This window comes from Dreissena polymorpha, chromosome 2, assembly GCF_020536995.1.
Source record: "Dreissena polymorpha isolate Duluth1 chromosome 2, UMN_Dpol_1.0, whole genome shotgun sequence".
Taxonomy (NCBI): Eukaryota; Metazoa; Mollusca; class Bivalvia; order Myida; family Dreissenidae; genus Dreissena; species Dreissena polymorpha.
In genome coordinates, this window is record NC_068356.1 from 36,366,730 (window position 1) to 36,438,818 (window position 72,089).

General features: G+C 35.2%; 2 protein-coding genes and 1 long non-coding RNA gene across 9 annotated transcripts in view; 2 read left to right on the top strand and 1 right to left on the bottom strand.

Moving 5' to 3' along the window:
- The window catches only part of LOC127866608 (mitotic spindle assembly checkpoint protein MAD1-like), a 51,269-nt gene extending 43,862 nt beyond the window's left edge, over nucleotides 1–7,407 (top strand). For all 5 annotated transcript variants that reach the window (XM_052407282.1, XM_052407283.1, XM_052407281.1 and 2 more), the window contains exons 15-17: nucleotides 2,266–2,327; nucleotides 2,972–3,100; nucleotides 6,779–7,407. In XM_052407282.1, coding sequence (XP_052263242.1) covers nucleotides 2,266–2,327; nucleotides 2,972–3,100; nucleotides 6,779–6,937 — 350 coding nt within the window. In that variant the 3' untranslated portion in view covers nucleotides 6,938–7,407. The remainder of the gene's footprint in view (nucleotides 1–2,265; nucleotides 2,328–2,971; nucleotides 3,101–6,778) is intronic.
- Nucleotides 7,408–14,248: 6,841 nt separating this feature from the next.
- LOC127866612 (uncharacterized) lies at nucleotides 14,249–38,141 on the top strand. Its single transcript, XR_008043049.1, has 2 exons — nucleotides 14,249–14,441; nucleotides 37,836–38,141. It is a non-coding gene; the product is annotated as an uncharacterized LOC127866612 (long non-coding RNA).
- LOC127866609 (carboxypeptidase E-like) lies at nucleotides 15,633–46,468 on the bottom strand. 3 transcript variants are annotated; one of them, XM_052407288.1, is made up of 9 exons: nucleotides 46,042–46,468; nucleotides 26,571–26,785; nucleotides 25,414–25,602; nucleotides 24,501–24,664; nucleotides 23,799–23,926; nucleotides 22,780–22,919; nucleotides 18,052–18,175; nucleotides 17,286–17,533; nucleotides 15,633–16,573 (listed from the first exon to the last, which is right to left on the bottom strand). In XM_052407288.1, exons 1-9 carry the CDS (start codon nucleotides 46,292–46,294, stop codon nucleotides 16,472–16,474), a joined length of 1,563 nt encoding a protein of 520 aa, XP_052263248.1. In that variant the 5' UTR covers nucleotides 46,295–46,468; the 3' UTR covers nucleotides 15,633–16,471. The 3 variants fall into 3 exon arrangements, with proteins under 3 accessions (XP_052263248.1, XP_052263247.1, XP_052263246.1); XM_052407287.1 differs by lacking the exon at nucleotides 26,571–26,785 and adding an exon at nucleotides 43,013–43,227; XM_052407286.1 differs by lacking the exon at nucleotides 46,042–46,468 and adding an exon at nucleotides 29,604–30,032.
- Between the last annotated feature and the right edge of the window lie 25,621 nt (nucleotides 46,469–72,089).

Below are 72,089 nucleotides of genomic sequence, written 5' to 3' on the forward strand. Positions count from 1 at the left end.
AAGCGGCGCAGTAGGCGGCATTGTGTTTCTGACAAACACATTGTGGTAAAAGGTCAAGGTCATCCTTTACGGTCTATTGTAAAAAATACAGATTTAAGGGAAGTAATAAGCTTTAAAAAGGGAGAAAATTATTCAATATTGAACACTTTATATATTTGGCATGCATGTGTATCTCCTGGAGCTGCACATTTTGAGTGGTGAATCTACAGTCACGGTAGTGGCTTTTAATTATTTGCAACTAAAAATAAAGATTTGTTAGAGACAATTATTTTCAAGGGAAGTAATTTATATAATTATAAATCTCATATTATATATTTCCTTACCAAGAATTGAAGTTCTTTTCACAGTTACTGTACAGATTTATTATTTTGATTATTTATAACCCAAATGATTGATTTGTCAAAGTTTTTTTTTAAATGATATAATTATCCCCCCCCCCCCCCCCCCCCGGTTGGATTGGACAAAATTCAAGGAAATCTATACCTGCAAAATGATAAATAGAAATTTTATTTCAAAGCGACGCAGTAGGGAGCATTGTGTTTCTGACAAAACATCTCTTGTTGGGTCACTAGGCCAAAGGTCAATGTCACTGTGACCTCTAAAAAAAAAATAATTATGACAAGCTTTCGCAGCCGAGCGTGGCACCCATTATGCGGTGCTCTTGTTTAGGTTGTTCGTTCCATTCCAGTGAGTTTTCAGGGAGTTATTGCACCTTGAATAAAAAATTATTTTCAAACAATTAACACACTATAATGACATACATTGACAAAGCACATCAACGGGGAGCATCCATCAGTTTCACTGATATTCTTGTTTGGTACCTGCACAGCCACATTTCCCCTTATTCAATAAGGATATTTGTTAGTTTCAGTAGATTAACAGTTTTTGAGCGATCAGACTTCTATGATCAAGAATGGATTAAAACATTAAGTTTTCTTTTTATGTTATGCTTTTCCTTTGTTTGCGTACATCTTAACAGCGTTAAACTGATGAATGTTTTGTTGAATAATGACATCAATGCGTTCAAATAATTATGGCATTCTCCAGTAAAAACGGTGAAAATTATTATTTTTTTTTTTTCCCAGTTTGAAGCAGTGAATTACCAAATTTAAATTATTGTAATTTCTCTATAAACCACAGAAAAGCACAAAATATATAAAGCTTTCTGTTACCTAAATATTATTCGTTATGAGTTTTTTATTATTTTTGAGTTTGCATCAAATCAGCTTCCACAAACTTGCAGCTGTAGTTCAGACAAGTTCACCTTGAAAAGATTCATGGACGATTTTTTGTATATTTAGAGCTTGAATGCACCATAGGGCTTTTTTTAAATGTTTATATACATTAAATCAAAAGCGTTTTCAATCATAAGCACATATACAAAGGATCATTGATGGAATTTATTTGGAAAAAAACTGACCTGGGGTTCGAAAAAATGCAGTGACAATATAATTGTGGTCAATGGATCCAGAGTCTGAGGCGTCACAGGGGCATATTGATAATCATGAGGAGTACAAATATTTAACTTAAATCAGTAAAGTTTCTGACCATTTTTATTCAATTTTCTTGTGTAAAATTTTGTTTTAGCACTGCGTCATCATTTTCTTTCTGGCAGTTCTATCATCAACTACATTGACTATTAAAATGAAAAGAATTGAACTTCTTTATATGATAACAGTTTAATTCGCCGGATATCATAATTTGAAAATTCTAATGTTAACAAAGATTCTTTAATCGTACCACCTGAAACGGTCCCTGATTGTACTCGACACAGGCCATAAAGAGGATAATACCAATAAAGCCAAAAAACCCAACCACCCAAAGTGTGTCTAGGTCAAAAAAAGACCCAGACCTGGCCGTAAAACACCCGATTCTAGCTCAGCACGATCCGATGTCCACCATGATTATAGCATCGAAGTGTACAGTGCCACGCTTTGATTAATATACGGATTTTCCAAATGATTGCTGAGCCATTTTGGCATCAATTGAAGTTATTAAATTGCAATAGTTATATGCCTCAACATCAACCAATTATACTCAATGATAATATTTGTTTGTGAATATCATAGTGCCTAAAATTCATTTAATTGCCTCAATTTCTTATATAGATTTTATTCTTTGACATAAATTTTCCTTTTTTTTTCTTGTAATCTCAACATTGCTCTGCAAATTTTAGCCGAGGCAACTGCCTCGGTGTGCCTCAGCGTGGCTTCGACGCTAACATTTGTAAGTCTTGGTAAGACCTGCTGTCTCTGTTCTATGTAGAAATGAGATCCCAACTGAGCTTGGCAGAGATGAAGAATAAAAGACTGATGGAGGCATTTAAGGTATACCCATATGGACATTTAATTTAGTGTCAATATTTTTTCCTCGCAGATTTTTAGAATGGTCTGTTTTGTATGTTAATCTAGATCCTTGCAAATATTAATGCATGGGTTTAGCATTTAACCATTGTTTCTTCTTTAACTTAATACTCAAGTGATTTCCCAAAGATGGTCCCATGTATGAAAGTAACGCTCTCAACCCTAAATGTGTTCATTGAAAAAATGAGCACTGCTCTGGGAAAACAGGGCTTAATGCATGATCCTTAGACCCTGTCTTCCAAAATAAGCCTGTTCAGTCTGCACCGGCTAATCAAGGACAAATCTTTCCCCTTTTATTGTATGTTTCGTTTAAAGGAAGTCTCTTATAAACAAATGTTCAGTTAAGGCAGACAGTGTCTTCGGTTATTAGCCTGTTCAGACTGCGCAGGCTAATCTGGGTAGACACTTTACACGCATGCACTAAACACTGTTATCCCAGAGCCAGCCTTAAATATACTTATTTGCAGGAGCTCACCAGCCTATGGCCTGTTAAATGGGGTCTTGGCTCCTTGATATTCCGGGAAAACTCCCATGTCATCTATACAACAACTATTCAAGTATTTGAAGAACAAACATGGTGAATGTTAATGGTGTGATATGTCCTGTAGGTGAAGTCGCAGGAGGTTCGAGAGGTGTGCTACCAGCTGACCGGCTACAAGATTGACATCCCCATCTCCAACCAGTACCGACTCACCAGCATGTATGCAGAGTCCCCCAGCGACTTCCTGCTATTCCAGGTATGTGTGCCATGATTAGTTAAACCTTTTTTTCTGGGAAAACTGGGTGTAATGCATGTAAAGTGTAGTCCCAGATTAGCCTGTGCTCTTTGCACTGGCTAATCAGGGACAACACTTCCCGCCTATACTGGTTAGAACAGACATTCTATCAATGGAAAATTCCATTAAAGCAGAAAGTTTTCCTGATTAGCCTGTGCAGACTGCACTGTTCAGTCTAGTTTTACCAAAACGAGGCTTTAATGTTTGTCAATTTTTTTATCACAGGAATTCAGGCAGAAAATTAAGAAAATAGTGAGACATCTGATGGGATGCATTGTGTTTTAATACATACTAACATAAGTTTATTGTCAGTATTAAATAAACTACAAAGTTTTGAATATTGTCTACGTTCCCAAAAATTAGATGTCAGGCACTTGATAAAAAACAATCAGAATGATGTAGCATTATGTATAATTAATGTAGTAGATATTATATGCTAGTTAAACTAAGCAGAAATTAATAAGTAAATTTTTTTGCCTCCGAAGGAGGGCATATAGTGATGGGACTGTCCGTCCGTCTGTCCGTCACACTTTGCGTTCAGGTTTCGAAAAATGCTCATAACTTCTATGTCGCTTCAGATAGCAATTTCATATTTGGCATGCATGTGTATATGGACAAGGCCTTTCCATACGCCCACAAATTTTGACGCCTGTGACCTTGACCTTGAACTTAGGGTCCGCGTTTCGGTTTCGAAATCTGCGTTTAGGTTTCGAAAAAAGCTCATAACTTCTATCAAGCGTTTATAGGGGGCATAAGTCATCCTATGGTGACAGCTCTTGTTGATTGTGTATTCTGATTATGTAAAACAAATAAACTTAAGTGTTTGTTTATTTTGAAGTGATTAAACACAATATTTCCATTGATACATATTGACCCGCATGTTACATATAGACCTACCTGTAACATTGTACAGTATTGACTTTAATTATGCCCCCCTTCGAAGAAGAGGGGGTATATTGCTTTGCTCATGTCGGTCGGTCGGTCTGTCGGTCCGTCCACCAGGTGGTTGTCAGACGATAACTCAAGAACGCTTGGGCCTAGGATCATGAAACTTCATAGTTACATTGATCATGACTCGCAGATGACCCCTATTGATTTCGAGGTCACTAGGTCAAAGGTCAAGGTCACGGTGACCCGAAATAGTAAAATGGTTTCCGGATGATAACTCAAGAACGCTTATGCCTAGGATCATGAAACTTGATAGGTAGATTGATCATGACTCGCAGATGACCCCTATTGATTTTCAGATCACTAGGTCAAAGGTCAAGGTCACAGTGACCCGAAATAGTAAAATGGTTTCCGGATGATAACTCAAGAACGCTTAGGCCTAGGATCATGAAACTTGATAGGTAGATTGATCATGACTCGCAGATGACCCCTATTGATTTTCAGGTCACTAGGTCAAAGGTCAAGGTCACAGTGACCCGAAATAGTAAAATGGTTTCTGGATGATAACTGAAGAACGCTTATTCCTAGGATCATGAAACTTGATGGGTATATTGATCATGACTCGCAGATAACCCCTATTGATTTTCAGGTCACTAGGTCAAAGGTCAAGGTCATGATGACCCGAAATAGTAAAATGGTGTCCGGATGATAACTCAAGAACGCTTATGGCTAGGATCATGAAACTTCATAGGTACATTGATCATGACTGGCAGATGACCCCTATTGATTTTTAGGTCACTAGGTCAAAGGTCAAGGTCACAGTGACAAAAAACATATTCACACAATGGCTGTCACTACAACGGAGAGCCCATATGGGGGGCATGCATGTTTTACAAACAGCCCTTGTTTAAAATTTGCATATGAAGTTATTACAAAGTTAAATCCAATATTGATATAATTTGATGTTGACTTATGTTACATATTGACCTTCATGTTACACAATAACCAGGGATCATATTTTCCCGCAACATCAATCGGTCTGCATATAAATGGGGGAAAAGTATCCGAAAATTTATATCCGAAATCATGACAAATTACGTTAAAATATATACCATTGATTTTGCCATTCATGAAGGTGGTATAATAAATGTACAAGTAAAATTTCATTAGGCATTTTTTTTAAACGGAACATACAAGTTTTCTCAACTGGTTTTATCATTTGCTATTTCATTGTTGTTTCGTGTGCTGTTTTATCAGACTTTTTTCATCGTTGTCAATATTATTAATCTGTGTAAGTCTATACCGATGTATTAAATCATTGTCGACTCGATAATAGCTTACAAACATGCACTGAACCGAACAAATGTCTGTGCGTAGGTTGGCTACTGACAATAACAAAACCAAATAATTAAGAAATGATTCGTGTACTTTATAGTTTTCTGTCAAATAACCCACGGCCGATAGTTTAGATGCGTAGTTATTAAATCACGAGTGCGAAGCACGAGTGATTTGAAACAAAGCATCTAATTTTCCGGTCATGGGTTATTCAACAACAAACTATAAAGTACAAAAATTATTTCAATTCTAACACGGTTTTTACAAAAGATTTATACAATGTATATTATTTTTCTTGTGTACTATTTTATGTGAAGTTCGGCCCATAAAAATAACTTTTGTCTGTTCTGTCGATCAGATCCGCGACTTTCATTCATAATTATATTACTGGATTATTTTTCAGTGTATAAGATCCGCCCATAATTATTGCAGAATAACCCATAGATGATTTTCTTCTTTGTTTATATGAAAGTTTTCATGTGCCGTGTTAGAATCGTTTTTTACTTCTATCTCAGATATTATTAAATTTATTACAGTTTACAGTGATAACAATAACATAAACCAGTGCGCGCAGTCACCTTGGCAGACAAAACAGAGAAACCGCTATTACAATGATAACTATCAATAGACACACAATGACACCGATAATGATCCATATATACATCACAGGCCTTAAGTCTCTTAAATTGTTATGCAATTTTTTCAGTTTGAAAATTTTTCGACCACCCTTATTAATTTCGGACGCGTCTTTAATCCGCTGTTCACAAGTTTTTTATTCTTGGTCTGACGTGCAATAAACCGGTCCTGACCGGTTTAGAGACTGCAGCGAATGGTTTATCACACCTAATCGAGATAAGAATGGCATAAGGGTGTGTTAGCATGTTCACTGTGTAATCGATTTCATGACATGAGAATTTTAGGAAACAGAATCGGACCGACTGTTTTGGATATTCAATCGGTCTTTCATGACCCCAATCAGTCTTGGACCGACAAAACCGAAAAAAAAAAGATCCCTGACAATAAACCCCATGTCACATATTGACTCCCATGTCACATATTGACCCCCCATGTCTCATATTGACCCCCCATGTCACGTATTGACCTCCATGTCACATATTGATCCCCATGTCACATATTGACCTCTCCATGTCATATATTGACCCCCCCCCATGTCACATATCGACCTCTCTATTAAATGTAGACTTCCATGTTACACAATGACCCCCATGTCAAATATTGACCCCCATGTCACATATTGACCTCCATGTAACATATTGACCCCCATGCCACATATTGACCCCCATGGCACATATTGAACACCATATCACATATTGACCCCCATGTCACATATTGACCCCCATGTCACACATTGACCCCCCATGTCACATATTGACCCCTGTGACATTACATTTGTAGAAGAACTCTCAGGGCAATGTGGAGGTGCTGGGTACAAGTTTCTCGTCGACGGTGCAAGACCTGATAGAGACGTACCTGATCCAGGGGGACAGCATCCCTGCCTTCCTGAGCAGTGTCACTCTAGAACTCTTCTCCAGACAGACCATGAACTTTGGTTGATACTGCTGGGGTAGGCATAGGGGCCTCACTCTGGGTAAACAGGGTTTACTGCATGTACGTAAACGTTCCTACCAGATTAGTCTGTGCAGTTCGCATGGATTATTGTTATTTGGGATATTTAAAGTCTGGCAGGCATTGGAAACGAAATATTGCATACTTGTACATGTAGATGGACAAATGTACTTGTTTAAAGTATCAGGCCTATTCCCTTTAAATTTAGTTAAAGATGCATGTGGTACTTCAAGCATGTCAATGTACATAACATAAACACATTAAGCATGGAACTGTATTTCAGACAAGAAACAGTGCAGTACAACTCTGTATTGTTGAATTCTATGTATACCATCTATCTGTTTGTTTAAAAGTTGTATGTTCAAAAGGGGATAACATTAACTTGTGTCATATGTTTTTGTTTTGTATAAAGATGTATATATGAGGCTTTGAAAATAAATATGGAAACTTAAAGATAACCTTAATGACTTTCTTAAATTCTTGAAGAATACTTATATCTAGAGATCTGCTGGAAGATATATAAACAATAATTTATATGCAAGCATCATGGGCTGATAGCAAGGAGCAAAAAGTACAACAAGAGGGCCTAAAGGCCCAAAGTCGCTCACCTGAGATTCAAAGGAACTGACCTGTTCTGTGCAGCTCAAGATGTCATTAGAACATATGTTCTAACCAACTTTCATGACTAAAGAACACCCTGGCAGCCACGTTTTTCCAAAGACCAGAACCATTTTCATACACATCCAAGATATAATTTAAACAAATATTCTGACAAAGTTTCATGAAGATTCATGAAGCCATATAAGGAAAAATGCCCCGCCCCCTCGTGGCCATGTTTTTCAAGCAACTGGAACCATTTTTGAACTTATCCAAGATATCATTGGGACAAATCTTCTGACCAAGTTTCATGATGATCAGACAATAAATGTGGCTTTTGTTAACAAGGTTTTACTATAGCTTTATAAGGAAAAATGCTCCGCCCCCTGGTGGCCATGTTTTTAAAGCAACCGAAACCATTCTTGAACTTGTCCAAGATATCATTGGGACAAATCGACTGACCAAGTTTCATGAAGATCAGAAAATAAATGTGGCCTCTAGAGTGTTAACACGGTTTTACAAGAGCCATATAAGGAAAAGTGCCCCGCCTCCTGGCGGCCATGTTTTTCAACCAACCAGCATCATTTTTGAACTCGTCCAAGATATTATTGGGAATAGTCTTCCAACTAAGTTTCATGAAGATCAGACAATAAATGTGGCCTCTAGAGTGTTAACAAGATTTTACTATAGCCATATAATGAAAAATGCCCGCCCATTGGCAGCCATGTTTTTCAAGCAAACGTAATCATTTTCGAACTCATCCAAGATATTATTGAGACCAATTTCTGACTTAATGTTATGAAGATTGGACATAAATGTGGCCTCTAGAGTGTTAACAAGGTTTTACTAAAGCCATATATAGCCATATAAGAAAAAATGCCCTGCCCCCTGGTGGCCATGTTTTTAAAGCAACTGAAACCATTCACGAACTCATCCAAGATATCATTGGGACAAATCTTCTTACCAAGTTACATGAAGATCGGAAAATAAATGTGGCCTCTAGAGTGTAAACAAGGTTTTACTATAGCCATATAAGGAAAAATGCCCCGCCCCCTGGCCATGTTTTTCAACCAACCGGCATCATTTTTGAACTCGTCCAAGATATTATTGGGATGAATTTTGACATAGTTTCATGAAGATCGGACAATAAATGTGGCCTCTAAAGTGTTAACAAGATTTTACTATAGCCATATAAGGAAAAATGCCCTGCCCCTTGGCAGCCATGTTTTTCAAGCAAACGTAACCATTTTTTAACTCATGCAAGATATCATTGAGACCAATCTTCTGACCAAATTTCATAAAGATTGGACAATAAATGTGGCCTCTAGAGTGTTAACAAGATTTTACTATAGCAATATATAGCCATGAAAGGAAAAATGCCCCGCCCCTTGGCAGCCATGTTTTGCAAGCAAACGTAACCATTTTCGAAGTCATCCAAAATATCATTGAGACCAATCTTCTGAACAAATTTCATGAAGATTGGACAATAAATGTGGCCTCTAGCGAGTAAACAAGGCAAATGTTGACGACGGACAAAAGGCGATCACAAGAGCTCACCATGAGCACATTGTGCTCAGGTGAGCTAAAAATAAAAATAAATAAAATGTATAACTGATTTACAAGAGTTTTATTGTCATGGAGTCATGCCATCCAGTTTTTTATACCCACCTTTGAAGAAGGCAACCAGCTGTATGTCTTTATGAGTGTTTTAATGTCTGGACTAAAATTCTTGCCTCAGCTTCTTGAAAACATTCAGGCATTTGTTTGCCATATATTCATTGAGTTCAAAATAACTTGGCACATATGCAAACCATGTGTAACTTGTCTACTTCAAATCTAAGGCTACACAAAATGGTCAAAGTTCAAATTCATCCATATAACACCTTATTTAGGCCATCACTTTGTCATTTATCATGTACTATTCATTACATAACTTGTGACCACCATGAGGAGAGGAGGTGTCACATGTATCACTTGTCCCCTACCTGAAAGATCAAGGTTGCAATTAGGGGTCAACACTCAAATTGGGCTGTAAAACAGCATCTGTTTGACACTTGTGGAGTTCTGGGGACAAGGTAGAATGTAATTGTAAACATCGTCAATTTATTATGCTCCCCCAAACAATTTTGGGGGAAGCATATAGTCGCTGCTTCATATGTCCGTCCGTGCACAATTTTTGTCCAGGCTATTTCTCAGTAATTAATGACCAGAATTCAATTAAACTTTATGAAAAGCTTCACTACCAAGAGGAGATGTGCATATTATCAGCTGGTTCTGGTCGGATGTTTTTTTGACAGAGTAATGGGCCTTTGAAATGTTCCATTAACTGTACATATAGTGCAATTCTCGTCCGGACTATTTAACAGCAACTAATGACCGGAATTCAATGAAACTTTATGAGTAGCTTCACTACCAAGAGTAGATGTTCATATTATCAGCCGGTTCTTGTTGGATGATTTTTTCACAGAGTTATGGCCCTTTGAAATTTTCCATTAACTGTACATATAGTGCAATTCTTGTCCGGGCTTTTTCTCAGGAACTAATGACTGGAATTCAATGAAACTTTATGGGAAGCTTCACTACCAAGAGGAGATGTGCATATTATCAGCTTGTTCTCGTTGGATGATTTTTCACAGAGTTATGGCCCTTTGAAATTTTCCATAAACTGTACATATAGTGCAATTCTTGTCCGGGCTATTTCTCAGCAACTAATGACCGGAATTCAATGAAACTTTATGGGAAGCTTCACTACCAAGAGGAGATGTGAATATTATCAGCCGGTTCTCGTCGGATGATTTTTCACAGAGTTATGGCCCTTTGAAACTTTCCATTAACTGTACATATAGTGCAATTCTTGTCCGGGCTATTTTTTTTCAGCAACTAATGACTGGAATTCAATGAAACTTTATGGGAAGCTTCACTAACAAGAGGACATGTGCATATTATCAGCCGGTTCTGGTCGGATGTATTTTTAAAAAAGTAATGGCCCTTTGAAATTTTCCATTGTACATATAGTGCAATTCTTGTCCGACATATTTCTGAGCAACTTATTACGGGAATTCAATGAACTTTATGGGAAGCTTCACTACCAACAGGAGATGTGCATATTATCAGCCGGTTATGGTCGAATGATTTTTCATGAGTAATAGCCCTTTGAAATTGTCTATAAACTGTACATATAGTGCAATTCTTGTCCGGGCTATTTCTCCCCAACTACTGACTGGAATTCAATGAAGCTGTATGGGAAGCTTAACTACCTTGAGGAGATGCGCATGTTATTTGTGGGTTCTGGTTAGACGATTTATTTAGAGAGTTATGGCCCTTTGAAATTTTTAAGTTGCTAAACCATCCATCGTATTATTTTGTCCAAAGTTATGCCCCTCAAGATGTTTCCTTTTATCTGAATATATAGTGCAATATTGTGACCAAAAAAAACTTTGGGGAGCATCACCCGTCTCCGACGGTTTCTTGTTTGTTATGTTTGAACTTTTATCTGAATTTTGACCTTTTCCCTAATGGCCGCTTCTTGAGTGTATCACTCTGTCTCAGTATATAAACTTTGACCAAGTTGTAACAAAAATTTGTTATGCTGAAGACACTTTTGACTTTGAATTGTTACTGTGATCGTGGTCTTGTAACAATGTGGGCCACTTATGCTAGCTACTAAGTATTTCAAAATCCATCATTGCTAAAAAAGTAATGGATAGGAGAAAGTATCAAAGATTTATTATACAAGCAAATTTGTTGAATTGATATCCCCCGCCAATATGCTTCTGGACACTAAAGTATTATATTTGACACTCAAAAGCATTTTCTCAAGATACAAAGGGCCATAACTCCGTTATTAACAGATGGTGTATAATGCCATTTGGCGTGCATCATCCTCTTATCCATATACATACTCATACCAAGTTTCAATGAAATCCGCCAAAGCACTTCCAAGATATGGCTCCGGACGGACAGAGAGACGGACGGACGGACAACGCCAAAACAATTTCCCTCCGCCTATGGCGGGGAATAATAAAACTTGAACTGTGATTTTGACTTGGATTCTGCATGTGAAAATCCTGACTTGCAAGTCATTTCTGTTACTTGCTTATTTCTTTTGTTTAACTATTTGAAAATTCACAACCTCTGAACAAAATAATGCTTTATTTAATTTGACCTAGAATTGTGACTATAACCTTGACAGTAGACATGCTAAGTGATTTAAGGCAACTCTTGCCTATTCACTTCTTCTAAGTTGTAAAGAGTTGATTTCTCATCATGGGCATTGACCTAGACCTTGGACAAAGTAGGCTGATTCTTGTGTGCTTTACTTGTTCTCATCATGTTTGTAATTTATTGCAAAATTATTTGAAAATCCGTCTAGCTTGGCTTGACAATTCTCAAGAAAAAGTATGTGGCATGTTGCTTCCATGTTTCTGACTGGTACCAAGTTGTTTGAAAATCCATCCATGGTGGAAAATGTATTATGCTCTGGACAAAATCTATACCGACTTCAACCACCCTACTCAGGGGCGTTCCCATAAGTTCATACCTTTTTTGAAACATGTATGATGGTTTTACTCGCTGAGCAGTGTTTTCCATAAGTAATAAATGTGGATGCTTATGTTGGCATTACTAGTGACAAAAATTGGCACTGCCACTAACATTTCTGATTTTTGTTGAATAAAGCAGATTTTCACATTTCTGGGGTAAATTTCTGTTAATAAGATGTAGTTTGGCTTCCTATTCAGACTTCTTAGTTCCACCTTGATAATTCACATTTAATTAAGATGACAGTGTAAGGTACAGGGATAAAATAGAACACCAACTATCATTTACCACTTATCTTTATTTATTTTTCCGAGTTAATTTTGATTGACAAAAATGCATCAGTGTTGTTAAATGCATGAACATATTTATTTATTTATTTTTTTACAAAATGTAAGTGTTGAATGCAAATAAAATAATTTTTCTGTTAATTCTAGTTTTTTCTTTAAAAAAAAATGTATGTGGCCTTATATAAATAAGTGGCTTTTTTAGGATGAATGAAAGTATGATTCACAATCATGTAGATGTAAATATTATTTGTATTTTTCCTTCTAAACTAAGAAGTGAATTTGTTGCAAAATAAGTTACCATAAAAATTAAATAAATGATTATTGAATATAACACAACCTTTGGGAAAAAATAACAAAAATGTAAGTGTTGTAGTAAAGTATTGACCAGACCAACAAACAATTTATTAGATAATTAATTCCTAAGTTGAACAATAACAAAATTACCCTTACTTAATACCTTAATACACATGGTTTACCACAAATTAGAAAGAAGAGAATTATAATAGGATTGGGCAATTTCAGCTTTTGACAAAACAGAACATCTATGCAACATATATTTTCATACAAACAACTTCAAAATAACTACAACAGGCTATCAGAATGGATTTCGTAACAGAAAGGATTTCTCACATAGTAAGGTTATCTATACATTAAGGTCATTGAACTGTGTAAGTATGAGCAAGATCCACTCAGTAGTTAACGGTAATTTGAAAACGCCTTTCAGGATTAATAGACTCTGTCTGGCCTTATAAAAATTGAGGAATTTATCACCACAATATGAGCCATCGTATAACTCCATGCATCAAATGAATATGGATAAAATAAAACATACTAAAAAGTAAAAGTAACTAAAAGCAGTAAATGCTATAACCATGTTAGGTGAGATACTTCTGTAAGTCATGGTCAGGTGACAGGCATGTAAACATGCAATGTGAAAGTACCCTGTGCTACAACTGTTAAAACATAGAAAGGTAAGTAAAATATACAAACAAATGAAACATAAGAATAAGTTATATTCTTAATCCTTTAAAAAAATTAGCTAACACCATTCAAAATGTTTAACAAATTATGCTACAAAAAATAATATGAAGGTGGGAGATTTATTTCAATGTGAAAATAATACCATTAATATAACTGAAATAATAAAGTCAGTGATCACAAATATTTTAACATTCAGTTCAACACAGTAAAAAAAATAACAATTTGATAATAACAATTACTGACAATTTACTGAACATATTTATCTATTAACATTCATATCACATTTATACGGAAAATGTCAATGTATGTAGCATGATCACATATATATTTGATCTCTTTTAACTTTTATTTTTAACAACAATAACAACACAACAATATAATTTATAACAGCGGTGACTGGAATTATATTTTTCAATGTGAACTTAATTTTAAAAATTTACCAACATGTTGTTTAGTAAATAATCTATTTAACCCTTTCCCCCATAAGAAGCAAAGTGACAAGAGCTGTCAGAGGACAGCGCTTGACTATTCGAGTGCTTGACATTATAACGTAAGCCATCATGGGGAAATTGTTCATATTCAATAATTTATTAGACGATCTTTCAAAAATAAAAAAGGAAAAAAATATTAATTTTTTTTTTTTTGGGGGGGGGGGGTTGAGAGGGGGTATAATGTGGGGTGTGGTCATTTATTAGACGATCTTTCAAAAATAAAAAAAGGAGAAAAAAAAAATTGGGGGGGGGGGGGTAGGGTGAGAGGGGGGTATAATGTGGGGTGGGGTAATTTATTAGATGATGTTTGAAAAAAAAATTGGGGGGTGAGAGGGGGGTATAATGTGGGGTGGGGTAATTTATAAGATGATGTTTAAAAAAAAAAATTGGGGGTGGGGGGGAGGGATTCAGGGTAGGGGCGTGGGGTATTGTTTGGGTGGAATCCATTGTGGTATTCAGGTAAGTGTTGTTTCGTCAAAGTATTAATACAATGTGATCATAAATAAAGAAGTTATGGCAATTTAAGCAAAATGTTCAATTATCTAAGTGTAAAAGGGGCCATAATAATGTAAAAATGTGGTCTGCTCTTGTTTATAGGTTGGGGTCATGTTGGTAAACAAGTATGCAAAATATAAAAGCAATATGTCAAAGGATATAGGAAATATTTGGGGTAGTGAGCAAACTTTAACATAGATTTATCAATAATATGCATATTCTGAGTATAAAAGGGGCAATAATTATAATAAAATGCTTGATAGAGTTGTCTGCTCTTGTTTATAGGTTTGGGTGATGTTGGTAAACAAGTATGCAAAATATGAAAGCAATATGTCAAGGGACAATGAAAATAAATGGGGTAGTACGCAAACTTTAACATTTGCTGCATTTTCTAAGTGGAAAAGGGGCCGTAGTTATGAAAAAATGCTTGATAGAGTTGTCTGCTCTTGTTTATAAGTTGGGGGTCATGTTGGTAAAGAAGTATGCAAAAAATGAAAGCAATATGTCAAGGGACAAAGAAAATATACAACAACTTTAACATTTGCACGCTCACGCAGACGCTAACGCCGACGCCGGGGTGAGTAGGATAGCTCCACTATATATATTTTATATATAATAGTCGAGCTTAAAATGGCTTTTGCAACCAGCATAACACCAGAACAGTCTGCGAGTAGCTCGCAGTCTGTTCAGGTTTTATGCTGTTTGCTGCTAATCAGTATCTAAGGGTTGGAAATGAAGCCTTCAAAACTTGAATCTGGTAAGAAAGGTATTAAATTAAATATAACTTTCTTAGGGACTACAAAAGCGTAAAAAAAAGGGTTAAAGAAATATGACAATGTAAGAATTTGATCTATGGACATTCCATACGAAGTTGCTGTGGTAGTATTTTGCTAATCACGTTAAATTGATGACTTGATAAAAAGTATGCAAATATTCCAATCACCAAGCTTTAACAACGTATTGCACAAAAGTATAGATTGTGTAAGTAATAATCAGTATAAAGAATACTGTACTGTAAAATATTGAAAGGAATGTACGTTTACATAATGGGAATGTATTTACTTTATAAATGCTAAATGCTGTAAAATGTTTAAAACTTCCATCTATATGAAGGGTTAACTCTTTGCTATTTTTTATATTTATCGATATAGTATAAGTACATTGATAAACAAAATGCATAGCAAAAAATAGCAATTAAGATACAAGATTTATATCATCTAGCTTTCTTTTTTTTTAAATACAACTTTTGATTTCAGTTTTTCTTTTTATATTTGAAAGAATCAGCACGCATAATTACACTTTACAAAATTTAATCAAATCACACACAGAAATAATTTTTCATAAATCTATAAAAATCAACTGTATTTTATAAAAAATCTGGTGGTATTTCCAAACAAAACACATGAAAGATCATTACAATCTGGTGGTAATTAAAAACAAATATTGAAAGATCAAAATTATCTGACACTTAACTTCAGATACATTACATTGGTCATTTTGTAAGAATATCAATAATAGAGTACCAACATTGCTTTAGATATTGGTGGGAACCACGTAAGAATATAAAGGACATTGCATGATAAGGTGGGTTAAGTACGAGATGTCCTACTTCACAATACCGAGAACGGAAAGAATAATAATTGTCCGTTCAGGCTTTTCTCTGCTATTTGCAAAATAAGACAATGGCTACCAATTAAAAAATTGACTAAAGAAGATTCTGTTTGGCTTTAACTTTTTCTTTAGATAAAACAAACAAACAAGAAAATACCCAAAATGAAAAAAAATGCCATAGTGTGTCAAATTTGGCTAAATAAACTTTTTAACAAAGGTAAGCCCTGCAGTTTAATGATTTTCTAAAATAACTTCAAGAATACTTTATAATATTAGGCAAAAAGTTCATGAAGTAGACATAACTTTAGGGTTTAGGATCAAGCATAGTCTACCTGATATTAATTAGAGACTGACACAAAAATATAAGAAATTAAATGTGAACCTTGATATCAATTGCTGGTATTATGCTGTGAAATTATGTATGTTTTGCAAATGCGTAATTGCTGCTTAGGTGAGCTTAAAATAGAATACTCTTAGAACAATGTTTGAGTAAAATATCTGAAGTGTTTGTATTCTGTCATCTAGTAATAGCCATATCTGCGCTGATTCTTGTTGGCATTCTCTTGTAGAATTTTGATAAGGCTGCTGTAGTCGTCAATTGGGTAGCGCAGTTCCTCCACATCCTAGTGATAAACAAGACATGAGCTATAGAGAAGTTCTAACAGTGACCTAATATTTGCATTGCACAGAGAAATCATACACAATTCAGCTGCAATCAAAACATACCTTTACACTATTCTAGAATGATTAACTCAACCTGCCTCTGTCTTAATTTTAAAATTCTAATTTCTTTTTACAGATTTTTCTTTTCATTTTCCAAGATTTCTAAAATTAACAATGCAACCTTAGAGTGAAGCTGAACCCACAGTTGAGCACTACTGTTTTTAGGATATTTTAACTACTGCTATGTTTGTTTTATCAGTATAAAAAAATTGCTAATGGCCAGAATGAAAATATGATCATACATACATTAATTCTAAAGAAAATCTATCACCTCTATCAATTGATATTTTTTACTCTTTCATCTACCAATATGAATCATCTTAAATTTTGAATAAGAATTAAAGTACATCCTTTATTGTGTCATTACTAGTTATAAAAAAACAACAACAGATGCATGAATAACTCTATGAATGCTTTTTAAATGAGAAAACTTATAAATAGCATAATATAAGTTTTGTGAGTGAACGAGTATTGAATTTAATCAAAACTAAAAATAATTCATAATTTGCACAGGCTTGTCTGACAAAACACTTCACACACATGCTGATTTTCCCCAGAACATGGCTCATATTTTGAGCAATCAAACTGACCAAAACAAAACAGCCTCAATACCTGTTCCTCAACCTCAGCCTCATCCGTACACCCTTTCAAGTCATACTCCTGACTAAGGTCGGTGAAGTCAAAGTCCACAATGCGTTCCGGTGCGTTGAATGCACTCTCCATGTAGGGGAAATTTTCCACCTCGACACAGGCCGAGCGAACTACGCGATGCACGCTGCCGTCTGAACCCTCGATCATGATGGTGGCGTTAATGTTGTACACACCGTTGGACAGCAGACGGAAATAATCACCATATCGGGCTGAGAACGCAAAGATTTTTATTTCAGCATCAGACTATAGCAGCAATTTACCCTAACTGTTTAACTTAAAATAAGTACGAGAACAAAATATGTTTTACAATTGGTCTATCAATGAGTTCTCCGATAAAGAATAATATCCTACAGCTTTAGAAAAGAAATCAGTGCATGTAATACACAGAAATTTAAATTCAATTATAAGAAGAAGAAAAAAAACACTCACTCTATTTTGAAATAAATAATTGGTACATATGTATACAAACTCAAGATGCAGTGATGTAGTGGATTTGGTGTCGGTCTAGCAATCGGGAGGTCACGGTTTCGATCCCCATTGTGGGAGCTTTCTTTAGATTTCCCCCATAGACACCAAGTACTGGTTCTAGTCCCAGGAAATGGACTCGACAGCGTTTCAAACAAGCCTTAGGCTTTTTATGCAATCGAGCTAAAATAAATAGGTTTAAAGTAAACTCATGAGACAAAAGATTTTCAGAGAAAAAACACTGAGCACAAATGTTACTTACTGGACGTCACGTCATGGTCGATGACCTCTCCGGTGTCCATTTTCTGAACCCTTATACTGGCAATGAGCTCTCCAGGGCGCATGTTGTCAGGCAGCACAATGGAGCCCTTGATTCCAATGTGGCTCTGCAAGAAATACAATCGGCTTCATTAATGTATGTAAAGTATTGTCCCTGATTAGCCTGTGTCATCTTCACAGGCTTATCAGGGACAGCACTTTCCACCTAAACTACCGTAATTACTCTGTGTTTTCGGACATTCTAGTTTTTTCGGACACCCCTTTTTTTAGCAAAAATATTTATTTTTCGTGACATCTAATTTTCGGACACATGAGTTTTCGTCCATAATTAATATCTCTAAGTTTTCGGACAGTTTATTTTACAGCGCTATTTTACCCAATTTCGGTCCTGTTTTCGATATCTAATGACACTTTGATTGTGGGGTTTTACAACCAGATTAACATCATAAAACATGGCAGGTGCATGCCTGAGGGCAACGGACCATTACATTTGCGTTATTGGGTAAATAACCTTGTAAACCGGTATTAAAGAATGGTTTCGCCCGATAGCATACGCATTATGAGAATTACCAGGGGTAATGCCATTTAACAGTTTAATTATCTACTGCAATGGTACTATACCCCTTCTCAGTAAAATAACTGTGACAAATACTTAACGCTTCAAAGTGTGATGCACCCTATTGCAAGTTTTACGAACAATGGAAGGTGTTAGACAACAACTATCTGAAATGAACAAACAAAGAATTCATAGTTTGCTTTTTTTATTGCGTTAATTACAGGTTCATACTAGAGAGTATCGGTACATCAAATGCTCATCTTTGAACTCGTTGGTCAAAGTACAACCTTGTAGTAACTTTCTGTCAAATAAATTAAGCAGTTAAAATTATTTAAAATGCAGTGCAAACATATATAACTGTAATTTATACTATACGGCATGGTATTTACAAGCGCCTGCTATTACCGGTAGTCGTTGAAACAATTGACGCTATTTTCGGACACTTTAATTTTCGACTCTAAGTTTTCGGACACCTGTATTTTGTGAATATTTTTCATACCTAAGTTTTCAGACAGGCAACAAAATAATTATTTTTAAGTGTCCGAAAACATAGAGTAATTACGGTAGTTTTTTTTTGCTTAGAATAGAGCAATTTTAAACTAAAAATGCCATAAAATCATAAAGTGTTGATAGAATAATTCTGATATAAAGGATGAATAATGTCTTCTTTAAATCAAATAAAATTTTGATAATCAACAAAACTGTTACACGTGAAAGTGTCTTACAATTATAATGTTAAATCTGACATCTGATATGTAAGCTTAAAGAATAGGGTCAATGCCCTAAGGCACTCACCTGATATACAAATGAACTTACCTGCTCCCATGGTAATGTCTCAATATGGTTATATAATGAAAACTACTACCTTACTCTTTTTTTACAAAAGAGGACCATTTCTTACTTCACCCACATATCGTTGGAAGAAATTTTTTGAGAAAGTTTTATTATTATTGGTAAAAAAATTACTTGTAGAGTGTTCACAAGATTTCACAAAGGCCATATAATGAAAACTGGCACACACCCTGAAAACCATGTTTTTCAAAGGACCAAACCATTTTCCAACTCAACCCAGGTATAACTTGATTAAATGTTTAATGATGATGAGGCAAACTTTTTCTTTACATATACCAAAGTGACCTAGTTTTTTACCCTACTTGACCAGTTTCAAATTCCGCAGAGATATTATTGAGACAAGTATTCTAACCAAGTTTCATGAGCAATATATGTGGCCTCTAGAATGTTCACAAGGTAAATGTTGACAAGGGACGACAAACTGAGGTCAAAAGGTGATGGCAGGAGCTCATCTAGAGAATGTTGTGCTCATGTGAAATATGTCATAGAACGCGCTGCTTGTCACTTCAGACTTCCATACAACTGATAATAACTTTATGTGTACGACAATGAACCTTATTTTCTCCGTGTTCTGGTCCTCAATCATTTTCTTACATATTCATCATACAAATTAATCTGACTTCTCTCTAAATAAAACTAATTCAACCTCATTGTGGTTATTGTCACAAAATCCTATACAATTTAGCTTAAGTTTACAAGATGATGAGTGTTTCTATGGAGTTGTATCATCTCTACAGCAGTTTGAGATCAGTAAATGTTTCATACAAAGTGAGAAGGAAAGACACAATTTAATCTTTACACATTCTCTCCCCCCTTACTTAATAATTATTTTGGGGCATGGAAAAAATACTGATTTTGCCAAGGGAACTTATGAATACAAGCAGTTTTTAGGATTTTGAAACAATAATATTAATGTAATGATAAATGTTTTCACATGATTTGGAAAAATAATCTAAAGTGATTATTCACATTTAAAAAATTATTACAAATTATTCTTTTTGAGTGCTTTGTAAAAGGCACAAAATAAAACAGAAATAGATCAATACACTGGATAAAAAGAAACAGAAGGTGAAATATTTATTAGCAGGGTCATGCAAAAAAATTAGAGGGTAAGCCATATGCGCAGCCTGGTTAGTAGCTTCATTGTCCGCTATTGAGACCACCAAAACATGCATTGCATTACTATATCGCACCGCGAAGCACCTTGTCTATGACAAAAAAAACAACTTAAATAATTCGCATCACCAGCATTGTTTGAGAATCACAATTATCATGTATATGAAAAAACGCACACTGCAAATAGAGTTACATGTATGTGAAATTATTGACACATCAATTATATATGACAATTCATGAACAAGATCACTTTACCAGAAATGTACACACTCATATGAATTTGCTAATTGAAATTTAGAGCATGAGTCTCTAAGAAATTCAAGGCATTACCAGATTATTCTAAAGAAAACTGCATGCATAATGAATTATGTCTTAAATATCAATTGAATATTTGAATAAACATGTGTTTCTGTTCACAGTTTTTGCATTTATTACCATCTAATTATCAGCAACAGAAGCTGTATACATGTTTTGCAAGCATGTTAAATAATATTTTCCAGGAAAGGCCCAAAATCGTTCAATTTATGCGTATATCTTGTTACGTTTTAAAATAACAGTGGTTTTTATCAAGTTTTTTTACTCTGTATGACACTGATTTGATAGTCTGAAAAAAATCTAGAACAAATATTGTTTCAAAGAATAAGATTGTATAAGTTATTTACAATATAAGTCTGTTAAAATCACGTGATATATGGGGCATGATTTTAACACACTTTGAAGAGTAAAACAATAGAGTGCAACATACCATATATCATAACTGCCACTAGCGATTAAATAGACTTGTGAAGATTTATTAATATCAATATTACTAGTAACTAAAAAACATTGTTATCCCTGGTGACCTACATGTGCAATAGACCAGTACATTTTGAATCAAGTTGAAAGAGAATCACCAAAGGATCATTATGGTGAAGTTTTGTTAAATAATGCCCAGCGGTTTAAAAGAAGGGAAGATTGACAGACACACTCACTGACTGACAGACACCACAGTATCCTAAAACCTCCCCATATACAATGTGGTCAGGTGAGCTAAATACTGGAGATATTTGGGACATTTTACCAACCCACTTAAAGGTATGGAAAAGCTGCCATACTGCCATTGAGTTAAAATTCTATAACTCAATATCGCCCCCTGGGTGCAAAAAGGTACCATGTGACATTGAAATTACAAGGCACATTGTACCTGTTTGCAACAATTGAGCAATATACAGTGCACCAGATAAGCTGTGTATCTGCGTCGTTCAGTCTATTAAAATTTTTAAAAACGCAAAAGAATACAATATCATGCGTATTGAAAACGTACCCAAATTGACTTTTACCCAAATTTGTCAAATTTTATGCGTTTGATACAATAGTTTCGATCAAATGCTTTTCTCATTTTCGATATTTTCTCTTTGGAATTATTATCGTAATGCCGCCACGCTTTCATTCAGCAAGCACCAGGATGAAGGAGCAGGAAAGCAGTCAAAGTTATTCAAACGCTCTGCAGACTAAATTTCATAGTTACATAAAGTGTCTGACTAAATTTTTTTACAATGACATACCGGTACATCCGTTTTTAATCTGACTTAATCCGTCTCTTATTGTGCATGTATTTGTAAAGCGTCTGTACTTTCAGTTTCTATTACTATACGAAATAAAAATGTCTAAGAGAGGTCGAAGACATAAAACAATTGTTGCGCAAAAATATCAGACTCATTATCAGTCGATCCAAACTTGATCGAACCATGAGCCATTTAGTGCCAAATCATTGGTGTTATCCATTTTGTTTACATGTTTGACAGTTACAAACATGTCAGTTAACATCAGGGTTTTTTTAAGTTAAAAGTTTATATTATGGAAAGTTTCAAGGGTTAAAGATGTTATGAAACATTAGTTTATTTAAGTTAATTAAGAAATCAATACAAGTGTGCAGCTTCAACAGAAGTAAAGCAGCAATGATTTTAAGGTACATGTATGCATAATCATAACTCATTTCACCCTATTTCAAGAATGAAATCACCCTATTTTTCAAAATCAATGGGTTAAAACCCCATTTCCTAAATAATTATTTGGGACCCTGACTATATTGTTCAAAGATACTCTACTTTTTATGTATTTGTGAGTAATTTCCATTTTGAGAATACTTCTTTAAGAAACTCACATACATGTCAGCAAACAAACAGCTTTGAATGGTGACAAAGTTACCTGATACATGAGGTTTAAGAGAGCGTCGATATTGTCCTCCCAGATCTGCGGAAGCGTGGAGGCCGGGGGGAACTTCTCACAGCCCAGCTCCAGTGTGATCTCAAAACAATTGGTGCTCAGGTAGTTGTAGTCCTGCATACCTGCTCACAGAATGGGCACAGGTGATATCAATTTAGTCTCTTAAGGGGTAATACATGTGCCTCAAGTGTCCTCCCTGATTAGCATGTGCAGTCCATAAAGGCTGCTCAAGGACGAAACTTCCACCTTATCTGTATTTTTTATTCAAACTTCTTTTTAACGAAATATTTCATAAAGGCTGAGAGTGTTGTTCCTGATAAGCCTGTGCAGACTGCAAATGCATAAAACTCAGTTTTACCAGAACTAGGCTCAAATGATAACAAACCGGACAATAAATTGAATACATAAAACACCAGACAATAAATTGAATACATAAAACACCGGACAATAAATTGAATACATAAAACACCGGACAATAAATTGTGCACTGAAATAGAGTAGATATACACTTAAAACATTATCGGGTGTACAATACTATGAAAATATTTTCTAAAGAGAAAGTAGTATTTACGTAAATTGGACACTCAATTTGATTAAACCAAGAATGTTGACCTTCTGTAGGTCAAGGTTAAGGTCAAATGAGGTCAGGTGATGCGGGTGTTTTGAGAGTTTTCATACATAACATACTTTCAAGCATCAAAGCTTTGTTAGCAAGCTGTATTGGTCATAAACAAAACACGTCATTTTGGATAAACCAAGAGTTTAAACCTTCTTACTTATTGTAAGTCCAAAATTAGGTCAATGTCAGAATAAAGCCAGGTGATGTGGGTGACTGGCCTGCTCAGATGTAAATAAATCTTTAAATAAACTATGAAAAAACAAGATTGATAAAATGAATGAAAGTCAAATTACTTAAAAGCCATTTTAAAGAAAACAGATGATAGGTGAAAACAAATAAAGTCAATTAAAAACATGTAACATGTTTAAGTAAAGTGACTGACCCCCAGGAACCGAGTACCAGGCTGCTCCATTAGTGGTGCCGTCAGTTTTGCTGAAGTCGTTGGTGTCACACATCTTTGTTGGGTTGGACATGGTCTTGTGAGCCTCAGAGTAGCTCTTAGCCAACTCACTGCTCATGGAACAAACACAATTGTACCATCAGCACATTTTACACAGACGCAGGTCTTTTAACATCTATAAAAGTTTGATTTAGCAATGAGCAACTTCTAAAATTAATTGTTATTTAATTGAAAATTGACTTGATTATTTTCCTGAAAACCGTTTGATTAACTTATTACAGAACATTTATTAATTAAATAAAAATAATGCTTATCAACCATTTTAGCAGAATAAAACACATTTTTATCATTATTTATTAACAAATGAGGCATGTCTATTGATGAAATGATCATGAGTGCAAGTTAAATTACATTAATATGAGACTCCTTCAGGAAAAATAGGGTTTAAATGTATGTGCGTAAAGTGCAGAAATAGGTATTTAATGTAATTGCGTAAAGTGCAGTCTGCACAGGCTGATCAACAACAAACACTTTCCTGTGTTGCATTGTATATTTTGTTTGAAGGAAGTTTCTTCATAGTGAAAATCGAATTAAGACAGACTGCACAGGCTAATCTTTGATGACTCTTTACACACATGCATTTTCTCAGAGCAAGACACATATGAGTACTGATTGAGGTCCTACATGAAAGTATCGTCATCGGGGGAGGGAGAGCGGCTGTGGGAGCTACCATCCCGAGTCTCGTCAAATGGGTAGTTAGCAACAAGGTCACCATTGTGGAGGTTAGCGGACAGGACAAACGGCACAGAGTGGATCCAGCTCATCACCATCTTGGTCTCGGGTTCAAGCTGCAAAACACTGAGAGATTACTGACAGAAGGGTATCATTGAAGTCTGCATAAACAGCAGAAGAGTGAGTCCTGGGCCAGTATTTGCCAAACAATTCTTAGGACTTAAGACTAAGAATATTTGTAAAATTTTAATTTACAACAATTAAGAGTCTGACTTGGTAGTAACAAACTCTTATTAGCTACTGCTTTATTTACACCATTTCATAAATGACATAAGCACAAGTTGTAGCCTGCATATAGTCATTCTCTGTAGCACTTTTCTTGGGTCTAAGCCTATTCTTGTCCCCCCCCCCCCAAGTCTAATAATGGTTTAATGAATACAGCCCCTGTTCATGACCGTTGTAGTCACTGGTTCAAGCTGCTAAGCAATCAATGACAGGCAAATTTTAATGATTATTTCAAATGAATTTCATCGAGAAATGAAGATGTAATTAGACTGTATGACAAACACATGCTCATTGTGCAATAAAACTATGAAAACCATGAAAAGCTATTTATTCTTCTCGGTTCTAAACAATGCTGACTTGTAACATTCTGAAAAGTACCACTTCCCGATATGTAACATTAAAAATCTAAAGATTAATGATTATTAATGGAAAACTAGATTGAATGCATTTCATGTAGCTTAACCATCAGATTTTGTTTGTTCACTTGGTTTTCATGGCAACTCAACACAATTTTGGTCATTTCATGCAGTTTACAAATGATGTTTACCATTACCATGATGAATTAATAATATAAGCTCACCTGTTCTGTAAGGTTTTTCATGACCTCCTTCACCTTATCTAGGTGGTTATTTGGGTGAACTGCTTTCGTCTGTGTCTGGTAGTATAGCTTGTCAAGATCGGGAAAGTTACGGTTCAAGTCAATGTTGTGAGCATTGGCCCGCCCCACTATCCATGCAGTGACACCATTCTGGTAATCATCCACACTGCCCTGAACAATGATGCAAACAAAGAATTGAGCCTTGCCCTGAGAAAACTGAGGTTTTGTGCATGTGCATAATCCCGGACGACACTTTCTGCCTATATGGGAATTTTGGTTAGATGAGCCTTTCTATACAACAAAAACTACAATAAAGCGGAAAAGTGTTGTCCCTGGGACAAAACTTTACGCACATGCATTAAACCGTTTTTCCGGGAGCCACCCTCAATTCTGATTGATAATAACTTCATTCTAGGAAAGGCAACAACCTGTATGAGAAACGTTTCTATTACATGATTTCATGCCACTACGGTCTTTTCTGCATATTTTGTGCTGCAAGTCATTAACCTTTTTATACGGTGGAATGTAAAAGATTGTAGTGTATGCATACCTTTAAACTTCTAGTTGTACGGTTTAAGTGTTCAAAAACTGAGATATTTTGGATATTCATTATATATAACATACCATTAGAGCAAACTGATTTCAAATAACAAATAAACACATACCAAGTAAGAACAATTTGAAGACAAATAAATATAGGGACTGAATTTCTCATTTTCTCTTAAAAGACAAGCCTGCTTGAGATGCTGTGCCTTACAGACATTCATCAAGTGTGACATTCTAGTGCCTGGAGAATTTATGAAGAAAATTATGATGCAAAAACTGACTGTAAGACATTTTGGATTCTTTTTACTATTGATTTTACTGAAAAGCTACTAAAAATAATTTAGAGACTTCTAACCCCAACATTTGGATTATTGACATACTGAAATAAAAAATTGTTACAAAATTAATTATGAATTACCAAGTATTTAAATAAACATATAAAAATAAAATAAAACAAAACTTAGAAGTATAGTTTATATAATCATTTGTTTTTCCTTAAAATCTAAAAGCAATAGTTAGATAAGGCTCTAAAACAAACGCATGCAAAATGCAAATCCAAACAAACTTTTCCAAGCAAACAAACATGTACATACTGCTGCAATTTCCCAGCCATCAGGGTTCATGGATGGCATAAGATGTATGCGTGTGTTTTGTATAAGACGCTGGATGTGTTTTCTGGAGAAGGACCCCTCAGGTTCCATGTCGCCATTGTATACATCGCACATGTACGACATCAGTCTCAGTAAGAGCTCCCGACCTGTCACCTCATTGCCATGCATGTTGGCGATGTATTTGAACTCTGGCACACCTTCAGGTACAATGAAATGCATTTTATACATGTACATTTAATATTATTTGATATAATTAGTGTTAACATAATTGTGTTACAGGGACCTTTTCCAAGATTTTGGCATGAATTGAAGTTAGTCATTTAATTCTCTAAAGGGACATTTTCACAGATTTTGGCATGTTTTGAAGTTTGCCATCAAATGCTTTATATTGATAAAGTAAACATTGCAGGGGGTTTTCTAGCCATTTTGGGAAAAGGAGTCTGGTCAAATTGGGATTTTTTTAATCGACAGAAGTGGCAAATTATTTTTAGATAGATAAACAATTTTAATATTGCCAGAGCTGAGATTTCATCAGTTTGACAATCAGGCAATGGTATAAGTTTGCTGACTAACCAGTCCTCAGCAACATTAAAAGTTTGCCAAAAGTATGGTCAGCTTCAAACAAGTTACATGTATACTTGTCTGGAAAGTTGCACCCAGAGTGCAGTAGAACCCACAATTTCCACAACACAAGTTAAGTATCGCTTGATTGGTCATTGTCAGCTCGAGTACTACTTAAATGTACCCTGGGTACTCTGAAAAGTCTTAAGTTTACCTAAATGTACCCCAGGAACGGAAAATATAACAACATGTACCCGGCAAACTTAGACTGTACCCGAGTATTATTCCCACCAAAAATCTGATGTCGTAAAACGCGCTACGGAATACGAAACAGAATTCTCTTTTAAAAAATCTGCCTCAACATCATTTTTGTTGTATGAGTTTCGATAATATATACGTCATTTAAAAAAATATTGAAATAACTATGACCACAATGGATTTGACAAACAAAGCCAACAACGACCAATTAAGCGTTAGAATTCCCAAGTACGTTTTAGTATATTTACAGTACCTGGGGTAAATTTAAGTATACTTAAAAGAGCACACAATGTCCAAACAAGCTTAAGTAGCAGTTTGGAGCTCTAAAATCTGAACCTTCTAGGTGTTTGGTTGTTACCTAGGCACACTACACCAGTGCTCCAGCTAGGCCTAAATTGAAGGGCGCAGCACCATGCGGCCCAAAAGTCCCAACCTGCCCCTTGGATCCTTCCCATGCTCTTTTTTGATCTGATCCCATTATTTTCCAACAAATTGTATATAATGTTTCAATAAATTATAACTTTCACAGTGAAACTAGCTTAATTACGGACCTGTTTTATTAATTATCATTCAATGTTATAAACGAAAATAGATGTAATATAAAAAAGATATTATTTTATACAATAATTTTAATACATTTACTGTATATGAACTCGCTTACTTAAGCACCAATTTAACAAAATGATATCCTGCCAGCAATTTGTTCTCCCAATGGGAAAAAGTACTACTGGTTTTAAAAATTATCGCGAAAAAACTGAAAATGGGAAAATTTGCATTGTAATTTACTTAAATTTATTGATTTTTAAAAAAAAATATTTATAATCAAACCTGGTTAACTCGCGGGTCTGGTTGAGTCGCGGTATTTCATTAGCGACCTTTTGATTTTGTTTATGAACCAAACCTGCGTGACCTACTTGTCAAATCTGACAGAAAACATCTCTCCCTACAAATCGGAATCGTTTTTTGGTAATTAAATGTCGTAGAACTCAGACTTTAACAATATTTGATTTTTTATAGTTCAGTTAATTATCTTAACGACAAAATACGACACTGCCTGAAAATAACTGGGCTATTTATTTAATTTGATGTCTTAAATTCCATATATTTAAATTGTTATATTCTTTATTGATTGTTTCTTTGAAAGTTTGAAGGATATGTAGGAACTTTGATAATCCATGTTGAATTCAAAACTGGTGCTGTTTAACCTATTTACCGCGAATCTACCTGAAGAAAAAGTTAACAACAATGGAGGACAGTGGTGTTGGATATGTTTCTACGGCAGTTAATATTGAAGGATTTTCGCCGTAAAAAGGCAGTTGTTCAATAAAGTTAAGTTAAATATGATTGTCCTTTACATCATTTATCTGATATATGAGGATTGTTTCTAGACGCAAGTGATTATTCCTCAAGTAACGCCAGTCAACCGTGTTCCAGTATATATTGTGCCTGCCCTCCTCCACCACCTTTTAGATTAACCAATAATTCCAGGAATGCTTCCATGTACTTCTAACTCCAATGAATGAAACCTAGGAGCAAAGTGTATCTTGTACCATTCAGGGCTCAAACTAATGCATTGGTTTAATGTAAACTTCAACTAAATATTAACATAGCCTCTTTTCCTCTATATAATATTCGGCCACTTAAGAGTAAAATTGACTGTTTCTACTGAATGATCAGATTTTCAGCACAAGTAAGACATTTAATTAAACATTTTATATCTTCCGCACAAAAGTATGGCAAAATAATTCACAATGCAGGTATTTCCTTAGTAACAGGCCAATTCTAGGTGGGCACCCTAGCAACCCTGATCTGTTGGTATCTTTACTATCAATCTGTTCAGTCATCATTTTTATAGGAAAACATTAAACTTTTAAAGTAATTTTGATATAACTAACTTAATAAATATTCATATAGACTAATAAACACAAAATACTGTTTAAACATTAATATTTTCAGAATTATTGGTATTTACACAACATGTGTAGCCGATTTAACAAAATTTTTACCTAAATTTAAATTTTCCCTATTTTTTTTTAAAGTTTGCATGTTTTAACCAAAATACAACATCTATGTTATAGAATTTTTTAAATAAGCATATTAACCAACATTAGTTTTTTCAGAAATATGTCATAATTACCAAAATAAGGGGGTGGATGAATCTATTGGAATGGATGAAACAATAGGAAAGAAGGATACCTTCAACATGTTCGCCTGGTCTCTTGGCAAACTCAAGTACAAGTAGTTTTCGGTGATTCCAAGTTTCAGTTGGTACTCCAAACTCATTGTTAACTGGTAGTTCGTAAAGCTTCGTTATCTTGGGACACTTCTTGTTGACTCTTGTCATAACATCTTTCATCGCCTCATAATTGTGATGCTGGGCCCATTCCGAAAACCCAACCGTTGCACATATTGCAGAGCAGATAACCAACAATAGGCCACGAAGCTCCATAAGACTTCAAAGTGAGCGTTAACTTATTGAATGCAACTAAATATTTAAACGAAGTTCAATCTTTAAGAGTCAAAATGTTAGAAGACAGTAGAAAACAGCCGATCGTTTCCTCCGTTCACACACACAGCCCACACAGTATTATTCTTATTATATTATTGTTAATGACGTCATCAATATTTGCGTACACAGAATAACATTAGCAAGGGACCAGCATATAATGTATGTGCCTTACATAACCAAAAAATACTGTAACCCACCAGAAAAAAATAGGAACTCAAATGAGAATAATGAAATACAAAGACTGACATTTAGTATGATCTTGTAATATACTAGTATATATAGAATAATATGATAATGTATACTCCATGTGTACATGTAATGGTACTAATACGCCCACGCCGTATTTTAATTGGTTATTCATCCATTTATGCGTTGAATAAGACCGAGATCGTGTAAATCGCTGCAAAATTGATGAAGTAATAAAACACCGTGCAATCGACTAACGCATCGTCTGCGGTTCATCCATCGGCTGCGGAAGCGTACACATGTCGGGTAAAAGCGGAGTGTAAGTATTTCCCTATTCTTTATATTTTACGTATTGAATTGAGCAGATTTGCGCGTGTTCTTTGAGAGCCTAAGTAAGAATGACTTTGTGAACGTAATCCTTACCTTCCTAGCTGCTTACTGTCAAAGAAATCCGTTAAAATGTGGTCAAAAATCAAACAAAAATTCACCACTCTCTCTCTGTAATACTTTAATTACACAGGATTTAGACTATAGATAAACATGAACAACATTTTATTGAAATATTTAAAAATTTCACTTCGGTTATTCCAAATTACAGCATCCCACATGAACACACAACATTTTTATCAACGTTTAAATTCGAGTGGGGTTGGAAAAACGGCCCTAGACGTACATCGGCCGCGGCTACTTATTAGATGGTTCATGACTGCGAAAATAAAATTATGCTCAAGCCATCGGCTGCGGCAATGAAAATTGGCATTTTGAGATTTGGACGATACTCATTGACCATATTCGATAGAACTATCATATATTTTGATCACAAAAACAGTTTTAAGATTTGCATTCGTATTTTGAAATAAAATGGGATGGGTGAGTGGATTTCGTTTTAAATAATTCATACTTTGACAGTATTGAAACAAGTCATTTACGCGCAATATGTCTCCACATCATGTAGAGTACATTAGACTCTCGCTATGCCGAAGACGGATTTTAGTAACCTCACGTACCCGCCAGTAAACAAAACAAAGATATACAATAGACTTAATGAAAGAGTTACTTGTATGACGATTAATTGCCGTTCGGCTGTTAAAAAAGACAACATAATAGGGCAAATGATACGAGAAGGAAAAACTGATTTCGCAGTTCTTACGGAAACATGGTACTCCGACGAAAAATCACATCAATATGAAACCTCGGATTTCAATCAAAACGGTTAATCAGCATGGTAAATCGTAAAAACAGGATTGGTGGTGGTATTGCATGATAAACCTATAAAAATGGAATCGCCGTGACAGAACTTTTAAACAGTTGTACACACAGTTTTGAATTTGGTATCTGGAAGCTGGTATTTGAAAACATCACCATGCATGTCATTGGCGTTTAAAGACCTCCATCATTATCTACGTGCACCCAGTTTGTAGCTGATTTCTTCCAAATGCTTGAAGAGTTTCTTCCGATTTATTCAAACCTGATGATAATGCGTGATTTTAATCTACATATCCAAGAATAGAACACAGCAATTACTGAGTTTAAAAATTCTTTGTTTGCTATGGGGTTAGTACAGCACGTAGATTTTAGTACCCATGTTGCAGGAAACACTCTGGATCTTGATAAAACAGAAGCCGCCAATGGCGTCGATGTTCTATCCTGTACGCCTGGTACATATTTTTCTGACCATTGCTCTTTGAAAATTGTGACAAACATCAAAAAAGAAACAATTACTTGCAAACGTGTATCTTACCGAAACCTAAAAGACATGAACAAAAGTGAATTTGCGAAGGATCTTCGAAATATAGCTATTGACGCTGACAGTATTGACAATTTTGTTGACCAGTTTGAAGATGAAGTAAAACGAATACTGGATACCCACGCGCCAATGCAAGAGAAAATGAAAATATGTCGTGCTCCCAAACCATGGTTTACCGAAAATATTGTGATACTTAAACGAAAATTTCGCAAAGCTGAAAGTCTGTGGAGAAAATATAAACATCCGCACCTATATGAACAATTGAAAGAAGCCCGAAATAACTACACTCACGAAATAAATCGAGAAAAGTGAAACACTTCGAGCCAAAAAATAATCAATTCCAAGGGAGACTCGAAAATACTGTACAAATTTGTATCAGAATTGACGGACAAAAGTATAGAAGATAAAACGCCAAATGACATTCCCGAAAACAACCTTGCAGAAGCATTTGCTGATCATTTTATGAATAAAATTGATATCATTCGAGAATGTTGGAAAGATTTTGATGATTACAAAGCAGAAATTAAAGATGCACAATTGTTTGAAACATTGCAAGAACTGTCTGAAGACGAAGTTAAAACTCTTATTTCTTAATTGCAAACTAAATCTTGTGAACTTGATGTTTTTCCAACAAATGTTCTTAAATCACATTTAAATGACATACTCCCTCTTTTTACCAGGTTAGTGAATCTTTCATTACAAAGCGGAAAGCAAGCGATAGTACGTTCTTTGATCAAGAAAATTGGTCTCGAACTTGAACTCTCGAACTATAGACCAGTAAGCTATCTCTCATTTTTATCCAAATTGATTGAAAAAGCTGCTCTCTTCAGGCTTAACATCCACACCGATAGTTATAACCTTTTACCGAAAACCAGACGGCATATCGGCGACATCATTCATGTGAGTCAGCCCTGCTGCGACTTATCAATGACCTTCTGGGTGGCATGGAGAAACAGGAAGTCACCGCCTTAATAGCCATCGATTTAAGCGCTGCATTCGACACAGTGGACCACAACATTCTACTGGACGTCCTTAACAGTCAATATGGCGTCTGTGCCACCGCATTGAACTGGTTAGACTCGTATATACGACCGAGAAGTTACCGTGTCAAAATCGAATCAACGATGTCAGCTCCACGCCAGCTACAGTGTTCTGTACCACAAGGAAGCTGTCTCGGGCCTTGGTTATATTTAACATACGCAGGAACGCTCTTCGATGTCATTCCGCCGCATATTTCTGTGTATGGATTCGCTGATGACCACACTGCAAATATACGCTTTACTCCAACACCATCGATGGAACGCAAAGCAATACAAGACCTTCAAGATTGCGCAATAACCATTAACAAGTGGATGAATGGGAATAAGCTCAAAATGAATAACTCAAAAACGGAATTTATAATGTTTGGTAGTCGGAAACAACTTGACAAGTGTGTGACTGAGTCGGTTGTCATTATAAATGATGCAATTCCAAAACAAAAGTTTATACGCTATCTTGGTGCCTTTCTAGATGAAACACTTAATTTTAAGGAGCATATAACGCGTAAATGTAGAACAGCCATGCTTAATTATTTGAAAATCAAAAGCATTCGAAAATATTTAACAAGTGAAGCCACAGAGATTCTTGGCTTATCATTGGTTGTTTCAGATCTAGATTACTGTAACGTCTTATTGTATGAGGCCGCCCAGTGTGATCTTAATAAAATGCAGAGAATTCAAAATATGTGTGCAAAGCTAGTTCTTAATCGGTAAAATACGATAGTTCCAGGCAAGCATTGTTCGATCTCCATTGGCTAATGACCGGAATTCAATGAAACTTTATGGGAAGCTTCACTACCAAGAGGAGATGTGAATATTATCAGCCGGTTCTCGTCGGATGATTTTTCACAGAGTTATGGCCCTTTGAAACTTTCCATTAACTGTACATATAGTGCAATTCTTGTCCGGGCTATTTTTTTTCAGCAACTACTGACTGGAATTCAATGAAACTTTATGGGAAGCTTCACTAACAAGAGGACATGTGCATATTATCAGCCGGTTCTGGTCGGATGTATTTTTTAAAAAGTAATGGCCCTTTGAAATTTTCCATTGTACATATAGTGCAATTCTTGTCCGACATATTTCTGAGCAACTTATTACGGGAATTCAATGAACTTTATGGGAAGCTTCACTACCAACAGGAGATGTGCATATTATCAGCCGGTTATGGTCGAATGATTTTTCATGAGTAATAGCCCTTTGAAATTGTCTATAAACTGTACATATAGTGCAATTCTTGTCCGGGCTATTTCTCCCCAACTACTGACTGGAATTCAATGAAGCTGTATGGGAAGCTTAACTACCTTGAGGAGATGCGCATGTTATTTGTGGGTTCTGGTTAGACGATTTATTTAGAGAGTTATGGCCCTTTGAAATTTTTAAGTTGCTAAACCATCCATCGTATTATTTTGTCCAAAGTTATGCCCCTCAAGATGTTTCCTTTTATCTGAATATATAGTGCAATATTGTGACCAAAAAAAACTTTGGGGAGCATCACCCGTCTCCGACGGTTTCTTGTTTGTTATGTTTGAACTTTTATCTGAATTTTGACCTTTTCCCTAATGGCCGCTTCTTGAGTGTATCACTCTGTCTCAGTATATAAACTTTGACCAAGTTGTAACAAAAATTTGTTATGCTGAAGACACTTTTGACTTTGAATTGTTACTGTGATCGTGGTCTTGTAACAATGTGGGCCACTTATGCTAGCTACTAAGTATTTCAAAATCCATCATTGCTAAAAAAGTAATGGATAGGAGAAAGTATCAAAGATTTATTATACAAGCAAATTTGTTGAATTGATATCCCCCGCCAATATGCTTCTGGACACTAAAGTATTATATTTGACACTCAAAAGCATTTTCTCAAGATACAAAGGGCCATAACTCCGTTATTAACAGATGGTGTATAATGCCATTTGGCGTGCATCATCCTCTTATCCATATACATACTCATACCAAGTTTCAATGAAATCCGCCAAAGCACTTCCAAGATATGGCTCCGGACGGACAGAGAGACGGACGGACGGACAACGCCAAAACAATTTCCCTCCGCCTATGGCGGGGAATAATAAAACTTGAACTGTGATTTTGACTTGGATTCTGCATGTGAAAATCCTGACTTGCAAGTCATTTCTGTTACTTGCTTATTTCTTTTGTTTAACTATTTGAAAATTCACAACCTCTGAACAAAATAATGCTTTATTTAATTTGACCTAGAATTGTGACTATAACCTTGACAGTAGACATGCTAAGTGATTTAAGGCAACTCTTGCCTATTCACTTCTTCTAAGTTGTAAAGAGTTGATTTCTCATCATGGGCATTGACCTAGACCTTGGACAAAGTAGGCTGATTCTTGTGTGCTTTACTTGTTCTCATCATGTTTGTAATTTATTGCAAAATTATTTGAAAATCCGTCTAGCTTGGCTTGACAATTCTCAAGAAAAAGTATGTGGCATGTTGCTTCCATGTTTCTGACTGGTACCAAGTTGTTTGAAAATCCATCCATGGTGGAAAATGTATTATGCTCTGGACAAAATCTATACCGACTTCAACCACCCTACTCAGGGGCGTTCCCATAAGTTCATACCTTTTTTGAAACATGTATGATGGTTTTACTCGCTGAGCAGTGTTTTCCATAAGTAATAAATGTGGATGCTTATGTTGGCATTACTAGTGACAAAAATTGGCACTGCCACTAACATTTCTGATTTTTGTTGAATAAAGCAGATTTTCACACTTTCTGGGGTAAATTTCTGTTAATAAGATGTAGTTTGGCTTCCTATTCAGACTTCTTAGTTCCACCTTGATAATTCACATTTAATTAAGATGACAGTGTAAGGTACAGGGATAAAATAGAACACCAACTATCATTTACCACTTATCTTTATTTATTTTTCCGAGTTAATTTTGATTGACAAAAATGCATCAGTGTTGTTAAATGCATGAACATATTTATTTATTTATTTTTTTACAAAATGTAAGTGTTGAATGCAAATAAAATAATTTTTCTGTTAATTCTAGTTTTTTCTTTAAAAAAAAATGTATGTGGCCTTATATAAATAAGTGGCTTTTTTAGGATGAATGAAAGTATGATTCACAATCATGTAGATGTAAATATTATTTGTATTTTTCCTTCTAAACTAAGAAGTGAATTTGTTGCAAAATAAGTTACCATAAAAATTAAATAAATGATTATTGAATATAACACAACCTTTGGGAAAAAATAACAAAAATGTAAGTGTTGTAGTAAAGTATTGACCAGACCAACAAACAATTTATTAGATAATTAATTCCTAAGTTGAACAATAACAAAATTACCCTTACTTAATACCTTAATACACATGGTTTACCACAAATTAGAAAGAAGAGAATTATAATAGGATTGGGCAATTTCAGCTTTTGACAAAACAGAACATCTATGCAACATATATTTTCATACAAACAACTTCAAAATAACTACAACAGGCTATCAGAATGTAAAAAGTGGATTTCGTAACAGAAAGGATTTCTCACATAGTAAGGTTATCTATACATTAAGGTCATTGAACTGTGTAAGTATGAGCAAGATCCACTCAGTAGTTAACGGTAATTTGAAAACGCCTTTCAGGATTAATAGACTCTGTCTGGCCTTATAAAAATTGAGGAATTTATCACCACAATATGAGCCATCGTATAACTCCATGCATCAAATGAATATGGATAAAATAAAACATACTAAAAAGTAAAAGTAACTAAAAGCAGTAAATGCTATAACCATGTTAGGTGAGATACTTCTGTAAGTCATGGTCAGGTGACAGGCATGTAAACATGCAATGTGAAAGTACCCTGTGCTACAACTGTTAAAACATAGAAAGGTAAGTAAAATATACAAACAAATGAAACATAAGAATAAGTTATATTCTTAATCCTTTAAAAAAATTAGCTAACACCATTCAAAATGTTTAACAAATTATGCTACAAAAAATAATATGAAGGTGGGAGATTTATTTCAATGTGAAAATAATACCATTAATATAACTGAAATAATAAAGTCAGTGATCACAAATATTTTAACATTCAGTTCAACACAGTAAAAAAAATAACAATTTGATAATAACAATTACTGACAATTTACTGAACATATTTATCTATTAACATTCATATCACATTTATACGGAAAATGTCAATGTATGTAGCATGATCACATATATATTTGATCTCTTTTAACTTTTATTTTTAACAACAATAACAACACAACAATATAATTTATAACAGCGGTGACTGGAATTATATTTTTCAATGTGAACTTAATTTTAAAAATTTACCAACATGTTGTTTAGTAAATAATCTATTTAACCCTTTCCCCCATAAGAAGCAAAGTGACAAGAGCTGTCAGAGGACAGCGCTTGACTATTCGAGTGCTTGACATTATAACGTAAGCCATCATGGGGAAATTGTTCATATTCAATAATTTATTAGACGATCTTTCAAAAATAAAAAAGGAAAAAAATATTTTTTATTTTTTTTTTGGGGGGGGGGGGTTGAGAGGGGGTATAATGTGGGGTGTGGTCATTTATTAGACGATCTTTCAAAAATAAAAAAAGGAGAAAAAAAAAATTGGGGGGGGGGGGTAGGGTGAGAGGGGGGTATAATGTGGGGTGGGGTAATTTATTAGATGATGTTTGAAAAAAAAATTGGGGGGTGAGAGGGGGGTCTAATGTGGGGTGGGGTAATTTATAAGATGATGTTTAAAAAAATAATTGGGGGTGGGGGGAGGGATTCAGGGTAGGGGCGTGGGGTATTGTTTGGGTGGAATCCATTGTGGTATTCAGGTAAGTGTTGTTTCGTCAAAGTATTAATACAATGTGATCATAAATAAAGAAGTTTATGGCAATTTAAGCAAAATGTTCAATTATCTAAGTGTAAAAGGGGCCATAATAATGTAAAATGTGGTCTGCTCTTGTTTATAGGTTGGGGTCATGTTGGTAAACAAGTATGCAAAATATAAAAGCAATATGTCAAAGGATATAGGAAATATTTGGGGTAGTGAGCAAACTTTAACATAGATTTATCAATAATATGCATATTCTGAGTATAAAAGGGGCAATAATTATGATAAAATGCTTGATAGAGTTGTCTGCTCTTGTTTATAGGTTTGGGTGATGTTGGTAAACAAGTATGCAAAATATGAAAGCAATATGTCAAGGGACAATGAAAATAAATGGGGTAGTACGCAAACTTTAACATTTGCTGCATTTTCTAAGTGGAAAAGGGGCCGTAGTTATGAAAAATGCTTGATAGAGTTGTCTGCTCTTGTTTATAAGTTGGGGGTCATGTTGGTAAAGAAGTATGCAAAAAATGAAAGCAATATGTCAAGGGACAAAGAAAATATACAAAAACTTTAACATTTGCACGCTCACGCAGACGCTAACGCCGACGCCGGGGTGAGTAGGATAGCTCCACTATATATATTTTATATATAATAGTCGAGCTTAAAATGGCTTTTGCAACCAGCATAACACCAGAACAGTCTGCGAGTAGCTCGCAGTCTGTTCAGGTTTTATGCTGTTTGCTGCTAATCAGTATCTAAGGGTTGGAAATGAAGCCTTCAAAACTTGAATCTGGTAAGAAAGGTATTAAATTAAATATAACTTTCTTAGGGACTACAAAAGCGTAAAAAAAAAGGGTTAAAGAAATATGACAATGTAAGAATTTGATCTATGGACATTCCATACGAAGTTGCTGTGGTAGTATTTTGCTAATCACGTTAAATTGATGACTTGATAAAAGTATGCAAATATTCCAATCACCAAGCTTTAACAACGTATTGCACAAAAGTATAGATTGTGTAAGTAATAATCAGTATAAAGAATACTGTACTGTAAAATATTGAAAGGAATGTACGTTTACATAATGGGAATGTATTTACTTTATAAATGCTAAATGCTGTAAAATGTTTAAAACTTCCATCTATATGAAGGGTTAACTCTTTGCTATTTTTATATTTATCGATATAGTATAAGTACATTGATAAACAAAATGCATAGCAAAAAATAGCAATTAAGATACAAGATTTATATCATCTAGCTTTCTTTTTTTTTAAATACAACTTTTGATTTCAGTTTTTCTTTTTATATTTGAAAGAATCAGCACGCATAATTACACTTTACAAAATTTAATCAAATCACACACAGAAATAATTTTTCATAATCTATAAAAATCAACTGTATTTTATAAAAAATCTGGTGGTATTTCCAAACAAAACACATGAAAGATCATAACAATCTGGTGGTAATTAAAAACAAATATTGAAAGATCAAAATTATCTGACACTTAACTTCAGATACATTACATTGGTCATTTTGTAAGAATATCAATAATAGAGTACCAACATTGCTTTAGATATTGGTGGGAACCACGTAAGAATATAAAGGACATTGCATGATAAGGTGGGTTAAGTACGAGATGTCCTACTTTGCATACCTGCTCACAGAATGGGCACAGGTGATATCAATTTAGTCTCTTAAGGGGTAATACATGTGCCTCAAGTGTCCTCCCAGATAGCATGTGCAGTCCATACAGGCTGCTCAAGGACGAAATTCCACCTTAACTGTATTTTTTATTCAAACTTCTTTTTAACGAAATATTTCATAAAGGCTGAGAGTGTTGTTCCTGATAAGCCTGTGCAGACTGCAAATGCATAAAACTCAGTTTTACCAGAACTAGGCTCAAATGATAACAAAACCGGACAATAAATTGAATACATAAAACACCAGACAATAAATTGAATACTTAAAACACCGGACAATAAATTGAATACATAAAACACCGGACAATAAATTGTGCACTGAAATAGAGTAGATATACACTTAAAACATTATCGGGTGTACAATACTATGAAAATATTTTCTAAAGAGAAAGTAGTATTACGTAAATTGGACACTCAATTTGATTAAACCAAGAATGTTGACCTTCTGTAGGTCAGGTTAAGGTCAAATGAGGTCAGGTGATGCGGGTGTTTTGAGAGTTTTCATACATAACATACTTTCAAGCATCAAAGCTTTGTTAGCAAGCTGTATTGGTCATAAACAAAACACGTCATTTTGGATAAACCAAGAGTTTAAACCTTCTTACTTAGAGTGTAAGTCCAAAATTAGGTCAATGTCAGAATAAAGCCAGGTGATGTGGGTGACTGGCCTGCTCAGATGTAAATAAATCTTTAAATAAATATGAAAAAACAAGATTGATAAATGAATGAAAGTCAAATTACTTAAAAGCCATTTTAAAGAAAACAGATGATAGGTGAAAACAAATAAAGTCAATAAAAACATGTAACATGTTTAAGTAAAGTGACTGACCCCAGGAACCGAGTACCAGGCTGCTCCATTAGTGGTGCCGTCAGTTTGCTGAAGTCGTTGGTGTCACACATCTTTGTTGGGGTTGGACATGGTCTTGTGAGAGCTCAGAGTAGCCTCTTGGCCAACTCACTGACTCATGGAAACAAACACAATTGTACCATCCGCACATTTTACACAGACGCAGGTCTTTTAACATCTATAAAAGTGTGATTTAGCAATGAGCAACTTCTAAAATAATTGTTATTTAATTGAAAATTGACTGATTATTTTCCTGAAAACCGTTGATTAACTTATTACAGAACCATTTATTAATTAAATTAAAAATAATGCTTATCAACCATTTTAGCAGAATAATAAAACACATTTTTATCATTATTTATTAACAAATGAGGCATGTCTATTGATGAAATGATCTATGAGTGCAAGTTAAATTACATTAATATGAGACTCCTTCAGGAAAATAGGGTTTAAATGTATGTGCGTAAAGTGCAGAACATAGGTATTTATGTAATTGCGTAAAGTGCAGTCTGCACAGGCTGATCAACAACAAACACTTTCCTGTGTTGCATTGTATATTTTGTTTGAAGGGAAGTTTCTCATAGTGAAAATCGAATTTAGACAGACTGCACAGGCTAATCTTTGATGACTCTTTACACACATGCATTTTCTCAGAGCAAGACACATATGAGTACTGATTGAGGTCTAAATGAAAGTATCGTCATCGGGGGAGGGGAGAGCGGCCTGTGGGAGCTACCATCCCGAGTCTCGTCAAATGGGTAGTTAGCAACAAGGGTCACCATTGTGGCGGTTAGCGGGACAGGACAAACGGCACAGAGTGGATCCAGCTCATCACCATCTTGGTCTCGGGTTCAAGCTGCAAAACACTGAGAGATTATGACAGAAGGGTATCATTGAAGTCGCATAAACAGCAGAAGAGTGCAGTCCTGGGCCAGTATTTGCCAAACAATTCTTAGGACTTAAGACTAAGAATATTTGTAAAATTTTAATTTACAACAATTAAGAGTCTGACTTGGTAGTAACAAACTCTTATTAGCTACTGCTTTATTTACACCATTTCATAAATGACATAAGCACAAGTTGTAGCCTGCATATAGTCATTCTCTGTAGCACTTTTCTTGGGTCTAAGCCTATTCTTGTCCCCCCCCCCCAAGTCTAATAATGGTTTTAATGAATACAGCCCCTGTTCATGACCTTTGTAGTCACTGGTTTCAAGCTGCTAAGCAATCAATGACAGGCAAATTTTAATTATTATTTCAAATGAATTTCATCGAGAAATGAAGATGTAATTAGACTGTATGACAAACACATGCTCATTGTGCAATAAAACTATGAAAACCATGAAAAGCTATTTATTCTTCTCGGTTCTAAACAATGCTGACTTGTAACATTCTGAAAAGTACCACTTCCCGATATGTAACATTAAAAATCTAAAGATTAATGATTATTAATGGAAAACTAGATTGAATGCATTTCATGTAGCTTAACCATCAGATTTTGTTTGTTCACTTGGTTTTCATGGCAAACTCAACACAATTTGGTCATTTCATGCAGTTTACAAATGATGTTTACCATTACCATGATGAATTAATAATATAAGCTCACCTGTTCTGTAAGGTTTTTCATGACCTCCTTCACCTTATCTAGGTGGTTATTTGGGTTGAACTGCTTTCGTCTGTGTCTGGTAGTATAGCTTGTCAAGATCGGGAAAGTTACGGTTCAAGTCAATGTTGTGAGCATTGGCCCCGCCCCACTATCCATGCAGTGACCCCATTCTGGTAATCATCCACACTGCCCTGAACAATGATGCAAACAAAGAATTGAGCCTTGCCCTGAGAAAACTGAGGGTTTGTGCATGTGCATAATCCCGGACGACACTTTCTGCCTATATGGGAATTTTGGTTAGATGAGCCTTTCTATACAACAACAAAAAACTACAATAAAGCGGAAAAGTGTTGTCCCTGGGACAAAACTTTACGCACATGCATTAAACCGTTTTTCCGGGAGCCCACCCTCAATTCTGATTGATAATAACTTCATTCTAGGAAAGGCAACAACTGTATGAGAAACGTTTCTATTACATTGATTTCATGCCACTACGGTCTTTTCTGCATATTTTGTGCTGCAAGTCATTAACCTTTTTATACGGTGGAATGTAAAAGATTGTAGTGTATGCATACCTTTAAACTTCTAGTTGTACGGTTTAAGTGTTCAAAAACTGAGATATTTTGGATATTCATTATATATAACATACCATTAGAGCAAACTGATTTCAAATAACAAATAAACACATACCAAGTAAGAACAATTTGAAGACAAATAAATATAGGGACTGAATTTCTCATTTTCTCTTAAAAGACAAGCCTGCTTGAGATGCTGTGCCTTACAGACATTCATCAAGTGTGACATTCTAGTGCCTGGAGAATTTATGAAGAAAATTATGATGCAAAAAACTGACTGTAAGACATTTTGGATTCTTTTTACTATTGATTTTACTGAAAAGCTACTAAAAATAATTTAGAGACTTCTAACCCCAACATTTGGATTATTGACATACTGAAATAAAAAATTGTTACAAAATTAATTATGAATTACCAAGTATTTAAATAAACATATAAAAATAAAATAAAACAAAACTTAGAAGTATAGTTTATATAATCATTTGTTTTTCCTTAAAATCTAAAAGCAATAGTTAGATAAGGCTCTAAAACAAACGCATGCAAAATGCAAATCCAAACAAAACTTTTCCAAGCAAACAAACATGTACATACTGCTGCAATTTCCCAGCCATCAGGGTTCATGGATGGCATAAGATGTATGCGTGTGTTTTGTATAAGACGCTGGATGTGTTTTCTGGAGAAGGACCCCTCAGGTTCCATGTCGCCATTGTATACATCGCACATGTACGACATCAGTCTCAGTAAGAGCTCCCGACCTGTCACCTCATTGCCATGCATGTTGGCGATGTATTTGAACTCTGGCACACCTTCAGGTACAATGAAATGCATTTTATACATGTACATTTAATATTATTTGATATAATTAGTGTTAACATAATTGTGTTACAGGGACCTTTTCCAAGATTTTGGCATGAATTGAAGTTAGTCATTTAATTCTCTAAAGGGACATTTTCACAGATTTTGGCATGTTTTGAAGTTTGCCATCAAATGCTTTATATTGATAAAGTAAACATTGCAGGGGGTTTTCTAGCCATTTTGGGAAAAGGAGTCTGGTCAAATTGGGATTTTTTTAATCGACAGAAGTGGCAAATTATTTTTAGATAGATAAACAATTTTAATATTGCCAGAGCTGAGATTTCATCAGTTTGACAATCAGGCAATGGTATAAGTTTGCTGACTAACCAGTCCTCAGCAACATTAAAAGTTTGCCAAAAGTATGGTCAGCTTCAAACAAGTTACATGTATACTTGTCTGGAAAGTTGCACCCAGAGTGCAGTAGAACCCACAATTTCCACAACACAAGTTAAGTATCGCTTGATTGGTCATTGTCAGCTCGAGTACTACTTAAATGTACCCTGGGTACTCTGAAAAGTCTTAAGTTTACCTAAATGTACCCCAGGAACGGAAAATATAACAACATGTACCCGGCAAACTTAGACTGTACCCGAGTATTATTCCCACCAAAATCTGATGTCGTAAAACGCGCTACGGAATACGAAACAGAATTCTCTTTTAAAAAATCTGCCTCAACATCATTTTTGTTGTATGAGTTTCGATAATATATACGTCATTTAAAAAAATATTGAAATAACTATGACCACAATGGATTTGACAAACAAAGCCAACAACGACCAATTAAGCGTTAGAATTCCCAGGTACGTTTTAGTATATTTACAGTACCTGGGGTAAATTTAAGTATACTTAAAAGAGCACACAATGTCCAAACAAGCTTAAGTAGCAGTTTGGAGCTCTAAAATCTGAACCTTCTAGGTGTTTGGTTGTTACCTAGGCACACTACACCAGTGCTCCAGCTAGGCCTAAATTGAAGGGCGCAGCACCATGCGGCCCAAAAGTCCCAACCTGCCCCTTGGATCCTTCCCATGCTCTTTTTTGATCTGATCCCATTATTTTCCAACAAATTGTATATAATGTTTCAATAAATTATAACTTTCACAGTGAAACTAGCTTAATTACGGACCTGTTTTATTAATTATCATTCAATGTTATAAACGAAAATAGATGTAATATAAAAAAGATATTATTTTATACAATAATTTTAATACATTTACTGTATATGAACTCGCTTACTTAAGCACCAATTTAACAAAATGATATCCTGCCAGCAATTTGTTCTCCCAATGGGAAAAAGTACTACTGGTTTTAAAAATTATCGCGAAAAAACTGAAAATGGGAAAATTTGCATTGTAATTTACTTAAATTTATTGATTTAAAAAAAAAAATATTTATAATCAAACCTGGTTAACTCGCGGGTCTGGTTGAGTCGCGGTATTTCATTAGCGACCTTTTGATTTTGTTTATGAACCAACCTGCGTGACCTACTTGTCAAATCTGACAGAAAACATCTCTCCCTACAAATCGGAATCGTTTATTGGTAATTAAATGTCGTAGAACTCAGACTTTAACAATATTTGATTTTTTATAGTTCAGTTAATTATCTTAACGACAAAATATGACACTGCCTGAAAATAACTGGGCTATTTATTTAATTTGATGTCTTAAATTCCATATATTTAAATTGTTATATTCTTTATTGATTGTTTCTTTGAAGGATATGTAGGAACTTTGATAATCCATGTTGAATTCAAAACTGGTGCTGTTTAACCTATTTACCGCGAATCTACCTGAAGAAAAAGTTAACAACAATGGAGGACAGTGGTGTTGGATATGTTTCTACGGCAGTTAATATTGAAGGATTTTCGCCGTAAAAAGGCAGTTGTTCAATAAAGTTAAGTTAAATATGATTGTCCTTTGCATCATTTATCTGATATATGAGGATTGTTTCTAGACGCAAGTGATTATTCCTCAAGTAACGCCAGTCAACCGTGTTCCAGTATATATTGTGCCTGCCCTCCTCCACCACCTTTTAGATTAACCAATAATTCCAGGAATGCTTCCATGTACTTCTAACTCCAATGAATGAAACCTAGGAGCAAAGTGTATCTTGTACCATTCAGGGCTCAAACTAATGCATTGGTTTAATGTAAACTTCAACTAAATATTAACATCTTAACAGCCTCTTTTCCTCTATATAATATTCGGCCACTTAAGAGTAAAATTGACTGTTTCTACTGAATGATCAGATTTTCAGCACAAGTAAGACATTTAATTAAACATTTTATATCTTCCGCACAAAAGTATGGCAAAATAATTCACAATGCAGGTATTTCCTTAGTAACAGGCCAATTCTAGGTGGGCACCCTAGCAACCCTGATTTGTTGGTATCTTTACTATCAATCTGTTCAGTCATCATTTTTATAGGAAAACATTAAACTTTTAAAGTAATTTTGATATAACTAACTTAATAAATATTCATATAGACTAATAAACACAAAATACTGTTTAAACATGAATATTTTCAGAATTATTGGTATTTACACAACATGTGTAGCCGATTTAACAAAATTTTTACCTAAATTTAAATTTTCCTTATTTTTTTTTAAAGTTTGCATGTTTTAACCAAAATACAACATCTATGTTATAGAATTTTTTAAATAAGCATATTAACCAACATTAGTTTTTTCAGAAATATGTCATAATTACCAAAATAAGGGGGTGGATGAATCTATTGGAATGGATGAAACAATAGGAAAGAAGGATACCTTCAACATGTTCGCCTGGTCTCTTGGCAAACTCAAGTACAAGTAGTTTTCGGTGATTCCAAGTTTCAGTTGGTACTCCAAACTCATTGTTAACTGGTAGTTCGTAAAGCTTCGTTATCTTGGGACACTTCTTGTTGACTCTTGTCATAACATCTTTCATCGCCTCATAATTATGATGCTGGGCCCATTCCGAAAACCCAACCGTTGCACATATTGCAGAGCAGATAACCAACAATAGGCCACGAAGCTCCATAAGACTTCAAAGTGAGCGTTAACTTATTGAATGCAACTAAATATTTAAACGAAGTTCAATCTTTAAGAGTCAAAATGTTAGAAGACAGTAGAAAACAGCCGATCGTTTCCTCCGTTCACACACACAGCCCACACAGTATTATTCTTATTATATTATTGTTAATGACGTCATCAATATTTGCGTACACAGAATAACATTAGCAAGGGACCAGCATATAATGTATGTGCCTTACATAACCAAAAAATACTGTAACCCACCAGAAAAAAATAGGAACTCAAATGAGAATAATGAAATACAAAGACTGACATTTAGTATGATCTTGTAATATACTAGTATATATAGAATAATATGATAATGTATACTCCATGTGTACATGTAATGGTACTAATACGCCCACGCCGTATTTTAATTGGTTATTCATCCATTTATGCGTTGAATAAGACCGAGATCGTGTAAATCGCTGCAAAATTGATGAAGTAATAAAACACCGTGCAATCGACTAACGCATCGTCTGCGGTTCATCCATCGGCTGCGGAAGCGTACACATGTCGGGTAAAAGCGGAGTGTAAGTATTTCCCTATTCTTTATATTTTACGTATTGAATTGAGCAGATTTGCGCGTGTTCTTTGAGAGCCTAAGTAAGAATGACTTTGTGAACGTAATCCTTACCTTCCTAGCTGCTTACTGTCAAAGAAATCCGTTAAAATGTGGTCAAAAATCAAACAAAAATTCACCACTCTCTCTCTGTAATACTTTAATTACACAGGATTTAGACTATAGATAAACATGAACAACATTTTATTGAAATATTTAAAAATTTCACTTCGGTTATTCCAAATTACAGCATCCCACATGAACACACAACATTTTTATCAACGTTTAAATTCGAGTGGGGTTGGAAAAACGGCCCTAGACGTACATCGGCCGCGGCTACTTATTAGATGGTTCATGACTGCGAAAATAAAATTATGCTCAAGCCATCGGCTGCGGCAATGAAAATTGGCATTTTGAGATTTGGACGATACTCATTGACCATATTCGATAGAACTATCATATATTTTGATCACAAAAACAGTTTTAAGATTTGCATTCGTATTTTGAAATAAAATGGGATGGGTGAGTGGATTTCGTTTTAAATAATTCATACTTTGACAGTATTGAAACAAGTCATTTACGCGCAATATGTCTCCACATCATGTAGAGTACATTAGACTCTCGCTATGCCGAAGACGGATTTTAGTAACCTCACGTACCCGCCAGTAAACAAAACAAAGATATACAATAGACTTAATGAAAGAGTTACTTGTATGACGATTAATTGCCGTTCGGCTGTTAAAAAAGACAACATAATAGGGCAAATGATACGAGAAGGAAAAACTGATTTCGCAGTTCTTACGGAAACATGGTACTCCGACGAAAAATCACATCAATATGAAACCTCGGATTTCAATCAAAACGGTTAATCAGCATGGTAAATCGTAAAAACAGGATTGGTGGTGGTATTGCATGATAAACCTATAAAAATGGAATCGCCGTGACAGAACTTTTAAACAGTTGTACACACAGTTTTGAATTTGGTATCTGGAAGCTGGTATTTGAAAACATCACCATGCATGTCATTGGCGTTTAAAGACCTCCATCATTATCTACGTGCACCCAGTTTGTAGCTGATTTCTTCCAAATGCTTGAAGAGTTTCTTCCGATTTATTCAAACCTGATGATAATGCGTGATTTTAATCTACATATCCAAGAATAGAACACAGCAATTACTGAGTTTAAAAATTCTTTGTTTGCTATGGGGTTAGTACAGCACGTAGATTTTAGTACCCATGTTGCAGGAAACACTCTGGATCTTGATAAAACAGAAGCCGCCAATGGCGTCGATGTTCTATCCTGTACGCCTGGTACATATTTTTCTGACCATTGCTCTTTGAAAATTGTGACAAACATCAAAAAAGAAACAATTACTTGCAAACGTGTATCTTACCGAAACCTAAAAGACATGAACAAAAGTGAATTTGCGAAGGATCTTCGAAATATAGCTATTGACGCTGACAGTATTGACAATTTTGTTGACCAGTTTGAAGATGAAGTAAAACGAATACTGGATACCCACGCGCCAATGCAAGAGAACATGAAAATATGTCGTGCTCCCAAACCATGGTTTACCGAAAATATTGTGATACTTAAACGAAAATTTCGCAAAGCTGAAAGTCTGTGGAGAAAATATAAACATCCGCACCTATATGAACAATTGAAAGAAGCCCGAAATAACTACACTCACGAAATAAATCGAGAAAAGTGAAACACTTCGAGCCAAAAAATAATCAATTCCAAGGGAGACTCGAAAATACTGTACAAATTTGTATCAGAATTGACGGACAAAAGTATAGAAGATAAAACGCCAAATGACATTCCCGAAAACAACCTTGCAGAAGCATTTGCTGATCATTTTATGAATAAAATTGATATCATTCGAGAATGTTGGAAAGATTTTGATGATTACAAAGCAGAAATTAAAGATGCACAATTGTTTGAAACATTGCAAGAACTGTCTGAAGACGAAGTTAAAACTCTTATTTCTCAATTGCAAACTAAATCTTGTGAACTTGATGTTTTTCCAACAAATTTTCTTAAATCACATTTAAATGACATACTCCCTCTTTTTACCAGGTTAGTGAATCTTTCATTACAAAGCGGAAAGCAAGCGATAGTACGTTCTTTGATCAAGAAAATTGGTCTCGAACTTGAACTCTCGAACTATAGACCAGTAAGCTATCTCTCATTTTTATCCAAATTGATTGAAAAAGCTGCTCTCTTCAGGCTTAATATCCACACCGATAGTTATAACCTTTTACCGAAAACCAGACGGCATATCGGCGACATCATTCATGTGAGTCAGCCCTGCTGCGACTTATCAATGACCTTCTGGGTGGCATGGAGAAACAGGAAGTCACCGCCTTAATAGCCATCGATTTAAGCGCTGCATTCGACACAGTGGACCACAACATTCTACTGGACGTCCTTAACAGTCAATATGGCGTCTGTGCCACCGCATTGAACTGGTTAGACTCGTATATACGACCGAGAAGTTACCGTGTCAAAATCGAATCAACGATGTCAGCTCCACGCCAGCTACAGTGTTCTGTACCACAAGGAAGCTGTCTCGGGCCTTGGTTATATTTAACATACGCAGGAACGCTCTTCGATGTCATTCCGCCGCATATTTCTGTGTATGGATTCGCTGATGACCACACTGCAAATATACGCTTTACTCCAACACCATCGATGGAACGCAAAGCAATACAAGACCTTCAAGATTGCGCAATAACCATTAACAAGTGGATGAATGGGAATAAGCTCAAAATGAATAACTCAAAAACGGAATTTATAATGTTTGGTAGTCGGAAACAACTTGACAAGTGTGTGACTGAGTCGGTTGTCATTATAAATGATGCAATTCCAAAACAAAAGTTTATACGCTATCTTGGTGCCTTTCTAGATGAAACACTTAATTTTAAGGAGCATATAACGCGTAAATGTAGAACAGCCATGCTTAATTATTTGAAAATCAAAAGCATTCGAAAATATTTAACAAGTGAAGCCACAGAGATTCTTGGCTTATCATTGGTTGTTTCAGATCTAGATTACTGTAACGTCTTATTGTATGAGGCCGCCCAGTGTGATCTTAATAAAATGCAGAGAATTCAAAATATGTGTGCAAAGCTAGTTCTTAATCGGTAAAATACGATAGTTCCAGGCAAGCATTGTTCGATCTCCATTGGTTACCTGTAAAAACCCGAATAGAGTTCAAACTATTGACCTTTATGTACAATTGTTCCCGCGGAAACGCGCCGGCTTATCTAACGGAACTATTAACGCTCAAATTTCCGAAGCGGAACCTGAGATCTGCCGACAATAACGTGATGAGCTACACAGTCCCTGTAAACAAATGACGAACATCAGCGATAGGGTTTCCGGACTGCTGGCCCAAGAATCTGGAACACATACCATTAGCGATCAGGCAGTCAGAGACATTGGGTTTGTTTAAAAGAAATTTGAAGACATTTTATTTAGGAAGTTTGACACACTGTTTTAAATTGTATAAACTTTTTAATGTGCTTATTTAATGTGTGTTTTAAACCCCACAATCAATGCACTCACTCATTAATTCATTATTTATTTATCTACTTATTTATTTTTTTTACTTAATTTAAGTAGTGTTTTGTTTTATTTATTTAGTTTGGTTATTTTAAAGTGTTTATCAGATTTTAGTTACCGGGGTACTGCCTATATTTATATGGTGTCAGCTTTTTACCTCGTAACTTTTATGAATTTTATGTTATATTTACACGTACAACGCCATTGAATATGCACGCATAAAAATAGGCGTTTAATCAAATAAATAAGTTGAAGTTTAATATCTAAGTAATGGAAACTTTGAACATAAATGTTCATTCCCTTCTCAAATTTGAGATACAAGGTTTTTCTTAATTTAAACGCATGAACGAATTTACAAACTTAAAGACAGCTACATGAAGGTTGACAGTAATGTTGGAATTTCCTACTGGAGAGCTTTCAGAATCGTTTGTCACCTGTATCTAGTTATAACTAGTCAGAAGTGTACGTCTTATAAATCGGGTTACTCGAATATCTTTTCTTAGACCAGTTCGTTATTTCAATATAATATATAAAGATATTACAAAATGTTAGAACAAATAAAAACGAATCTAAAACGGTTGTTTCCGTTATTGCTAAAATTATTGAAATTCAAAATTAGGGCAATAAGCATCATACGCTATTTGAAAACATTTTGACAAAAGGATACAGTTGTCATAAAAAGCAATGTTACAATGATTTCATTTGCTAGAGATGTACAAGACACCAGCACTAAGTTAATAACTGCAATTTAATACAATTTATTTATATTTGTCTGTTTTAAATAGTAACAGGTATTCGTTAAAGATCTTGTTTATTTTTCCGGTAAATGGTACTAAGCTTATCCTCCCGGCAGGCATGGTATTGTCGGACTCCCAACTGCCTGCGAGCTGGTTGACTCGGGGAGGTTATAAGTCCACTCTTTCGCCTCTGTTTTCTGCGCACTCGAGCTTCTGTATAAAAAAGTGGTCCCTATGAAATGTAAAATAGTTTGAATTAAAAAACACACAACCACACAACTCTTTTGAAGGTCGTTTCATAAAAGATGTTATCTTGCTTTGAAAAAAACAACACAAATGCAATCTTGCCCATTTGCATTTTTGTTATCATCCAAAATATATCAAGCGATCGCCTCAAGCATAATATGTAATTGCGGATATGCTTTTGTTCGAAAACCAAATGCTCCAGTTTCGCTGTCAAGTTCACATTCCCTGTATTTTAGAACTAAATGGTTTATTATATCCGGGAATAATGCAGCTGTACCGATGCAATAGTAGCACTTAAAGGGGTCCACTTTCAGTTATTGGTGTATCTGAAATACATTATGTGTTGTATTTTTAAATAGCAAAACAGTATATCATTAGAGAGACTTTGACATTGTTTGAAAGCACACGTCTATCCGGAGTGTACCATCTACAATCTCGCCCTTCTTTCATCAAGGGCGACACACGACACACGAAGCGATACACACTATTTTGCGCGACAAACGAAGCGACACACGATATTTTGCGCAATACACAAAGCGACATACGAAATTTTGCGCGGCACACGAAGCGACACGCGAAATTTTGCGCGATACCCAAAGCGACACACGATATTTTGCGAAACACACGAAGCGACGCGCGATAATGTACCACGAAATATCGCCGTTGTGTAGAATACACACGATATTGTAATATGTAAAAAGGCGATATATCGTGGTAAATATCGCGTGTCGCTCCGTGTATCGCGCATAATATCTTGTATCGCTTCTTGTGTCGAGCAAAATATCGTGTGTCGCTTTGAGTATCGCGCAAAATATCGTGTGTCGCTTCGTGCATCGCGTAACATGTCGTGTGTCGCCCTTTGAACGCGAGACACGATATCTTGCTAATTACTGAAAGCGACAAACACTATTTTGCGCGACTCACGAATCGACACACGATCTGTTGCCGTATACTCAGAGCGACACACGATAGTTTGAGAAATACACGAAGCGACGCGCGATAATGTATAATAATTAATTATTATTAATCATGAATCATTAAATCATTAATTATTAATGTACCACGAAATATCGCCCTTGTGTAGGTAGCCAAAAAGGCGACATATCGCGGTAAATATCGTGGTAAATATCGCCTGTCGCTTCGTGTATCGTGCAAAATATCGTGTGTCGCTTCGTGTGTCGAGCAAAATATCGCGTGTCGCTTTGAGTATCGCCCAAAATAATATGTGTCGCTTCGTGTATCGCGCAACATATCGTGTGTCGCCCTTTTAACGCGATTCACGATATTTTGCGCGATACTCAAAGCGACACAAGATATTTATCGCAATACTCAAAGCGACACGCGATATTTACCGCGATATGTCGCCTTTTGGGCTACCTACACAAGGGCGATATTTCGTGGTACATTCTCGCGCGTCTCTTCGTGTACCGCGCAAAATATTGTTTGTCGCTTTGTGTGTCGCGCAAAATGTATTGTGTCGCTCTGAGTATCGCGCATAATATCGTGAGTCGCTTCGTGTGTCGCGAAAAATATCGTGTATCGCTTCGTGTGTCGTATTTCGCCCTTGATGAAAGAAGGGCTAGATTTTAGATGGCACTATCCGATTCCGTATCTGCGTGATAATTAAACGTTCAACTTGTTAATTTATTTGTATGTGTAAGTTCTATACAGTTTAATTTGACTTTTGCAGTGACGTTTTTAATTCGTTAAGTTTGATATTTTGTTGTTTGTCAATTTCAATTTAATGTTCAGGAATTATTAGATATGTGTTGATTTATTCTTGGTCCAAATTTCAACACAATCCGTTCAAAAATAAGGTAGCTATATTGATATGATTAAGTGATGCGTTAGAAAAGTCTCCAAGTGTACACATCTTTTTTATGTGATAATTGCTTTTTTTAAATAATTGCAATCTCCTCGCACCGGTCAGCTAAAATAAACATTTTCCAGGTAAGTTAGTTAACCAGTTAATGCGCGTTATTGTGCCGACAACAAACATTTCACCGACTTAAAACAGTAAGAGGGTAGGGTGGAGAGGTCGTTCAAATAAATGAAAGGCTTGTCTTGAATACAGAAAAGTTAATTTAGCGAGGCTTGAAAATCTAAATCCTAAACCTTTTATATTTATCCCATCATTTTTGTTAACGAGTTAAGTATTTATTTAGTATTTATTTATATAAAAAAACTATCTATGCATCGGGCAGGATCTACTTGATCAACATTAAGGACCGTAAAGGATTATTCGTGTGAATTTTGGTAAAAATCTATTCGGCGCTTTAGAAGGCGACGAGATTTGAAGCAATATTTTTTCATGATTGGAGACAAACGATGGCCGACATTTAAAGACGGACACAGAATAACCGACCGAAAGAGGATGTGTTAATTAAGAAAGGCTATATTACTACCAGATATATGGTTTAACAAATTCAGAAATGTTCAACATTTCTTCATCATTTGTAAACGCATCAGGGCCGATACGATGTGTAATATGAACTAGTTTCCAGTAAGATACATAGGAAACCATATACAATTAAAACACAAAATAACACCTAAAATGCATATCAAAACGTGAGTCCATAGGACAAGGTTTGTCTGAACATTCCATTCTCAAAAACAAATGTCAAAAACAAGCTATTATATGGTGACAACAGACGGCCGGCGAACAACCACCAATCTCATCAATTGAGCTGCATCACAAAGAAATGGGTCATATGCCACATACATCCAGCGTAGCGAACGACCAACCTGAGCATTCTCACATGAAATCACGAAAACATAGCAACGCTCCTGCCCTAATTACGCGAATGCGCAATTATCGCATGACGCGGTAAAAATATCAGATGAGCAAATGAAAACTTCGATATGTACAGTAGAAAGAAGTGATAGAAAGTCAAAGATGAAACGGAGATTCGAAATGTGGGTACTGAGCAAACACCATTGCCGCAGGTGTAACGATGATAAACATATTCAAGATTAACGGTGATGATTGTTTGGGTCGCTGGTGAACGCAAGTTATGTCTGACAGAGATATCATATTGTTCAAGTCGATTCACTACGTACATTTCAACGATGCGAAAGAATTCGATAAATATATGTTATTGATCCGTAAATATGAACTTTGATGATATGCAGATAGTAAGTACTTTAATGGATGTTAAATGTTCAATTCTCAACTGTGCGTGAATGTCAGTTATGTGAATGCAACTGGTGAAAATAAGTCATCGATCTGTAAATATGACCTCTGATGAAATGAAGATAGGTAGTGCTTTGATACTTGGTTTCAACTTTGATATTAAGAATCTAGCCATGCGAAAGTTAACTCTTTCAGTGCTGGAACCGAATTTTGAAGACTTTGAACAGTTTGGATCCAGATGAGACGCCACAGAACGTTTTCTCTTCTGTTTGCTATTCTGATACATGTGATAGTATTCTTTGAAAAAATGGAATAAAATGCTAATTTTAGACATTCAGCAGACGACATTTTAGCAGACGACAAATTTCCCAGCATGCAAAGGGTTAAACCTTCGAAACACATACTTGTGCTGCCGTCAAAATAAATAGCATATATTAGGTCAACGTGCTTAGTTTGGAGTGTTTCTCCACGACGCTTAATTGTAGTTTTCATACTGTTAAATAATGGATATTATCACATGCTATACCCCGCTTCCCATGTAATACAACCATTACATATTTTTTTTAATTTACCTCACGTTTATTCACAATGCTTAACTCCCATAGGCCATCGTGACATAGAAATACTGTCAGACCCAGTGGGAAAAAATTTACTGTCCAAAAAATACTGTCGCCCGCTACCTTGGCAATCACGTGCCACCAGCGTGAAAAATTTACTGTCCAAAAAATACTGTATCCCGCTTCCTTAGCAATCACGTGCGGAATGTTCGAAAATTATACTGTCCCATTCGCGCATGCGCAGTACGCGGTTTTGCATGTCCGTTGTGTTTGGATAATTAAAATATGGGAGGCGGAAAACTACAACGGGCGAGGCATGGTCAGGGGTGATAACCCCAAAAAGGGTTAGGGTAAGGGTTAGGATTCGGGGTCGGGTTAGGGTTAGGGTTGGGTTTAGGCTAACCCAAACCCTAACCCGACCCCTAACACTCACCCAAACCCTAACCCTAACCCTCTAACCCCCCCTTGCGCAATACCATACCATGCCTCGCCCGTTGTCGTTTTCCGCCTCCCTTAAAATATCGATTGCAGCTGAAACTGTGCTGAAGAATAGATTTATGCCATTATTTAAGCTTTGGCAGGAGTCATAAATCAAAGTACTGGCAGTACTGGTGTGACGATGCTTTTGAAGAGGATGGATATAAAACATCAATTTAAGTTTATCTATATCACCACAATTGTGTATGTTGATACGAACATTTGGGTACGATAAAAAATTTGGGTACGAAAAAAAATTTGGTACGAAAATAAATTGCGTACGACACATTTTTGGTACGAAAAAAGTTTAGGGGTACGGGGAAGTAGTACCCGTGGGTAACTTGACCCATTGAGCGAAACTGGGAGGCGGGTCACATTCTTGTTCATTAAGTATGGCAATACCTTCATGATGATTCTCGAAAGTAGGTATGAGCACATAGCCGGACCATGTGAGCTCAATCGTATGAGCACTTGACTATCCGAATTCGCCCACGAATATGATAAGTTAACTAATAGCGAAATGACCTTATACATGTATATGCTGAAATCTAACAATCGAACGAAATATCAAACATGGTATGTACACTTAGGTGGTTGTGTAATTTCTGTTAGAATATCGTATTCGATATGTAAATTTTAAATGATTGTGCCCGCACTTGAGTTTGTTGCCTTGTTTGAGTCTATACGCGCCTAGGCTGCACCCAGTGTGTGTATTTGTGTTTTCCAAGGTAATGAGGCTGCATAATGTTGGGACCCGGAGTGTGTCCAGCACTCCTACCTAATAAAATTAGATTGACGACAGTTGGGACGAATTTTGATTGATAGCTGCAATTTCCAGCTATTTGTTTTGTACTTAAATACTTTTTATTTTTTTATATGGTCAAATGCTGTAGGGGGGGGGGGGGGTAAGATTATCCAGAAAAAAAACCTGTCCGAAATGGTGACCATAAAACATACAAAATATAACATTGCGCCGGGAGCGGTAATCGAACCGGTGTCGTAAAGGTGAAAACGCGAACGTCCTTACCACTACGCTAGCGGGACGGACAATTACGCAAAGAAATGTTGTTTTATCTATATATATCATAGCAGTGCAGCGTTTACAATTTGCAGGTTCGAAATCGTTCGCATTCTTTAGTTTTGTGATCACGTAAAAAGTTAAATTTACATGTTTTTATTCGCAATTTATTTACTAAATCGAGAACAAATATCAAACAAAATAGAGAAAATATATAGTTGTTTCATTGGTCCATAAAAATAAAATGGATGTAAAATAACTAATTTGAAATTAACGTTCTGATACACGTATTGAATCTGTTTCCCCAGGATATGCTGTTCTATTTATTTTTACCTTTATCAACACGAACGACAACTCTGCTAGGAGAATGTTATCAATGAAAATCAACGAGCAATCTCCTAAGCAGTGGCGAATGCCAAGGAAAGTAACTGAAAAATCGAGTTATCTCAATCGGACTGGCTCGGTCTTTTACATAGGTCGCCAGTGTGAAGAATTTTTTTACTGGTTATCAAACCTTGGACGCTGCTGTTCCAGCATCGTCAAAAATCAAATTAGTATAAACGACACGCTTACCTCAATGGTAACTTTAATCCAATGCTTAGTTACAACGATATACACTTCCAGTGTCTGTTCTTAAGGTGTTATGCATGACAAACACGCAATCCGAAATACGTTTTGGATTCGTTCGATTCTTTAAACAAATATTTTACTGTTAAAAAACCACCATGTCCATATAGTTGTCCCAAAATGTTTCGACACCGAAATGACGTCACACGAGTACGTCATAAATTGCGTAATCAAGTGATGAAAATAAAATACGGAAAGCTGGTTCGGTAATTTATTTTTTAATAAATAATTGACGACTAAGAAAATTGATGGGATAAATCGATTAGAAGGTCGGTTCCGAATTAAGCGAAGTTTATTTTGCTCGGCCCGAAAATCTGACCCACTCCACATATTAATGGTTGTTCATTGCTGAATTTAAATACAAATATTACACCTCAGAGATATTGGTCCTTCTATATCTATATGACTGGTTTCAGTCTATAAAATGCGATAGAGGAACCTAATAGTATATATACCGGTCACTATTTTTGAATATGGACCGTTCGGGGTTACACACCACTAAATTTGCACTGTATTACTGTAAAATGACGTCATTTTTTAACGAAATGACGTCATTATTCCTGCGAAATTCTTCAGTTTATCTCTTTTAGATCTAAACCATAAACAATCGTACAACACTGTACAATGGTAAAGGGGAAACTCTTCGGTGTAATATAAGAAAAAGTAAACTCCACTTCGGTCCCAATCGCATTATAGTGACCAGCCAGGCAGCCACAAACTGTATATGGACCTCGGCCTACGGCTTCGATCCATATACGGTTTGTGGCTGCCTGGCTGGGGCTGGTCACTATAATGCCATAGGGACCTCAGTGGAGTTTACCTTTTCTTAATTAATGAATATTACAATTTTTTTATGGTTCATATAAATTGTTCATGTTTGAATAGTTTGTTCGGTATAATAAAATAAATATAACATGTCTGACAGGGTGACAGTAAATTTGTCAACTTTCGGAAAAATACTGTCAACCTCGGCTTCGCAAATTTACTGTCAACCTGTCAGCCATGTAAAGTGCGAATCTTCATTATATGAAAATGAGAACATTTATTATTTAATTACGTTGCGATAGTATTGATAAAGTAACGTGACGGGAAACAAACTTCGGCTGAAATTGACACCAATCTATGGCCTAAACATTGATTTGTTTTAACCTTCGCTTAGATTATCAGTGTATTCTATTTTTGCTCCTGGTATCAGATAAACAGTTTTTGATTTTTTTATATTTGAAAATAATTCAAATGAAGAGGTTAACCAGAATGTTTAGCTTTTATATTACAGTGTTTTGATTGCGTTTTGTTAGCTTTAATAATATATTTATCGATGCAGCATCTACTGTTTCTATTCATAAATTAATATTAGGTCTTTCCTTTATCGCTGTTTCCCATGTGTTTAATTTTGCGTATATTGATTTATATCTTCAATGCTGAGGTGTTCCCACTTTTCAATTCAAAAATAACTAAAAAAGAAGAAGCTAATTTTAAGAATTAAATATCTGAATGTTTTGGATGCTATAAGCTTAATCGAATTTTAAGTCGACGATATGTTTGGTAAGTCAACATTTAAAACCACTTTTATTCAAGGTAAGATACTCTCGTCAGGATGATTTGACAAGTCATTTGATAACTTCCCTTCATCATAATTGTATAGACCTACTGATAAACGTATATAAACTCGAGGTTTAACGTATAAACTGCTAAACGTCGTTCGCAAAATAAAATCTACATTAAGAAGATAACAGACAAACTAACTACACTAGCCTCACTTATTCATAGTTATTTAGAGTTATTCATCAAAACTATTAACTGGCTTTATGTGACTAAAATTTTGTTCCGTTTGTACTTTTGAAAATGCAGCCATAACTATGTGTTTTCATGTTTATTCGCTTTTATACTCATAAGATAATAAGTATTTAAGTTGCTGTAAATACAAAGCAGATTTGGCCGTATTAGAGTCGTTGACTATGTTCATCATTAACTCGTTTATGCCAAGCGTCCTGAAAAAAGGCCTTGGCAAACAGCGTAGACCCAGATGAGACGCCGCATTATGCTGTTTGCATAAAAGAATTTCTGAAAGAAATATTCTTAATACAGAAATAAATGTACAAGACATCCCTAATTTTGGAAATAACTTGATCCATCTTAGAAGGATTGGAGAGTCCAATCGGCATAATGGGTTAAGAATTATCACGAGCTAAATGGTCACGTCGGTGATCAGCATGTACTCGCCTCTTGATTTTGATTTTGGATTTTACGCGGTCCAAGTACAGTAAAAAAGTGTACTTAAGGACTGCTTCGTTTATAAAAAGCAACACAGCTCACTGCTGAATCAACGGATGGATTCACTACTTCCGGAACAGACGACCCCAGAAAATCAAGCATTCACTACTGCAGGAGTTGACTTCTTTGGACCGCTGAATGTGAGCCATGGCCGATCACACTTGAAGAGATACAGATGCCTATTCGAGTGCCTAACTACTCGCGCAATTCACATTGAAGTTGCTCTTTGTCTGACAACTAACTGGTTCGTTGCAGCATTTCAACGGTTTAAAAGCTGATGTCGGATCCCGGAGAAGTTATTTAGTGACAACGGAACAAATATCGTTAGCGGCGATAGAGACCTTCGTGAGGCTCTTACTAAGTGGAACCAGTCGCCCATCAATTAATACATGTTACAACATCACATTGACTGGCATTTCAACCATTATTATGCAAGGCACAGGGACGATGTCCTGGCGCGGCTTATACGGTAAACTCGTAGCATTCTCTAGACTACATTGATGGCTGAAGCAGAGCAAATTCTCAACGATAGGCCTATGAGGCGTGTTAGTAATGACCCCAAACACCCACCGGCCCTTACACCAAACATGATTCTGCTCATGAGATCGAATGCTTGCCTTCCGAGAGGGAAATCAAAGAAGGAAGATTCTTACTTACGTTGGTGGAAACATATTCATTACCTAGCAGATGTATTCTGGCGATACTGGATGCAGGAATACTTACCACTACTGCAAATAAAACAACAAAGGCAGAGCGAACTCACGGATCTTCACGAAGGATATAGTGCTTGTTGCTGAAGACAAGTTACGGAGGGGACAATAGCCTGTGGGACGAGTTTTCAAGGCCATTCCTGGGAGGGATAGGCACGTGCGTAGCTGCTTAGTTCGAATTCGAGGTTCCCAATCACCGAAACCAATCACTCAATCTGTGCTTTTGAGAGACTGCGATCTAAAGCTCTATAGAATTTTCAATCCTAAACTAGGGTTCTTAGACACATGTATGTATTTTTTTAATGACTCATAACATAAGGCGCTTATTGAACCCGTGATTAAATGATATTTATACAAGGTAATGTATTTTATGTAACTTATTTAAATTATATAGCAATTTCGAAATTGGCACACCAAATTGATAATACTTGTTAAAGTCACTTTAAAATTGATTGAACAGTAATATACAATTGTTGTATTAAAGACAATTTATGTTAGTGTCTGATATAGACTGTCGAATGTGTAATGTTGTTATGTTTGTGGTGCAACTGTTCCAAATGACCTAAATAAGCATTAATAAGTAAATATGTATCATGGGTTATAAATGTTAGGTATATAATACTCACCTATCCTTTTCTGTTGATGCGGTACGAATGTTATATGTGCATGTGTGATGATGTCATATATGTTATATAAAGTAAATGATGTAACATATTACTATTTCCTTTATTTAGATGTAATGGTGAAAAAGAGATAGTACTAGCATACTTATTTAGTAATAAATGTTATTACCTATTATTGTGCTCATTCTTATCTCTAAATATATATGCTTTGATGATAAGTATACATGTATTAAGTGAAAAATGCAATAATTAATAATGAAATCATTTAAATATTTTAAGTTTACTTGGCGTGTCGTATGCATGACTGTTTTGGGTTTGTCCTGGTAAAATATTGTTTACCTTGTCAGTGTCATAGTGAGTAATAATTATCTGCTTTATGCAGAATGTATGTAAATGTGTTCCAATAAGTATGTCTAATTGAAGTTTAATCGAGGTAAAATTAACTTTTAAATGTCTCTGGTTTTTAAGACCATACAGTTAATGATGCATGATATGTGATGAAATACTGTGATAAATTATGGCGGGGAGTATAAGAACCTACATAATTCTGTTTCGACGACGTCACGTAAACTTATGTCATAAATAGACGTCATAGCGAATGTTATATAAGCAATATATGTGCGTTCAATTGTGGACAGCATCATGCGTTTACATTTTATTCTTCATGAATTCAACGAAGGCAAATACGTCTACGTCTTCATCATTGTCTTCGTCATCGTCTGCGTATTTGTATTCGTTGAATTTATAAAGAATAAACTGTAAACGCATGTGTCAGTGATTCAGTTAAGTATTTAAACTTTAAATACAAACATTTTGCAAATTGGAAAGGCATTTCGATACAAAAGTATAGAGGCAAATATAATTTTATTGGATTCATTATTAATTGATAAAAATATTTATTGAAAGATTGCAATTTAATCACAATTTTTTTTTATGTGTTAGCCTACATTAGAGGCCTCGTAGGAAGATTGAAAGAGTTCATGTTCATATACGTCAAGTAAGTTACTTTCAAACAATAAACAAACGTAAAGCATGCGCTTAGCTGAAATAGGAATAAAGATTAGTAATCTCATAAATGACAGCTCTGTGTGGATATGGATTTATTCATTTATTTAATGTATATAGTGTGACAAGAGTATTATATTTCTGTCAGTCTTTACTCAAACAATGGCTGTTTGTAAAACATGCATGCCCCCATATGAGCTGTCAGTTGTAGTGGCAGCCATTGTGTGAATACGTTTTTGCCACTGTGACCTTGACCTTTGACATGAAGTTTCATGATCCTAGGCGTAAGCGTTCTTGAGTTATCATCCGAAAACCATTTTACTGTGTCAAGTCACCGTGACCTTTGACCTAGTGACCTGAAAATAAATAAGGGTCATCTGCGAGTCATGATCAATGTACCTATGAATTTCATGATCCTAGGCGTAAGCGTTCTTGAGTTATCATCCGGAAACCATTTTACTGGTTCGAGTCACCGTGACCTTGACCTTTGACCTAGTGATCTGAAAATCAATAGGGATCATCTGCCAGTCATGATCAATGCACCTAGGAAGTTTCATGATCCTATGAGTAAGCGTTATTGAGTTATCATCCGGACACCATTTTACTGGTTCCAGTCACCGTGACCTTTACCTTTGACCTAGTGACCTGAAAATCAATAGGGGTCATCTGCGAGCCATGATCAATGTACCGATGAAGTTTCATTAGCGTAAGCGTTCTTGAATTATCATCCGGAAACCATCTGGTGGACGGACCGACCGACAGACCGACGGACCGACATGTGCAAAACAATATACCCCCTCATCTTCGAAGGGGGGCATAATAAAATTCCTACGATGTTTTCGACCAAATTATAATCCAATTTATAGAGTATTTTAAATTTTATTAGCAAATAACGTATACAATGTACATCTGTTAACACTCTTCTCAAAAACATAGTTTTTCAATCCGAGAAAATAACTGAAATATCTCCTATATGACAAATGTTGTATTGTATTTTGGATAAACAGGCTTGGGTTGAATCTGTTTTTATCGCGTATGTCAAAGACTTTACAGCATTTACCAACCAAACTAACTAATATTCGTAGGACGGTACATGGCAACAATAACTTAAACTGATTTCTTTATTTCTGCCGTTGATAAGATGTAAATATAATTTTAAAGTGGTTTAACGTTCATTGATACCTTATTCCACTTATTCAATCTTCAAATTGTTTTGGTTTGAACACTTCCTGTTTTCGAGTTGTTGTGGTTAAAGTAGAACTCGCGTATATATATATATATATATATATATACCAATATATAGTGCCAGTTACGCGGTCTCGGTAGTTTTCAGACTGTACTTACGAGGTCAATATAAAAAACGGGGTCTATATACAACCCCGCATTCTAGGCTCCTTTAATTACTATGAGGGGGGTGTAGGGGAGGTAATGCAATCAAATCTCACAATAAGGTCTTAAATCGAAAACCACAATCAGGTCTGAAATTGAAATTGTATATACCTCGCAAATAAGTTCGCTATATATTTCCTTGTATAAGACGTTAAATAAATGACGTATTTATATACAATAATAATAGTAGGTACCCCTATATACCTTAATTCGTGTTTATATCGGATAAAAAAGGGTATGGAGATACATGTATTTAAAGTGGGAACCCCATAACCTATTTCTAAATCAGAGACCCCGTAACTGGCCATATGTGTGAATATATATATATATATATATATATATATATATATATATATATATATATATATATATATATATATATATATATATATATATTACTCTAAGCTCTACAAGCGTTGATTGTATCATATACTAATACTTATGTCTAAACTACCCAAATACTACTAGTTTAAGATAAATCCAACTTGGACATCAAAACTGAGGCCGGAAACGGCTGCCATCTTTAAAAAGAATCGACGCCATCTTCTATCTTCTGGTGGCTCAAAGGTTTTATTAAAAACGCACATCAAACTGAGTTTGCATATCAAATTACATGTTTCCTTACTGATTTTCTAGATTATTTTCTATAATTATGTAAGCTACCCAACTTGTTCACATAAATTGAGACCAGAGGTAGGTCGCCGTGGTGTAATGGATATGGTGTCCGCCTAGCGACCGGGAGGTCACGGGTTCGATCCCCACCGTGGGAGCGTTCAATTACACTATTGGAACAGTAGAATTTTACTCCATGCTTAAGATGCACGTTGTGTTCTTTCTGGAGTTCTATAAAAAATGCACATACATCATCACTGGAAAATTGTTGATAATTGCAAACAACACACCGTTTGCAAAGTAAACATCGGAAATGTTTATATCATACAATTAGTACATTTTATGTATAATTAATTGTTCAATTATCTTATCTTATTTGTGCATTGATGTGTTTTATTTTTTCCATTTTCAGAGTTTTCACAGATGTCTTTTATACAGAATATCCCAAATACCAGATCAAATAAATTTAAAACCACGACAAGCAGACATATACTAACAAACTTAATGTACTACCGCAATGACAACTCTATTGTAAAGAACATTTCACTGCGAAGAAAGATCTAAAGTAGTGAATGTTCAACCACAAGGATAGCTCTATTTAAGGGATGTCTTTAGCACGGAAGCCACATTAAACACGGACACTTATGGTATAAGCCTCTATAAAATACAAGGAGTTTGTTTCCATAATTGGGCATTGGACTCTCGAAAAAAGTAGCTTACATATGAAAAAAAAACTATAGTTGCTAACAAATAAGTTGTGTGGTTTATGAACTTCGACATTTTGAGATTCCACTGTACTTTGAAGGAGATTGTCAAATGTGTTTGGCATGCGTTGTACTATATGATTTCCTTCTATCCTTTTGTTAAAATAGCGATAATTATGTCCAAACTCTTATTACGAGCTAACTTTCGATATAAATATCGGTTGCGGCTTTCTTTCAAGATTATACTATTTGGAATTTAAGGACCATGGATAATTCATATGTGATTTGTCGCGGTACGACTGAAAATTCGCAAACTCGTACAACTTTAAATAATAACAATGTGAAAAGTAAAACGCTCAAACTTACACGTCTTAATAACTGACCGGCTTGCAACATGCCGATTGAGCCGTTGCGCTCCTGAATATTCATACGAGCCTTATTGTATTTTTTTAAAATTAATGTTATGTTTTTCTTTTGTAAAAACTCACATAGAATGATGAAATTGAAATTAAATGAATAACATGTATATCGCGTTTTACTACACTTGGTGATTTTCTAACGTAACACTTTTAAAACTTACACTTAGTAATAAGAAAATATTTTTATTTAAAGTGCACATGTGACCTTGCATAATGTGCAAGCTAACGATAAAATCATTCATCCGTGACAATTGGTCGCTTTAGCAAGTGGTGAAGGTAGCCTGCAAAAAGCAAAGTGCGCGATTGCGCTGCTGAATATTCATACGAGCTATATTGTTTTGTAAATTAATTTTATGTTTTCCTTATGTAAGAACCCAACTAAAATAACTCTATTGAAATAAAACAAGAATTATATCGCGTTTCACCATTTCCACGTGCAAAAATATGGAACCACACCAACCCCACGTGCTAAAGCGTCCAATCGTCGCGGATTAATGATTGTATTGTGTAGAATGTAGTCGAATGATCGTATGTACATTTTAAATTAATTTCTTTACTCATAACTGAGATATTCAAGTTTGAGAAGTGATGCGTTAGAAAAGACCCGAAGTGTATTAAAAAAAATATACCAAAAACCGAAACCTGAAGAATATAGAATATAGATTTCAAAGGTTAGGATAATAAATATTTGGAATGTTACATGTCATTGTGGTTATCTACAATTATTGTTCAAATTGACCATTCGAAACTATCAGACCCTGGCAGTCACATGGTCTACATTAGCTTATAAATCGCATAGAACAAAGTCCTCTGCCAAGTTAGCAAATATCATGTCACCTGTGTCCCAAAAAAGCCACATATACAGGTCACATGTTTAATACATTACAAAGTTACTTACACATTAAATGCTCTTTAACAGAAAATCCCAGATAGTTGATATTTGATACCCCTCTTTTTCAAAGGGGAGAGGGGGGCATAATTAATGAACATGTGTAATCAAGTTTAATCAAAAGGCAAATCATAGAGATTACGTATTGTTTATTGTAGCAAACACAACACCGTTTATTTGGTGAAATCAACAAAACTTAAAAAGAAAATAAAAAAACTTAACAAAGATTTTCTGTACACGACATGATTGTCAGTGGCGATAACTTAAACAAAATACAGGTATAGACACGGCATATACTTTAAACAAACATGATTTACAAATAAGTCGCGTTCTGAGAAAACTGGGTTTAATGCATGTGCGCAAAGTGTCATCCCAGATTAGCCTGTGCAGTCCGCACAGGCTAATCAGAGACGACACTTTCCGCTTTTATGGTATTTTTAGTTTCAAGGAAGTCCCTCCTTACCGAAAATCAAGTTTTGGCGGAAAGTGTCGTCCCTGATTAGCCTAAGCGTATTCCAGTTAATACATTTTAGAAGATACTTATTAAAGCATTTTGGATAAATGATTATTTTTTAGAACAGTCCACATATTTTTTAGAAACATCAGAATGCATCAATACTACAAGTTCACTTCTTGGTACGGATAACAAGTCAAAAAATAAATGTACATACGGAAATGTAATAAAACAGAGATAGTTTTCTCTAGTTTGATAAAAACGAAATGCACAATTATAATCTTCAAACCTGTCTTATGATTACTTTGGCGTGTCTGTTCTTTATCAATTTTAGACATTTACATGTACGTAGAATATTTCAACTACATATCGTTCCGTTCTATGGAATGTTATATAAATGTCCTTTAAGTATTCTAAAGGCTCCTGTTTCGTTCATATTACAAAATAAGACATGTGATCAATCCTTGTGCTTAGATTGTCTATGTCTCATAAGACTGTTCTGGTACTTATATTGCTTTCCACAACTAGGCCAAGGATACACCAACTTTGTGTGTTGAGCATCTGTGTGCTTGGTAAGGGCAACAACACTTTTGAACTCGTGTTTGCATTTATCACATTCTACGTGCTTTTGACCAATACATACGCTCTGGTGCCGGTTGCGTTCATACCTATTATGAAATCTTTTTTCACAGCCACAACATCCGTGTGGTTTTAGTTCAGAGTGTGAATTAAGATGATCTTGATATCTTTCGTCTCTGGCAAAGGTTTTAGAACAACCAGCAAATGGACAGGAAAACTTACGATCCCCATGCAGAGCAACAATATGTTCTTTTAGATGACACTTCTTCTTAAATCCTTTACCGCAGAAGCTATACAGGATCTTTTTCTGATGTGACTGCTGTTGGTGTTCGGTGAGTGCAACTACTGATGGAAAGAATTTGTAACATTTTGTACATTGATGCTGCGAAGAATCGTGGACTTTCACATGTCAGTTCAGTGTGTCTTTCCTGGAATATGAGCAGTCACAAATTCCACATGTGAAAGGTTCGTCGCCCGGTATTTCAACTTCAACAAAAGAGTCATTCAGAGGTTCTTCCGCTATTGCGGTATCAATAACACCTTGCTCTTCAGCGTCAATAGCAGCAAGTGAATCTGAAAATATAATCGTATAGCTTGTTGTGAACGCAAATATAACCATATCGCTTGTTGTAAACGGTAATATAATCATATCGCTTGTTGTGAACGGAAATATACTCATATACTAGTAGCTTGTTGTGAACGCAAATATAACCATATCGCTTGTTGTAAACAGCATATAATCATATAGCTTGTTGTAAACGGAAATATAGTCATATAGCTTGTTGTGAGTGGAAATATAAGCATCATATCGCTTGCTTGGCATGTTAATATCGGAATACACAAGAAAACCCGAGTTTCAAAGGATTTTACAGAAATACATATTAAACAAGATTATTGCAAGCAATATATGTCCCCTACCGGCTCCATCAATGTCAGAAAATTCAGATTTTGTATATATATATATATATATATATATATATATATATATATATATATATATATATATATATATATATATTTGTTGCCATAGCTACCAGAAATTTTGACGTAGGAACAAAATGAAATGACATGAATAATGCCCATATTGCCATCTATGCATGTTTCAAGTTTCATGAAAAAATATGAAGAACTTTTAAAGTTATCGCAGGATCCAGAAAAGTGTAACAGACTGACGGACTGACAGACAGAGCGCAAACCATAAGTCCCCTCCGGTGAAACCGGTAGGGGACAATAACGGAAACTGCTGAGACATATCGCATTTAATCCGTTATTTATGATGTAATTTAATATATGTCCAACTGAAAGCATCACAAAGTTACAAATATACACTAATGAAAGAGACCATTTCGGAAGTGCGTAGGAATCATATTCATTAAATCGTCTTCCAAAGTGAAAGCATAAACAATTCAAAGAAAAGAAGGGAAGTAACCTACAGAGACAATCAGCGCGATATTGCTCAATTTTGTATATAATAGCAATTTTTTTTAATAACAGTGAGTTTTTCAATTATACAAGTTCCATTGGATAGGAAATATAAGTATGTTCTTCGCCGGGATCAAGGTGAGAATACCAGTAGTTATCATTCTATACATAGATGGTGACGTCACTACGTTATTGTCACCTTAAAATATATCTTATTAAAATCACTAAAATCAGTAAGACCGGTGTGACACAATGAGTAGTTATAACGATTAAGGATTACACACAATTAATTTTACCCAATCTGTATACGTCTTCGGCATAGCGAGAGTCAAGTGTACTCTACATAATGTGGAGACATATTGCGTGTTAATGACTTGTTTCAATACTGTCAAAGTATGAATTACTTAAAACGAAATCCATTTTATTTCAAAATACGAATGAAAATCTTAAAACTGTTTTTGTGATAAAAATATATGATAGTTCTATCGAATATGGTTCAATGAGTAACGTCCAAATCTCATCATGCCAATTTTCATTGCTACAGTCGATGGCTTGATCATAATTGACGATGCTGGAACAGCAGCGTCCAAGGTTTGATAACCAGTAAAAAAAAATCTTCACAATGGCGACCTATGTAAATGACCGAGCCAGTCCGATTGAGATAACTCGATTTTTTAGATGGGCGCTTTAGCGCCCGTCTAAAGTGCTTAATGTGAAATTCAGGTCGATACGACTAGGTATGATTAACCCAATACCCGCTTGCGTATCCGCGCAAGAAAGAGTTGTATAATTTATGCAAGAGGTTTGAGTTCTCCAATTATGTGTATTCACAAATGGCAACATTATATTAATATCGTGTTACATTCAATATTTTCGAACGGTGTTTTAGAGAAAAGAATCAATAAACAATGATCGTATTGTACGTGTCGCGGAGGAGATTGTTTATGAATGATTAAAATAGTCCACTTTCTGCTGCGTGTGCGTGACGTAGTATTTTCGCTCAGCTCATTCATAAATCTGAGGCTGGCGATAAACAAAGGGGAGTCCGTGTGAGAATAACGCAGTAGTATAAGGTTACGCTTGTTTATATTCACAGGTCTCAATTAATAATACGTTGACCACGAGTTCAACAATTATTACAGGGATACGATATACAACATAAAAAAATGTTTCATTATCGCTGAAACTGTTAAAAAAACATTTAAATATAACAATAATATTCTCTAAAAAATGTAGTCTTGCTGTTTTGAAATAAGGTTTGGAATTTTGTTTTCTAAATAACTTAATTCAAAACAAAAGTTTAATTATAGTGTTGTTTACTTGTTAGTCGCATATTTACCGCATTATAATGTGTGTTATAATAGGCAAACCATACATTAGTAAAATTCAATCTGCCTTCGCACATAGAAGGAATGGGTCAATTAGGTGCTGCGTTTCCTTTGCTTACTTCAGTTAGAGGTCAATTATTTAAGTAATAGCAATCACAAGGCTCCGACTTCAAAGGAATTGCGGAGCTTTCTTACATAATAAAAGTCGTAGTCGCATGTTATTTGCGTTTTGCGTCCTATTTGGTCACGTGGTTCTTTTTCCAGGTTGTTTTAGCATTCATGATATATGAGGCTATTAATAGATGCGTCTGTCGATAAACAAAGGAAAGTTTACGGGTTATAACAACGCAATAGGTTACGCTCTCGCATACAACTCAATGACGTAGTACAGGTCGTAAAATGAGAGATTCGGGAAAAAGTTGACGCTTATTTATATCAAAGACCCATATTATCTATAGGTCTTTGTTTATATTCTCAATTTATAAAACGTTGAACATAAGTTCAACAATAACTTCAGCGATACGATAGACAAAAAAATGTTTCATAATTGCTAAACCCGAATATAACAATTTATAATAATAATACGAATGCAATAGCAGAAGGTTAGTAGAAGGTTAAGCTTGTTTATTTTCACAGTTCTCAATACATAGACAGTTGGATATGAGTTCATGAAATACTACAGGCATACTATAGGCAACCTCGAAAATGCTTTTTAATCGCTAAACCCGAAAACAACCTAATATATTATATTAAATATATTTATAACAATAAATGTCTTTTAAAAATGTAGTCGGCGTAAATAAAGTTAGCAATTTACTTTTCTAAATAATTAAATACAATTAAACAAAAGTTTAACTATTGTGTTGTGTTTTTCACTTGTAAGCTGCATATTCACCGCATGAAATGTGTGTTAGCATTGTCAAACCACACATTAGTGTGAGTAAAATAAATATTACTACGGGAGAGCACTTCATATGTGTCCTCATATGCCTTGTTATGAGTATCTTTCTTCACTATCGAAATATATCGTATGTTTATATTTGAATTAAACGCAGTTTTCTTTCGACACATTTAAATCACACGTCAATAGCGCCGTCATGCGAAAATGGGTCTTATGCGTTTCGGCAAGCGTTTGTTAAACCCAACATGTGCTTTTGCGCAGTCAGGCCATAGGCGACGCAGTTCGCTTTAAAATCACTCAATATGTTATGTTTCTCCTTACCAGAAGGAGTGATAGCTGAGTGGGCTATTTATATGATGGGCGCATATGGAATAAGACCCATTTTCACATGACGAGGGTCATTACAAATCTCATTGCGAATTGAAAATGCCACATTTAAGAACAATGCTTTTTGATACAAAATTGAATTGAAAATAGCAAACTTGTTAATAATGGCAGCCTATCCACACATTAAGGAATGATTTCCAGACGTGCTGACCAAGTACGGCAAACATTGTGGTATGATAATTAAACGATTTTCTCTTATCGTGACACTATGCTATTTCGCTAATGATTGTTTTCTCATCTTGGAGGCGAAAGTTAAATTCTGCGAGATGGATTGTAACGCGTAATTGTAACAGGGCCACAATTTGTGTCGTTTGAGTATACAGAGAGTAGTCCGGAATTCCTTACACTGAACAGTGCTACATCCTTTGAATTGAGCACACTCCACATACGCAGTGATGTAGCAAAAATTCAGAGGTTGTATCTCGAATCAGCTTATTAAATATTCGAAAATATTCATGCGTGTCTGTTGGCGTTATGTAAAAGTCACTAAGATGAAAACTGAAACAGCTACGCCTAAAAGCGCATGAGTGCTCTATACCTATGTTTATGTTAGCGTTGTTGACACCGTGTGAACTGCTCGGGTAATAAGTAAAGCATAAACAGCAATGTTTATATACTTTTATTCCTCCATATACAAGATACGAAGATTGTTGTATATTTTGAATTTGTATATGGTGTCAAAAATCAAAAGTTTTGTACACGGAACTTTCATTATGAATTTATATTCTTGGTGAGATAGTCATTTGATATTAGAAAAAAATATTCCTTTAATATGATGGTGACTGCAAATTTTCTTTATATTAAGTTATCATTACCATTTTCATCATACTTTCTATGCTTTCAGAACTCCCAAAAAGCATTTTGTTTTTATTTTGTCTTAGTTATTTCTATGAAATAATAAGGATGATAAAAAATGCACACAAAACTCGACCCGTGCGCTATGACACACACTTTATAAAGTTGAATGGCGTGTGTTCATTTCAAACTTGCGATTGATTTTCAAAAATGAATTGCGTGTTAAATTATGCAATAGCGAACATCTTCAGTGCCTTCAGCGCTTTGATCAGTTACTTCGATTGGCATTCGCCACTGCGTAGGAGATTGCTCGTTGATTTTCATTGATAACATTCTCCTAGCAGAGTT

Bases quoted from the DNA above. Each gene is read 5' to 3' on its own strand.
- LOC127866609 (XM_052407288.1), bottom strand. From the start codon at position 46,294: ATGGAGCTTCGTGGCCTATTGTTGGTTATCTGCTCTGCAATATGTGCA. The intron at 26,786-46,041 runs GTATCCTTCTTT...TTGTACCTGAAG, and splicing joins ACCAGGCGAACATGTTGAAG to GTGTGCCAGAGTTCAAATAC. The intron at 22,920-23,798 runs GTCAGTCACTTT...TTCTGTGAGCAG, and splicing joins CTGGTACTCGGTTCCTGGGG to GTATGCAGGACTACAACTAC.